This window comes from Phycodurus eques, unplaced genomic scaffold (genome assembly GCF_024500275.1).
Source record: "Phycodurus eques isolate BA_2022a unplaced genomic scaffold, UOR_Pequ_1.1 contig_183, whole genome shotgun sequence".
NCBI classification, from domain to species: domain Eukaryota; kingdom Metazoa; phylum Chordata; class Actinopteri; order Syngnathiformes; family Syngnathidae; genus Phycodurus; species Phycodurus eques.
The window spans coordinates 1-72,089 of record NW_026904180.1 but is presented as its reverse complement, the minus strand read 5'-3'; the positions used below and the strand labels follow the sequence as shown (position 1 = coordinate 72,089).

The 72,089-nt window shown below is 44.1% G+C and overlaps 9 non-coding genes and 2 pseudogenes across 9 annotated transcripts; 6 read left to right on the top strand and 5 right to left on the bottom strand.

Annotated features, from left to right (window-relative positions):
• Nucleotides 1-14,109: 14,109 nt before the first annotated feature.
• trnav-cac (transfer RNA valine (anticodon CAC)) lies at nucleotides 14,110-14,182 on the bottom strand. Its single transcript has one exon. It is a non-coding gene; the product is annotated as a tRNA-Val (tRNA).
• Nucleotides 14,183-17,505: 3,323 nt separating this feature from the next.
• Nucleotides 17,506-17,577, bottom strand: trnar-ucu (transfer RNA arginine (anticodon UCU)). Its single transcript has one exon. It is a non-coding gene; the product is annotated as a tRNA-Arg (tRNA).
• A 5,443-nt stretch (nucleotides 17,578-23,020) lies between these two features.
• trnad-guc (transfer RNA aspartic acid (anticodon GUC)) lies at nucleotides 23,021-23,092 on the top strand. Its single transcript has one exon. It is a non-coding gene; the product is annotated as a tRNA-Asp (tRNA).
• Nucleotides 23,093-23,336: 244 nt separating this feature from the next.
• On the top strand, nucleotides 23,337-23,408 carry trnad-guc (transfer RNA aspartic acid (anticodon GUC)). Its single transcript has one exon. It is a non-coding gene; the product is annotated as a tRNA-Asp (tRNA).
• Nucleotides 23,409-23,790: 382 nt separating this feature from the next.
• Nucleotides 23,791-23,862, top strand: trnad-guc (transfer RNA aspartic acid (anticodon GUC)). The gene has a single exon. It is a non-coding gene; the product is annotated as a tRNA-Asp (tRNA).
• An 8,149-nt stretch (nucleotides 23,863-32,011) lies between these two features.
• trnas-uga (transfer RNA serine (anticodon UGA)) lies at nucleotides 32,012-32,093 on the bottom strand. Its single transcript has one exon. It is a non-coding gene; the product is annotated as a tRNA-Ser (tRNA).
• Nucleotides 32,094-34,403: 2,310 nt separating this feature from the next.
• LOC133398468 (U1 spliceosomal RNA) lies at nucleotides 34,404-34,529 on the top strand (annotated as a pseudogene).
• A 905-nt stretch (nucleotides 34,530-35,434) lies between these two features.
• On the top strand, nucleotides 35,435-35,550 carry LOC133398469 (U5 spliceosomal RNA). The gene has a single exon (XR_009767826.1). It is a non-coding gene; the product is annotated as a U5 spliceosomal RNA (small nuclear RNA).
• Nucleotides 35,551-42,131: 6,581 nt separating this feature from the next.
• On the bottom strand, nucleotides 42,132-42,204 carry trnak-cuu (transfer RNA lysine (anticodon CUU)). Its single transcript has one exon. It is a non-coding gene; the product is annotated as a tRNA-Lys (tRNA).
• Nucleotides 42,205-58,402: 16,198 nt separating this feature from the next.
• Nucleotides 58,403-58,519, bottom strand: LOC133398467 (5S ribosomal RNA; annotated as a pseudogene).
• A 10,602-nt stretch (nucleotides 58,520-69,121) lies between these two features.
• Nucleotides 69,122-69,194, top strand: trnak-uuu (transfer RNA lysine (anticodon UUU)). Its single transcript has one exon. It is a non-coding gene; the product is annotated as a tRNA-Lys (tRNA).
• The last annotated feature ends 2,895 nt before the right edge of the window (nucleotides 69,195-72,089 follow it).

The following is a 72,089-nucleotide window of genomic DNA, read 5'->3' as shown; positions in this document are numbered from 1 at the left end:
GGAAACAAGGAAACTGTTGGATTTATCTTGCCCAACATTATAAAAAATAGACACAAAAGGAATGAAGACGCTGGTTTCTTTTTCTCATGAGGAGGGCGCATGGGAGATTGTTCAGATTACATCCTCTCAACACGCTCTAAACAATCTCCCCCGTCGCTCCTGCATTTATTTGAAAATAGGGAGGTTTCTAAGTTTACAAGACACAACACACTAAGGGGAGGGTTTCAAGGTGAAAACATGGCACCAAAACCTGCCACGTCCCGGCCACATCCTTCTCGCTGATGATTTCTGCTGAGTCATCTTCTTGAAGGCGAGACATCTTTCTTTCTAAAAATTGTCCATAATACTCATGCAAGCTAAGCAAATAATGATAACTTCTACAATATATCTAACAGAAACAAACAAAGTGAACACATGCAATGCAGCACTCTGAATTGGATTTTACACCATATGCAAAGCTGAACACGAGTTAGCCAGGAGTTGATCCTCAAATCTTCTGATCCATTGTCATCCATTGTTATCCATTCCGCCACTAGCCCCAGAAAGGTTTGAGCCCTCTGCAAGTCCCTGTGGAGGATTTTCACTGTCCCAGTAGCACGGCGCAAAAAGCAACTGCAGGGGTTCGCTCTTGCCGTGACCCGGATTTGAACCGGGCTTGTTGCAGCCACAACTCAGAGTACTATCCACTATACGATCACGGCTTGGGTTGTTTGAACCTATCTCTCAAAGTATTTTCTTCCATTTTAATTAGTAATGGGGACCAATGCGCTAAAACCACATGTGAATAACCCAACACAGCTACAAATGGAAAATGTGCTCTAATGTGAGGATCATTTGAGTGTTTGCACCTCATTCAGCTGTTAAATGTGTAACTACAGTATTTGTGCAGACGACCTCAAGTTTCTTCCTCTCTCCTCCTTTGTTGGGGATTCCACGTGGGAGATAGAACAAGTGGTCAAAAGGGCTCAGAGAACCCAACCGGATCCCAAGACTGGACTTCCAGACTGGCTTTACGTCCCCAATTTCACACGCTCTGAAGTACTTCAGTGGGCCCACAACTCCAACTACATTTGGAAGGACGTCAGGGCTCGGTCAGCCGAAAGAAACAAGCGGTTGGCGGATCTTCGTCGCTCCCCTACGCCTGTATACAAGGTGGGTCAGATGGTTTGGCTCTCCTCCCGTGACCTTTCTCTCCAGTCCGAATCACGGAAGCTCACGCCACGCTTCATTGGTCCTTTTCCGATCACTAAAGTCTTAAATCCCACCTGTTCATTTGAAGCTCCCTCATTCTCTCAAAATCCACCCAACATTTCATGTGTCTCTGCTCAAGCCTGTCACCACCAGCACCCTTAGCCCTCCGGCCTTACCCCCTCCGCCCCACATAATCAACAAACATCCTGCTTTCACGGTGTCACACATCCCTTTCGGGGGGAGGGGCTGTCATGATCTGTGCCCTGCAGTTCCTTTCTGGAACTTGGGTGGCACTTTGTGAGTCCCTTTTCCCTCTCTAACTCTCCAGCAAGCATCACCTCCTCGCCCACACACCTGTTCTCAATCAGCACTAATCACTGCCTGCATATACAGTAAGCCTTCCAGATCCAGGAATCCAGCACCAGTAGTATCGTCCGTGGTACTCTTGTGATTCGTTCTCTTGTGTTCGATTGATTACTTGGCTACCCACATTTGTACTGACTCTTTCGTGTTCTCCTCCACCTCCAGTCTTCCTTACACATGTTTGGCAAACATAACAACCACGACACGACTGAAACTGTTGCTCTCGTGCTATCCGTCAGCAGGACCAGCAAACCGTCTCGCTGGCATTGCCATGCATTCAGGTGCATGCACTCAGTGAAAGTAGGTCAAAAGACTCCTTGTTAGTATAGTGCACAGTATATCCGCCTGTCACGCGGAAGACAGGGGTCCGATTCACTGACGGGGAGTTAACTTCAACTGGTCTTTAGCTTTTCGTGGGGCTCTTCTTTGTGGGAAAACAAAATAGCCCATCAGCCTCGTTTCCAAACAGGGACCTTACGCCTGTTTGGTGAACATAACAACCACTACATGACTGAAACTGTTGCTCTCGTGTTATCCGTTAGCAGGACCAGCAAACCGCCTCGCTAGCTGGCATTGCTGATGCGTTCAGGTGAATTGACATGGTAGACACTAGGTGAATGCAGTAGAAGGGACTCCTCGTTAGTATCAAGGGTATGTCACATTCCCACTGGAACACGGCCCCTCATTGAGGTGCCACTCGGATTCAGTGGCAAAACATGCCTGCGTTCAACACATTCTTTAGGAGTTCCTGAGGAAATCTTCTCAATTTAAGTTTCAAAAGGTAATTAAATACCAAAAAACTATATAAGTTTGCATACTGTTCAATGATGCACCAGAGAGAAGAGAGTACTTACCCCCCCCCCCCCCCCATTATATTATTTCTGTCTCATTGCTGAAATGCAAAACAAACATTTCTGTCGAAAAGTAAATCTGACAATTATCAAAGTATGGTAGACTTAATGAGGAATCGCAGAGCTTTCTGTTGCTAATTAACCGATACGGGATGACGGTGAATTCTGATCTTGACGCGCCTGTTATTCTTTTTTATATAAGCATCAGAATCATCCTGCACATCACCCTTGTTCTTAAAACTGGGCACCAACACACTGCTATCTCCATTCCTCAGGCATCTTCTCACCCGCTAGAATTCTTAAACAAGCTGGTCAAAAACTCCACAGCCACCTCTCCGAGATGCTTCCAGACCTCCACAGAAATGTCATCAGGACCAATTGCCTTTCCATTTTTCATCCTCTCGAATGGCTTTCGAACTTCCTCCTGACTAATCATTGCCACTTCCTGGTCCACCACAGTTGCCTCCTCTACTCTTCCTTCCCTCTCATTTTCCTCATTCATCAACTCCTCAAAGTATTTTTTCCATCTATCCAGCACACTACTGGCACCAGTCAAGACAATTCCATCTCTATCCTTAATCACCCTAACCTGCTGCACATCCTTCCCATCTCTATCCCTCTGTCTGGCCAACCTGTAGAGATCATTTTCTCTTTATTTTGTGTCCAACCTGGCATAAGTTATCATATGACTCTTGTTTGGCCTTTGCAACCTCTACCTCTACCATTACATCTCAATGTATTCCTTTTGCCTCTCCTTGGCCTTTTGCCTTGAAAACAGAAGCTTAAAAAGACACACAAGAACCCACACTGGTGAGAAACCTTTTGCCTGCTCAGTTTGTGGTCAAAGATTCTCTGTCAAGGGAAACTTAAAAACACACACAAGAACCCACACTGGTGAGAAACCTTTTGCCTGCTCAGTTGGTGGTCAGAGATTCATTGAAAACGGAAGCTTAAAAAGACACACCAGAACCCACACTGGTGAGAAACCTTTTGCCTGCTCAGTTTGTGGGCAAACTTCTCAGTCAAGGGAAACTTAAAAACACACACAAGAACCCACACTGGTGAGAAACGTTTTACCTGCTCAGTGGGTGGTAAAAGATTCTCTCAGGAGGGAACCTCAGAAAAACATAAAATAACCAACACTGGTGAGAAACCTTTTGCCTGCTCAGTTTGTGGTCAAAGATTCTCTGACAAGGGATGCTTAAAAAGACACAAAAACCCACGCTGGTGAGAAACTTTTTACCTGCTCAGTTTGCGGTCAAAGATTATCTCATGAGTATCGGGCTAAAACAAATGAAAAAATAAATGTTTAATATCAAAGGAAAATTACGATCATACTGGTTTACAAAAATCTACATTCTTGTATTCTGTCTACCATCTTTTATTTTTTCAATCTTTTCATTTTATTTGTCTCTTCCAAAAGCCTCCTGTGGACAAATGTTGAGAATTATCACTGGTGCCAAAATACTTTTGTCTCATGTTTTAAAATGGGGAAATGATTGATCGAACTGGATTGTGATTAACTGTTTGACTTTTGGTGATACGGTTGAAAAGTGTAAATGGGATCCTTCATAAAATACAATTCTTCAAACAGTGAGAGTCACTCAATCGTCTTGCATGTCAAATTTATTTTCCCCGTTGAAAAGAACTGAAATGCCTTTAATCCTTTCAAACCCCTCCAAAACCAAAATGAAAAAATGGCCCAAGCGACTAGACCGAAGTGGAAAACTGTGTGGAATTGAAACAATGTCCCCGCATAAACTAAATAAAAAACAAATGCAAACAAATGACCTCGACAAAATATGAGGAAATGCAATCTCAATATGAATATGTATCAAAACAAATTTAAAAACAGACAATTAAAATTGCCAAAAAACATTCAAGAATCCACCCTTCCCCACAATGTAAAATCAGAATCAAAATAATTTTTATTTTGCCAAGTATGTCAAAAACACACAAGGAATTTGTCTTCTGTAGTTGGAGCCGCTCTTGTACGACAACCGACAGTCAATTGACAGAGAATACTTTTGAGACATAAAGACATTGAAAAAAACAGTCACTGAGAAATAAAAGGTTGCTAGTAATCTGGTAATGAAGGTACAATTTATTTGTTATTTTTTTTGACAATTGTGCACAAAGATGCAGAGTCCTCTAGCAATTAGAGCAGTTTGAATGACTAATATTGCAATGACCACTGTGCAAAAGGCGCCGAGACTTCAAGGAATGTATGCAGTTTAAAGTGACTAGTAGTGTGATAATCTGGGACAATTTCCATTTTGCAAATGTTGTTGATACTCCTCAGTCAGTGTGCAAGTGGTGCTGATGCTACTCTGGTATGAGTGGCCAGTATTGGTCAACAACAGATAACCATAAATAAACACAAAAAACAGCCACATGAGAACACACACCCACACATACACAAGCACACAGCAGACAGTGATCAATACCGGTTGTTTAGCAATGTGGTCAGGCAAGGAGAAATCATTGTTATTATTATTATCTATCCATCCATCCAATTTCTGTACTGCTTATCCTCACTAAGGTCACTATTTATGGGCGAGAGGCGGTGTACGCCCTGAACTGGTCGCCAGCCAATCACATATTATTATTAGAGGTGTAACAATTCGGGCCATGCACTAAACTGTTTGCTGAAAGCCGCCACTGCCGACAAGTTGTGGAATATAAGTGATATGAAAAGCCACAATCACCGGAAGCAAGAAGCAAGCCGAGGCCAAACATCAATTTGTGAGAGATTTCAACCAGGTTTTCTTCATGATCGCAAGATGGAGAGCTAAAAGGTTGGTAAAAACATTTGAACCACGATACAAATTTCCACCACATACTGTACTTCAGCAAAACGCTAACGCAGACACTTTACGAAGAAACAGACCAAAGTAGTCAATGAGAGCATCGAGCAGGCAGACTGGAAAGTGTCTCACCCTGGACAGATGGGAACTTGGACATCACAAGCTACTCAGAGCTACATAACCACTACGTCACACATCGTGACGAGTGAGTGCCTGGTAAAAAATATAATTAGAACATTTGAGCATTCCCTGTTTTGTGTTCGACTACAAGATTTTTTATTATTTTTATGTCGAAAAAGTCATCACTGTCATGGTCTGTCCCTGCAGTTCCTTTTTTGGAAATCGGGTGGCGTTTTTTGCCTCGCCTTTCCCTCCCTCTCTCTCTCCCCTGCAATCAGCACCTCATCCGCGCACCTGATCCCAATCAGCACTCATCACTAACTTCATTTCAGCCTGCCAGATCCAGGAATCCATCGCCAGAGTATTGACGTTAATGTTAGTCTATTTCCAGGAATCATTTGCTTGTTTGAAATGAACATCATAAAGACATTGGACAAAGCAGTGTTTTAGCACGAGTGCTAATTCTCAACACTTGTTAACAGGAAGCCTTGAAGAAGGTACACTGAATATAGATTTCAAATAAGAGCCAAAGTCATTTGTTTTAAGATTAAACATCATGCCAATGAGAATATTCTCTTTCATCAGGTCCAGAGCTTGACATGACCTTTTTGCTCACCAGCCACTGCGGCTAGTGGCTTCGCAGAGTTACGACCCACTCACTATTTTCACGAGACACAATTTTGTGTTGGATAGATATATTAAAATTTTCTGACACTATGATTTTTGGGTTTTCATGATTAGTAAGCCATTATCACCAGCTTGCAAAAAATAAGGGCTTGTAATATCTTGATTTTACATGGGTTTCACTTTCTGAAATGAATGACAAAAAAACTATAACTAATGACTATATCAAGATTTTAATTGTTTTTAGATGTTCCTTTAAGACCCGAAATCCATTCATCCATTTTCTGAACCACTTATCCTCACAAGGGTCGCGGGCCTGCTGGAGCCTATCCCAGCTATCATCGGGCAGGAACACCCTGAACTGGTTGCCAGCCAATCACAGGCCACACACAAACAAACAACCATTCGCACTCACAGTCACTGTCACACCTACGGGCAATTTAGAGTCTCCAATTAATGTTTGTTTTTGCGATGTGGGAGGAAACCGGAGTGCCTGGAGAAAACTCACGCAGGCACAGGGAGAACATGCAAACTCCACACAGGCGGTGTCGGGGATTGAACGCCGCTCCTCAGAACTGTGAGGCCGACGCTCTAACCAGTCATATACCGTGCCGCCAAGACCTGAAATATCTCAATTAATCGAGACCTCAAGAGGTCGATGACTTTACCGCTCCCTTTTTAAGTTTTTTTTTTAAACATGTTGATCATCCATAGAGGTTGAAAAAAGTAGTTATTTTTGACAAAGTGAGGAAGAGAAATTACAGGTTTGTTTTTTTTAATTTAAAGAGTAAAAGTAAATTGTTGACAGTAAGATAAAAAATTTTTTACAGACACCTAAAAATCTACTTAAGTACAGTAAAGAATGTGCTGTAATCCCCACTCCCCCGCTGGGGTTAGGTTCAAAACACCTTACTTCCCACCATTGCAATCAGATTTTCAGACTGAAGACTGATTTCACTTGGCATGAACAAATGCTGACTCAACCAGCCTTCAAGACGCAAAAATTCTCCTTCTCCTCTTTTGGTTCACATAGTTCCTCCTCGTAGTCTGCTGTCCTTCTTGCACACAATTTCATACGACGATCACAACATATTATTATGTGTTATGTATTGTTATATGTTAAATATAACACAACAAATAATATGATGTAGGATGTTTTTTTCTAGTTATTAACATTAGGGGTTTCCATTATGTTGGACACTGTCATGGAAAGACCTGTCCACATTGACAGTGTTGCATGAGTTCACGTAACGCAGACATTTAAGGTGAACGTAACAAATACAGAATTCTGAATTGGGTTTAATACCACATGCAAACCTGCACACGAGCTAGCCAGGAGTTGAACCTAGAATCTTCAGATCCGGAGTCAGACACATTATCCATTGCGCCACTCACGCCACGAAAGTGTTGGGCCCTCTACAAGCCCCTGTGGAGGATTTTCACTGTCCCACATCAACTTCAAACATTTTGTTCCGCCTGCCACGAAGCAAAGCCCCGAATGCTAACCAATGAGCGGTGACCTTGATTTCAGCATTTTTGCTGTTTACACTGTATGCTTAATACAATTGCCTACCAAGCATGGCATCCTTACACACGGCATCTCTACCGGTCGGGTTTTTGCTGCTTCCTGTTCCATTCTCTTCCTTCTCTCCCCATTCGGCGCTCTCACCGCCATGGCCCGGATTCGATTCCCAGTCAGGGAAGATTAATCCTTAAACCTGTTTGGTAATGTGTTGCTCATGATTATGATTTGCATTGACCTGGCTTTGATCCTCTCTTAATGCAGTCCGATGGAGGGAACAAGCCAGTGCAAACTGTAGGCTGGTCCCAAGCCCGGTTGGCGGATGGTCCAGTCGGGGTCTTGAACCTCAGGCCCCCACGGTGGCAAATAGGCAGTAGCTCACCCGCAACCAATTGTCAAATCCCCCCCCCCATTCGAGTCCTGTGTGAGACCCATGAACACATCACACGTGGACAAAACTTCAATCATCTTAGTTCAAGAACACTCACTTCATGTGAGTGTTTATCCAAAGAATTCCGTACTAGATTGGTCGTGTCCCGGGTTAGCAACATCTGAAATTCAGCTACTGTGGGTCGAAGATGGTTTAAATTATATTACCATGGTGTAGATAGGAAAAGAAATGGAGTCGGGGTTATTTTAAAGGAAGAGTTAACTGAGAATGTCTTGGAGGTTAAAAGAATATCAAATCGAGTGATGAGGCTGAAACTTGAAATTGAGGGTGTTATGTGTAATGTGATTAGTGGCTAAGCCCCACAGGTAGGATGTGACCGAGAGGTGCAAGAGAAATTCTGGAAGGAGCGAGACGAAGTAGTTCTGAGCATCCCAGAAGGAGAGAGTCGTGATTGGTGCCGATTGTTATGGACATGTTGGTGAGGGAAACAGGGTTGATGAAGAAGTAATGGCATTCAGGAAAGGAACTTGAAGGGACAGATGGTAGTAGACTTTGCAAAAAGGATGGAAATGGCTGTAGTGAACACTTTTTTCCAGAAGAGGCAGGAACATAGGGTGACCTACAAGAGCGGATGGAGAAGCACGTAGGTGGATTACATCTTACCGACTGGTTAGAGCCTCAGCCTCACAGTTCTGAGCACCCGGGTTCAATTCCCGGCCCCGCCTGTGTGGAGTTTCCATGTTCTCCCCGTGCCTGCGTGGGTTTTCTCCGGGCACTCTGGTTTCCTCCCACATCCCAAAAAAACATGCATTAATTGGAGACTCTAAATTGCCCGTAGGTGTGACTGTGAGTGCGAATGGTTGTTTGTTTGTATGTGCCCTGCGATTGGCTGGCAACCAGTTCAGGGCGCACCCCGTCTCCTGCCCGATGACAGCTGGGATAGGCTCCAGCACGCCCGCAACCCTAGTGAGGAGAAGCGGCTCAGACAATGGATGGATGGATGGATTACATCTTGTGCAGACAATGTAATCTGAAGGAGGTTACCTTCTGTAAGGGAGAGTGGGGCTCGACTGCATAGGATGGTGGTGTGGAAGATGACTCTGGTGGTGGGGAGGAAGATTAGGAAGACAAAGGCAGAGCAGAGAACCATGTGGTGGAAGCTGAGACAGAGTGTGTAGCGCTACAGCCCCGTGCAACAACCATATTTAATGTTTCATTTCCTCCATTCTTAACAGCCTTCCTAATAGCCAAATAGGACAAAAAAAGGAGAAAAAAGAGGAGGCTTACATGGAAAAGGATGACGCGCTGTGGCGACCCCTAAAGGGACAACCCCAAAAGAAAAGAAGAAGAAGATCATCTCATCAAAAAGGCCTTGTTCACAAACAGACTTAAAACAAGGGACCTTTCACATGGGAGGTGCACATGATCACCACTAAACTACAGTAACTTCCACTCCACTAAAGATTTACAACGTGACCAGCAAACCACGTACAACAGCTCTGACGAGAGAGACAAAAAATAACCTGTTTCCACCCGGTCTCAAACCAGGGACCTTTCGTGTGTTAAGCTAACGTGAAAACCACTACACTACGTAAACTGTTGTGGTTGTAATGCCCAAGAGTGGACATGGAGTTAATTACAGACCGGGCCAGCGTATGAATATTTTGAATGATAAGTCATGATAAATTCACACATAAAAAAGAAAAGAAGACGTAAATCGCAGATGTATTTGTGGATCTGACAAACATGTAAATAATTTTGAGACAAATCTCTCCCCTTAGTTGTCGATATCAGATTTAAAAATAAAAAGAAAAAAAACCTTTCTCATATGAAAGGAACATGATAGCCACTAAACGACAAAACTGCTACTTTTGCTGGATTCACAGGATGCTACAGCGACTTGTCGCTGTGCATCACTCCTGGGCGTTTGATCGCGGGTGGTCGTCGCGCACGTAGCCAACCAGAGAAGAGGGGGAGGGGTTTTACCTGTTGGAGGTGTGAACAACCACACATCCTCATGATGCAATCGTAATGGGCACGGCAGTTCTTTTGAGTGTACTGCATCATTTAAATCAGAATCAGAATCAGAATCATCTTTATTTGCCAAGTATGTCCAAAACACACAAGGAATTTGTCTCCGGTAGTTGGAGCCGCTCTAGTACGACAGACAGTCAATTTACAGAAGACTTTGGGGACACAAAGACATTGACAAAAAACAATTGTGCAAAAAGATGCAGAGTCCTCTAGCACTTAGAGCAGTTCGAATGACTAATATTGCAATAGTCCGGTGCAATGAGCATTGTGCAAGGGGCGCTGAGACTTCAAGGAGTGTATGCAGTTTAAAGTGACGAGTAGTGCGATCATCTGGGACAATGTTGGTTGTGCAAATGTTACAGATACTCCTCAATCAGTGTGCAAATGGAGCAGATGCTACTCTGGCATGAGTGGCCAGTATATGCAAATAGTGCAGCATGGCGAGACAACTACAGTGTGTGCACGAGTAATACATAATTGGCCCCACAGAAATGTGACAACGAAACTCAAGTCAAAAATTTTCCAGCTTGTTGTCATGGAATTATAGGTTAGGTGTTTAAGAAGTTGATCGCAAGAGGGAAGAAGCTGTTGGAATGTCTACTAGTTCTAGTTTGCGTTGATCGGCAGCGCCTACCTGAGGGAAGGAGCTGGAAGAGCTGGTGACCGGGGTGCAGACGGTCCGAGAGGATTTTGCACGCCCTTGTCTTAGTTCTGGCAGCGTGCAAGTCCTCAATGGTGGGTAGGGGGGTACCGACAATCCTTTCAGCAGTTTTGATTGTCCGTTGCAGTCGGAGTTTCGTCCTTTTTTGTAGCAGCACCAAACCAGACTGTGATGGAAGAACACAGGACTGATTCGATGACCGCTGTGTAGAACTGTATCAGCAGCTCCGGTGGCAGGCCGTGCTTTCTCAGAAGCCGCAGGAAGTACATCCTCTGCTGGGCCTTTTTGAGGACGGAGTTGATGTTGGTCGCCCACTTCAGGTCCTGAGAGATTGTAATTCCCAGGTCTCGACAGTTGAGACAAGGCAGCTGGACAACGTGAGGGGCAGCTGTAGCGAAGGATGCCTCCTGAAGTCCATGATCATCTCTACAGTCTTGAGCGTGTTCAGCTCCAGGTTGTGTCGGCCGCACCACAGCTCCAGCCGCTCCGCTTCCTGTCGATATGCAGACTCGTCACCGTCCTTGATGAGGCCGATGACAGTGGTGTCATCTGCAAACTTCAGGAGCTTGACAGTCGGGTTCGCTGAGGTGCAGTCGTTCGTGTAGAGAGAGAAGAGCAGCGGAGAGAGGACACAACCTTGGGCCGCCCCAGTGCTGATGCTGCGTGTGGATGAGGTGGCCTCCCCCAGCCTGACCTGCTGTGTCCTGCCCGTCAGAAAGCTGTAAATCCACTGGCAGATGGCAGGTGAGACGCTTAGCTGGAGAAGCTTGGTTGAAAGGAGTTCAGGGATGATGGTGTTGAACGCTGAGCTGAAGTCCACGAACAGGATCCTCACGTAGGTCCCTGCACTGTCGAGGTGTTCTAGGATGAAGTGCAGTCCCATGTTGACTGCATCATCCGCAGACCTGTTCGCTTGGTAGGCAAACTGCAGGGGGTCCAGCAGGGGACCTGTGACACTCTTGAGGTGGTCCAGCATGAGACGTTCAAAGGACTTCATGACCACAGATGTCAAAGCGACAGGCCTGTAGTCATTCAGACCAGAGATTGCAGGTTTCTAGGGGACTGGAATGATGGTGGAGCGTTTGAAAAAGGATGGAACTTCGCACATTTCCAAAGATCTGTTCAAGATCTGAGTGAAGACTGGAGCGAGCTGGTCTGTGCAGACTTTGAGGCAGGATGGGGACACATGGTCCGGTCCTGCCGCTTTGTTAATCTTCTGTTGTTTGAAGATGCGTCTCACATCCTGTTCATGGATGGTTAACGCAGAAGTCAGAGGTGTGGTTGTGGTCGCGGGTGCGGCTGGGTGTGTGTGTGTAGTGAAACTGTCCTTTTCAAATCTGCAGTAGAAGGTATTCAAGTCGTTGGCTAGTGTGCTATTGTTCTTAGCTTGGGGGGATCGTCGCTTGTAATTAGTCAGCGATTGGAATGCATGCCAGACTGATTTTGAGTCGTTCGCGCTAAACTGTTTTTCCAACTTTGGTGCATAGATTATACAGGGCCCTGTCCCCGCTCTGATATGCATCTTCCTTAGCTTGGCGAAGCTGCTTAAGTTTAGCAGTGAACCACGGCTTGTTGTTGTTGAATGTCCGAAATGATTTTGTTGGTACACAAACCTCTTCACAGAAACTGATATAGGATGTGACAGTGTCCGTATATTCATCCAGGCTGCCAGCTGACTTTTCAAAGACACTCCAGTCTGTGCAGTCTAAACAGCTTTGAAGTTCCCTCTTGGCTTCATTGGTCCACTTTTTGACTGTTTTCACTGTAGGCTTCGCACATTTAAGTTCTTGCTTGTACGTCGGTATTAAGTGAATTAAGCAGTGATCAGACGAGCTCAGGGCTGCACGAGGTATAGCACAGTATGCGTTTTTTACCGTAGTGTAGCAGTGGTCTAAAGTATTATTTTCCCTGGTAGGACAGTCGATATGCTGCTTGTATTTAGGGAGTTCGTGATTGAGTTTAGCTTTGTTAAAGTCCCCGAGAATAATGAGGGGTGAGTCCGGGTGTTTTTTTTCAATTTCATTGACTTGTTCGGCGAGCGTTAGCAATGCGGCGTTCGTGTTAGCTTGAGGTGTAATATAGACTCCAGCCAGTATAAACGATGCAATCTCACGTGGCGAGTAGAATGGTTTACAGTTCAAAAACAGCGACTCCAAATGCGGGCTGCAGTGTGTGCTGAGCACCGTGACGTCCGTACACCATTTTTCGTTGATATGGAGGCATATCCCGCCGCCCATTCGTTTTCCCCGTTGATTCCATGTCGCGGTCCGCTCGATGAATGTTGAAGCCGGGAAGCATGACGGCGCCATCGGGTACAGCGTCGCAAAGCCAGGTCTCCGTGAAGCACATGGCCTGCGGAACGTCTGAAGTCTTTACTGGTCTTTAACAGAAGATGAAGCTCATCCATTTTGTTGGGTAGGGAGCGTACATTCGCGAGGTGGATCGACGGGAACGCCAATCTGTGTCCTCTCTTGCGGAGTTTCACCTGAATGCCGGCTCGTTTTCCTCTGTGGCGCCGCTTCCGCCTCCATGCGCCGAAAACCGCGGACGCCGCTCCGGTGAGTAACTCAGGGAAAAAACTGAGCGGATTTTCGAAAATTGGTGACAGAAAGTCCGGAGTAGCCTCCTTGATGGTTAGCAGGTCTCCCCTTGTGTAAGTGAGTCGTGTAAGGTCTCCAAAGACGGACGAAAAACACAAAAACAAAGACAATACTAGAGAGCACGTTACCGAGGCGACCACACTGGTAGGCGCCATCTTGGTAAGATGACTGTGGCAGTTCAATAAAAAGATTCATTCACCGAATCGTTCAGTTCATTTTCAGAGACTCATTCAAGTGCTTCCTCATTCCGTTCATGATCCATCCCTGAGGTTCATGTTCACTCAACACATTCACCGAAGGACGATGCGTTGTTGTTGTCTCGTAAACTAGGAAAGGTGGGGAGATTTTAAAAAACAAACAAAGAAACAAAAACCTTCAGCTAAATTACCACCTACCTATCTCTGTCTCGGCAAACTCTCGAACACCCGGCTTCGGTGTGACTCATGAACATGTGTGCAGCGAGCTCAACTACCGAACATCCTTCCGCATCCCCTGACGTCCAGCGAGGCTCTCACTTTTCTGCATTCCACTGCGGTGGACAGCGTCGTTGACCAGCACCCGGCACCCAGGCTTCCTGCTCACTGTTATTGTCATCTGATTAGCGTCTTTGGGTTTCTTGCGAAGCGCTTCATAAGTTTAATGTATTATTATTATTATTATTATGAAATAAAAAGCTTAATAATCACACTAGAGACACATAGGGAATTATATATGTGTACATACATTTATTATTAAATTACATTTATTTTAATTATGTGTGCTTATTTCTATGTGCTTGACTGACTCAACATTAGCCGTTAGCTTGAAGAAATGGCTGCTAGTGCAAGCTATCCCTCGTGTAAAAACCACATGTTAATTGCAGATATATTTGTGCCAAAGATTTTGACACAAATCTCTCCAATCGTTTTTCATGGCAGATAAAAAGAAAAACGAATGAACAAGCCTTGTTTCCACCCGGTTTCGAACCAGGGACCTTTTGCGTGTGAGGCAAACGTGATAACAACTACACGATGGAAACTGCTGGGTTGATTTGTCTAACAGACCCAACAGTATTTTTGGGAGCTGCCAGCCAGCAAGCCGATGGGAAAAAAATCTGCATTTGACGTTTTGGACGGCAAATCGTGGAGTAATCAATCATTGATTCATTCATTCATGTTCCGCTTCTCCTCACTCGCCTTTGAAAAGTCTGAGGCGCTCCCTTCAGGCCAGTGGGCACGAGAAGAAATTCAAACAGCCACCGCGGTTTTGGGCATATCCTCCGAGCGCACAGGCCCATGTGTCTCTCTAACCCTTCCCACCATCACCAACTGCTGCAGAAACGTGCGTACGCCAGCCATGAATTTGACGTGAGGCACCGCACATTTCCACGCTCATTTCACTCTTGATACATCTGAACTTTACCGTGAAAAAAACTTGCGCCACGTTTTTGTGCAGACGTTTTCTGGATTTGAGCGATGCCATGTTTCAGTCGGAAAGCCACACAGGTTTTTGCACATTAGGCCCCTGATGACTTGTTTCTCCTGGATGTATAGATGGTAGTCGTGAATCTGTTTGTTTTGACCTTGTTTCCTATTTTTATTTTCGGATTTAAAATTTTTTTTTTAGATTATTGATTTGCCTTACACGCGAAAGGTCCTCGGTTTCGAAACCGGGTGGAAAACAGCTTATCGTTCCAAGATGGCGCCTACCAAGCAACCTCCACCTGTTCCAACCTGCTTGGACCCGTTTCTTCACTTCCTGACCACCCTCCCCATTGCTCTACACATTTGACCCCAAGTATCTGATGTCCTCCACCCTTGCTATCTCTTCTCCCTGTAGCCTCACTCTTCCCCCTCCACCCATTCATGCACATATATTCTGTCTTACTTCGGCTAATCTTCATTCCTCTTCTTTCCAGTTCATGCCTCCATCTTTCTAACTGTTCCTCCAGCTGCTCCCTGCTTTCACTGCAGATCACAATGTCATCTGCATACCTCATGGTCCACGGGGATTCCAGTCTAACCTCATCTGTCAGCCGATCCATCACCACTGCACAAAGGAAGGGGCTCAGGACTGATCCCTGATGCAGTTCCACCTCCACCTTAAATTCATCTGTCACACCTACAGCACACCTCACCGCTGTTCTGCTGCCCTCGTACATGTCCTGTATTATTCTAACATACTTCTCTGCCACTCCAGACTTCCGCATGCAGTACCACAGTTCCTCTCTGGGTACTATGTCATAGGCTTTCTCTATATCTACAAAGACACAATGTAGCTCCTTCTGACCTTCTCTGTACTTTTCCATCAAAATCCTCAAGGCAAATAATGCATCTGTGGTACTCTTTCTAGGGATGAAACCATACTGTTGCTCGCAAATACTCACTTCTGTCCTGAGTCTATCCTCCACTCCTCTTTCCTATAACTTCATTGTGTGGCACATCAACTTTATTCCTCTGTAGTTCCCACAGCGCTGCACATCACCTTTGTTCTTAAAAATGGACACCAGGACACTTTTCCTCCATTCCTCAGGCATCTTTTCACGCACTAGAATTCTATTGAACAAGCTGGTCAAAAACTCCACAGCAACCTCTCCTAGATGCTTCCATACATCCACAGGAATGTCATCAGGACCAACTGCCTTTCCATTTTTCAACCTCTTTAATGCCTTTCTAACTTCCCCCTGACTAATCATTGCCACTTCCTGGTCCACCACACTTGCCTCTTCTACTCTCCCTTCTCTCTCATTTTCCTCATTCATCAACTCCTCAAAGTATTCTTTTCATCTCGTTAGCACACTGCTGGCACCAGTCAACATATTTCCATCTCTATCCTTAATCACCCTAACCTGCTGCACTATCCTTCCCATCTCTATCCCTGTATCTGGCCCGCATGTATAGATCCTTTTCTCCTTCTTTTGTGTCCAACCTGCCATACATGTCATCATATGCCTCTTATTTGGCCTTTGCCACCTCTACCTTTGCCGTGTGTCGCATCTCAATGTATTCCTTTCACCTCTCCTCGGTCCTTTCAGTGTACCACTTCTTCTTAGCTAACCTTTTTCCTTTTCGGATTTCCTGTTCTGTTGTGGTTCCACCACCAAGTCTCCTTTTCTCCTTTCCTGTCAGAAGATACACCAAGTACTCTCCTGCCTTCCTCTCTGATCACCTTGGCTGCAGTGGTCCAGTCTTCTGGAAGCTCCTCCCGTCCACCGAGGGCCTGTCTCACCTCTTCCCGAAAAGCTGCACAACACTCGTCCTGTCTCAGCTTCCACCACATGGTTCTCTTCTCTGCCTTTGTCTTCCGACTCTTCCTCCCCACCACCAGAGTCATCTTACACACCACCATCCTATGCTGTCTAGCCACACTCTCCCCTACCACTACCTTACAGTTGGTAACCTCCTTCAGATTACATCGTCTGCACAAGATGTAATCCACCTGCGTGCTTCTACCTCCGCTCTTGTAGGTCACCCTATGTTCGTAGCCTCTTCTGAAAAAAAGTGTTAACTCCAGCCATTTGCATCCTTGTTGCAAAGTCTACCACCATCTGTCCCTCCAAGTTCCTTTCCTGGATGCCGTACTTACCCATCACTTCTTCATCACCCCTATTACCTTCACCAACGTCCATTTCAATCTGCACCAATTACGACTCTCTCTCTGTCTGGGATGCTCAGAACTACTTTGTCTAGTTCCTTCCAGAATTTTTCTTTCACCTCTAGGTCACATCCAACCTGTGGGGCATAGCCACTTATCACATTACACATAACACCCTCAATTTCAAGTTTCAGCCTCATCACACGATCTGATACTCTTTTCACCTCCAAGACATTCTGAGCCAACTCTTCTTTTAAAATAACCCGACTCCATTTCTCTTCACATCTCCACCATGGTAAAATAATTTAAACCCTGCCCCTAAACTTCGATTCTTATTGCCTTTCCACCTGGTCTCCTGGACACACAATATATCAACCTTTCTCCTAATCATCATGTCAACCAACTCCCGAGATTTTCCTGTCATAGTCCCAACATTCAAAGTTCCCACATTCAGTTCAAGGCTCTGTGTTTTCCTCTTCTCTTTCTGCCGAATAACCCACTTTCCACCTCTTCTTCTTCTTTGACTTCGACCCACAGTAGCTGAATTTTCAACGGCGCCCTGCAGGTTGACGGCGCTGGTGGTGGCCGTTGTTAACCCGGGCCACGACCGATCCGGTATGGAATTCTTTGGATGAACGCTCATATTTGTTTGGCAAAGTGTTAAGCCGGATGCCCTTCCTGACGCAACCCTCTGCATTTATCCGGGCTTGGGACCGGCCTACAGTTTGCACTGACTTGTGCCCCCCATAGGGCTGCATTAAAAAATCTTGCGTTGGCCGGGAATCGAACCCAGGTCAACTGCTTAGAAGGCAGCTATGCTCACCACTATACCACCAACACCTGCATCCTATATATGCGGCTGATATAACCACTGCCCATTTTAAATCATGGAGTGATATTTTTTGAAACTGAAACAATGTCCAAGCAGAAACCCAATAAAAAGATATGACAAACAAATGAGCTTCACAAAACATGTGCAAGTATAGTCTCAATATTAGTAGATACAGTGTCAAAACAAATTTCAAAACAGTCAAATTAAAATCACAAAAAAATATTCAAGAGCCCAGCCCATCACAAAATCCACCCACACAAAAACACACACACACACATAAACAAGCACACAGTGATTAATACCGGGAGTGTCGCGATATTGCCAGGGAAGGAGAAATCATTATTATTATTATTATTCAGGGTGCAATGATCCATTCTTAATATCGATGTGTCGATTCATATTCCTAGGATTAGATTAGATAAGATTAGATTTTCGTACGGCAGACTTGAGATGGATGAATGTGTGTTTTTTTAATTATTTTTTATTTTGTTTTTTTACCACTTTTAATGATAAATTGTTCAGCGTGACTCGATTAAGTTTGGGAACATGGGAGTATTAAACTGTGTTGTTTTTTTTCTGGCGCGATTGAATGGGCCAGTCTAAGAAGCGAATCACATCTCCCATGATTCACTGCTCACTACGCAGGATGAGAAGTGCGCAGTGCAGAATGCAAAACTTCACAAGTGGAATCTGCAAAGGTTGAATCCAGGCCACTGAATGTCCATCAAAGTTAAATCAGTAACGTATGTGATGAAAAGTATGGACGCATTTTGGCTTTCCAATCATAAAAACAATTGAGGAAAAAAACATGACGGGCATGCAATAAACCGTCGACAAGTCGTGAAATAAAAGTAATATGAAAAGCCACAATCACCCACAAGCAAGAAGCAAGCCGAGGCCAACCATCAATTTGTGAGACTTCTTCATGATAGCACAATCGAGAGCTAAAAGGTTGGGAAACACATTTGAAATTCCTTCACGGACATACTGTACTTCAGCAAAACGAACACCAACACGACTAAGACAGACCAAAGCAGTCAAAGAGAGCATCGAGCAGGCAGACTGGAAAGTGTCTCACCCTGGACAGATGGCAACTTGAACATCACAAGCTACTCAGAGCTCCTTAACTATGATGTCACATATCGTGACTCGTGAGTGAGTACTAATAAATACGATTAGAACATGCATACATGAGGTATGGGTGTTCAATTACAATAAGATTTTCATCATTTTTCAAAACACATCAGAAGTAGCAGGTAAACTGAGTGTTCATCCAACCTGTCATTTGCATTTTATTCAAATAAAGTGTGAATGCATTTGCCATTATTATCATTTGCCAGAATGGTTGGTTATCGCTTGCTTTTTTTGTTTTTCCATAATTAACTTTACCTGATATCTTCACAAAAAACAAAACCAATTTAGGAAATTTCTACCTGCACTGTCCAGTATCCAAGTATTTATTTCACTGTCACACTGGTTATGACTGAAATTACTGAATCTCTTTCCAAATACTGGTTTTGGAGCGTATAACACTGGTTTTGGATCGTATAAAACATTGTCCTTGAATCGTATAAAACATTGTCCTTGAATCAGCCACCACGAATTGTGATATGAATCGAATCACTGCTAAAATGAATTGTTACACCCCTAGTGGTTAGTACGCTGCGTTGTGGCCGCAGCAACCCCCGGTTGAAATCTGGGTCACGGCAGGTACAAAGTCCTCCAATGACTATTTTTTTTTTATGTTTTGTATTTTTTTTTTATTTTATTGAATTTTTTAAAAATTGTTTATTTTTTTTAATGTTTTATTTTTTATTATCTTTAGTGCTGCTGCCACTGCTGGTGGCATCCTAACAATCCTCCATTGGGGCTTGCAGAGGAGGTGGTGTCTGCATGGGGCTAGTGGAGGAATGGAAAACGTGTCTGACTGGATCAGAAGATTCGAGGTTCGACTCCTGGCTAACTCGGTCGTCGTTTAGCATGTGGTGGTCTACCCGAGCCACAATTGCTGTGTTGGAGATGTTCACCTGAAACGTCTGGGTTACGCTAACTCACGCAACACTGTCAACATGGTCAGGTCTTTCCATGACAATATCTAACTTAATGGTAACCCCTGAAGTTAAGAACTCTTTGAAGTCCGACATCATATTAGTTATTTTCAAAGTTCATAATTTGCAATATAGGAAATAAAAGGCCAACTTCACATCTAATAAAGACTACTGGGGCGGACATAGAATTTCCACATTCGAAGTTTTGCCTTCTCAGTGATTCTCACTGTCGGTGATACCCTGATTGAGATAAATAGAAGCACAAATGGAATCATGAGTGCTTTTGGTGGTCTATCTCCAGAAAACAAGTGTAGCGGACATGCACACCGCAACCTTCTTTATATTTTTGCGCATCTGGTTTTTCTTCAACTGAACCTGCTTCTTTCCCACTTGAGGTCCGGAGGAAGACCACCCCAAAGATCAGCTGATCTGCGTTCGTGAGTTCACACTGCAATCCTTACTATGATGTACAACATCAATGCGTCATAATTGTGGGGAAAATACTAGCTTCCTACGAAATCCCAACTTTGCCTTCTGTCGCTCTGACTCAACGCATTAAACGCTCACACGCTCATTTAGTTTAGTCAAGCGACGACACACGATGTCCTCTTCCAATTTTCGTACGCCTTATTTTCTTTCTTTCGTTTACCCTTAGTGTTATGTTCTTGTTGTAGTTTGCAGTTGTGTGTTTCATTAAATATAACATAAAATTCCACTCGTGGTCGTATTTTGTGTGTGTTCTGAATTTAAGTCAACCTCTGTAACCTCGGACTCAAAATGTCGTAGTGTGGAGCAACCTTCAGATTCTGAGACTGATTAAAAATGTTTGTCGGCATTTCGCCTAAAGTTAAACTTGAAATATTTGTTGGGGTGCCCTTTTCAAGACATTAGTTTGATTTTTAACAATTCAATCAAAATTACGATAAACCGGAAGTAACGCAAACGTCGATCCCGCCTTCTTACTTTATTCTAAATTAATTACAATTCTTATTTCATACACAATCGCAACAGTATTGGTGCTGTTGAGGAGATTTCAAGTTTTGAATTCAGAACACACAAAAATACAAGCTATTTCAGTAAAATCGACACGTCGCCCGCCATCTTGTGTGTGGCATGTCAAATGTAATCTGTGTTGAGCAGCATTCCGTACAGTCGACACAGCGTTGTAAATGCTTGCAAACGTGAGAATAGTAAGATTTGCCTCTCAGTAAAACTAGAGTGTTCATTCCTTTGTGTGGGGAGACAACACGTGGTATCTGCGGCGACCGCCATTTTGTCTTTCTGCTTTGTGCGACATTTGTGCCTTTTGCATTGCTTCGCCATGTGGTCGTTCGCGTCACACTTAGAGGCCTCCGTAGTCCGCCATCTTTGGCGTCCACGTGACATCATGTGGCTCTTCTTCGGTTGGTCTTTGCGGTCGACTGCCACCTCATGGACGTTTGGGTCATGACGTAACCTGTGACCTCCCCCCTCTCAAAGTTAGCCATTAGCCACCTACCCGCTAGCAAGCTACTGACGATCGCCGACAAAGACGCTGATCGATGATTGTTACTTTGGGAACAATAAACTTAGCCTGTCTGTTGCACCACCACATAGCCTGTCTGTTGCACCACATTATGATTTTCTGCTGTTTCGCGAGTGCTTTTTTGACTAGTTTTAACCACGCTGCGCGACGCAATTGCTTTTATTTATTTAAAAGCTTCAGTTTGTGATCGCTTTCAAAACGCCGAGAGCCGCGATTGGTTTCATTAAGTCAAAGGTTTCTTTTTCTTTTTCTCTCGTTTGCAAAACGGCTAAAGCCATTCAATCCAACCGCGCAACGATCGCGATTGTGATGGATTGAAACGTTCCCGTTGTCGCTCGTTTGCTTCAACACAACTGCAACAATTGTACGATTGAAGCGTTGTGCCATTTTTATTTTAAACCAATTTTGAGACTTACAACGTGAGAGTATGACAAGCTTTAGCAACGAAAGGCCCTGCATCACCCAAGCGAGAAACGCCATCTTACGTTCGCGTACGTGCACTGCACATTACAGTAACCACATTTTGTGGTTTAATTCATTGCTTGTCTATTTTCAATCACTTTGGGTGACACGTGCCAAAACTTTGAACATTTGCTGGAAAAAACTGACACCTGGTCCGGTTCGCTCGAACGCGACAAGCCCAAAAGTCAGGTATCCTCCTTTGCAACCCCACAAGGGGTCGCTAACAAAGAATTGGGTACGACTGCACATGCTATCCTTGAGATCATCCGCAGCTTGGAATGGATAATGGAAAGCAAGACCCACGACAACCCCTGCTTGGAGGCCACGTCCCCGAGCTCTGTTCTGACTCCGACGTCTCCAAATAGCGATGACAAGCGTCCCGTCCAACTGACTGGGCAAGCACATAACTGACCACTGCGATGACCAGGGAACACCCGTTACTAAAATCAAAATTCGCAGCCCAAAACCCAGTTCGACAATCCGACCTCGACAGTCTCCGACCGTGTCCTGTGACTCACTGAATGACTTCAGCTACCTCCATCCATCCATCCATTTTCTGAGCCGCTTCTCCTCACCTGGGTCGCGGGCGTGCTGGAGCCTATCCCAGCTATCTTCGGGCAGGAGGCGGGGTCCACCCTGAACTGGTTGCCAGCCAATCGCAGGGCACACAAAAACAAACAACCATTCGCACTCACATTCACACCTCCGGGCAATTCAGAGTTGTCAATTAACCTACCATGCATGTTTTTGGGGAAAAAAGACAAGCAGGCATTTCAGCGTCTTCTCGGTAAACTCACCGCTAATGTTGCAGTATTTTGGAATGCAGTACGGCATTATCACTGTCCGTACCTCTTGGATGTTGAACAAACTTCTCGTCTGCCAGGCAGGAGTCAACACAAATCATGTCCCTTCCGGTGGATGGTGCAAAATGGATGCAAACTGTATGTCTAAAACGTTGCTGTAAAAGTAAAATAAATCAATATGGTGTTCTATTTGTCAGCTCTTATGGGTTTTGGCCAGCTGAACTAATTAATTACTACCTATGAAGCCATAATTTTAAGGACAGTGTCCCTTTAAGGCTTAAAGAAAAAAATTATGTGGAAATTCTTTCCATGATTTTTTTTTTTAAAGTTTGTGGAGTTGTTTTTTTCCCAGTGGCACAATCCTTTCTTCACCTCATGTATGTTCTTAATTTCCCACATTTTCTCTTCATTTAAATAATCTCTTTTGCTACGAGAAAGACACCTAACCCCACATTGTTTTTATTTACACATTAATCGAAACTTTTGTGAAAGTAATCCCGCTCATTTGTTCACGTCAAATAATATGTATCCCTGAATTGCTTAAACTGTAAATCAGCCGAGTCGCGAGCTGGCATTGCTGATGCATTCCGGTGAAATGAAGTGGGCAAAAGACTCCTCGTTAGTATAGTGGACAGTATCTCCGCCTGTCACGCGGAAGACCGGGGTTCGATTCCCCGACGGGGAGTTGGTTTCATGTGGTCTTTAGCTTTTGGTGGGGCTCTTCTTTGCGGGAAAACAAAAAAGTCCATCAGCCTTGTTTCCAAAGAGGGACCATACGTGTGTTCGGCGAACATAACAACCACTGCACGACTGAAATTGTTACGCTCGTGCGATCTGTCAGCAGGACCAGCAAACCGCATTGCTCGCTGGCATTGGCGTTCAGGTGCATTGAGATGTGCTTGACACTCAGTGACCCTTAGGCAACAGGCTCCTCGTTAGTATAGTGGACAGTATCTCCGCCTGTCACGCGGAAAACCGGGGTTCGATTCCCCGACGGGGAGTTGGTTTCATGTGGTATTTAGCTTTTGGTGGAGCTCTTCTTTCGGGGAAAACAAAAAAGCCCATCAGCCTTGTTTCAAAGAGGGACCATATCTCCGCCTGTCACGCGGAAAACCGGGGTTCGATTCCCCGACGGGGAGTTGGTTTCATGTGGTATTTAGCTTTTGGTGGAGCTCTTCTTTGCGGGAAAACAAAAAAGCCCATCAGCCTTGTTTCCAAAGAGGGACCATACGTGTGTTCGGCAAACATAACAACCACTGCACGACTGAAATTGTTACGCTCGTGCTATCTGTTAGCAGGACCAGCAAACCGCATTGCAAGCTGGCATTGGCGTTCAGGTTCGTTGAGATGTGCTTGACACTCAGTGACCGTTGGGCAACAGACTCCTCGTTAGTATAGTGGACAGTATCTCCGCCTGTCACGCGGAAGACCGGGGTTCGATTCCCCGACGGGGAGTTGGTTTCATGTGGTCTTTAGCTTTTGGTGGGGCTCTTCTTTGCGGGAAAACAAAAAAGCCCATCAGCCTTGTTTGGAAAGAGGGACCTTACGCGTGTTCGGCGAACATAACAACCACTGCACGACTGAAACTGTTACGCTCATTCTATCTGTCAGCAGAACAAGCCAACTGCCTCGCAAGCTGGCATTACTGATGCGTTCAGGTTCATTGACGTGTGCTTGACACTCGGTGAAGGTAAGGTAAAAGACTCCTCATTAGTATAGTGGACAGTATCTCCGCCTGTCACGTGGATGACAGGGGTTCGATTTCCTGACGGGTGGTGAGTTCATTTGGTCTTTGGCTTTTCGTGGGGCTCTTCTTTGTGGGAAAACAAAAAAATCCCATCAGCCTCGATTCCAAAGAGGGACCTTGCACGTGTACGGTGAACATAACAACTAATAGTGTTTAGACACTACCAAAGCATCCCACTGCACCCCTCATCAGTAACACTGCCTTGCGCATTTCCCACATCCTGTCCGGCCCTTTTCTGTCCTCTCTTGTCCAATTGCTTAGTTGTTGTATGTCCTCACCAGGTGCCCCCCTGTCCACAAATAAGAACACAATTTGAGGTTTGTAACGTTACTTGTGATCAAATATCTAGACTGTCTAACGATTTTCTTTGACTGGCAATCTCTGTGGAGATATTTTGGCTCAGTCGTCCTTGGAGAATTGTTTGAATTCAGCAAAAATGGAGGGCTTTCAACCATGAACGCCCCTTTCTAAGGTCATGCCACTGCATTTCAATCTGATTCAAATTTGGACTTTGACAAGGCCACTCAAAAACCTTCATTTTGTCGTTTTAAGCCATTCAGAAGTTGATTGGGTGGTGTGTTTTGGATCGTTGTCCTGCTGCAGCCGTTTTTGCTCAGTCTATTCCTGATTGTGGTGGCACGGTGGACGACTGGTTAGAGCGTCTGCCTCACAGTTCTGAGGACTGGGGTTAAATCCCAGGCCCCGTCTGTGTGGAGTTTGCATGTTCTCCCCGTGCCTGCGTGGGTTTTCTTTGGTCACTCTGGTTTCCTCCCACATCCCAAAAACATGCATGGTAGGTTAATCGACAACTTTAAATTGCCCGTAGGTGTGAATGTGAGTGCGAATGGTTGTTTGTATGTGCCCTGCGATTGGCTGGCAACCAGTTCAGGGTGTACCCCGCCTCCTGCCCGATGATTGCTGGGATAGGCTCCAGCATGCCCGCGACCCTAGTGAGGAGAAGCGGCTCAGAAAATGGAGGGATGAAAATATGGAAGTCGACACACACCTGGTACCATTTCACTTTTTAACCAACAACACATGCATTGGACCCTCCAGAAACAACATTTGCTTTATTCACTTAAATGACTTCATGAAGAAGCTGTTTGCGGACCAGACTTAGTGATCATGTGTGTGCGTGCGACACGATAGGGCGAGGGCTAATGTTGCCATATCCATGACCAAAACAACAATAGAAACATCTACAACTTACCGCAAGTTGTTTTCTCAACTTAGAAGTGGGCTGAAATATCCCAGTTTTAGCGGTCACAATTTAAGAGCTGCATGACAAAGCTGTTGTTTTTTTTGGAGTCTGTAAAGTAAACATACTTGCGGGGCTGTTACCTCCCCACGCCCCAAAAAATGAGTCATTTTGATTGGATCGCGAAGGCTACTGCGCGGTCATGTGACTGCCTTGAGTCATCTGATTGGTGAATTGGAGTCAAATGACACTAGTGATCACGATGGATAGGTGCAACAGCGCCCTATGAGGAAGTAGAAGATGGAGTCAAAAATAGACACGCACACGCAGGAATGGATAAATAAAAGTAGCGAACGGCATGTCGATCATTGTAACGGAGTAAAAGTATCGAACCTTCTTCACATAAATACTCAAGTCAAAAGTGTGATGCATTTAAAGTACTCTGACAAGTACAGTTAATCTAAAATGTTACTTGAGTAAATGTAACGGAGTAAATATAGCACGTTACTACCCACCTCTGTGTAAAACAAAACACTTTCTGTCCAGTTCATGAATGGATACCACTTACAGCACTGGTGTCAAACTCAAGGCCCGGGGGCCAGATCCGGCCAGCCACATAATTTTGTATGGCCCGCGAAAGCAAATCATGTGTCTCAACTTCCATGATTCTTGCTAAAATCTGTTCCAAATTTTTGTAAAATATTCATACGTAATAAATAGTAATGAACTATTGTAAGCATGTTTTGCATCCAAACCCCTTTTACAGTTCCTTGAACAATAGTTGAACAAACAATTATCCTTGACTTCTGATTTCAAAACTAGTTATCCATCAATTTGTTGTCTATGTGTAATAATATGATGAGGCGATTCAACATTGATATGGTTTTACAATTATAATGGCCTTCTGAGGAAAACCGTATCTACAATGTATCTACACTACTGCCTTACAGAAAGGCGTATTCCATTACTAACAAGATAATTAGGACGGCCAGTTAGAGAGTTTGACACCACTGCCTTATGGAAACAGCACAATATATACATTTTCCATTACTTCAAGATAATGAGCACGGCCAGGAAGCGAAGTATAATAATAGATCCGTGACGAATATTTTATAAAACATACGTTGCTTCCCCCAACCCTCTCCTACATGCTAGCATCCGACAACAGAGGTTGACAAATATTTTTTTATAGTCCTCACCGGAAATATCCTCACGACTCGGTAAACACACGGGCTTGATTGTCCTTGCCAGGATAATTAGTGAGCCATGTCATGGAACAATATGTGTGGACCCCATGGGTGTTTTCTGGTCGAAATCTTGCAGTATTTTGGTTTGCAGTATGGCATTATCACTCTCCGTACCCTCTTGGATGTTGAACGAACTTCTCGTCTGCCATGCAGGAGTCAACACAAATCATGTCCCTTCCGGTGGATGGTGCAAAATGGATGCGAACTGTATGTCGAAAACGTTGCTGTAAAAGTAAAATAAATCAATATGGTGGTCTATTTGTCAGCTCTTATGGGCTTTGGCCAGCTGAACTAATTAATTACTACCTATAAAGCCATACTTTTAAGGACGGTGTCCCTTTAAGCCTTAAAGAAAAACATTTGCGGAAATTATTTCCATGTTACTTTTTTTTTTTTTTTTTTTTCGTGGAGTTGTTTTTTTCCCAGTAGGACAATATTTTCTTCACCTCATGTATTTTCTTAATTTCCCACATTTTCTCTTCATTTAAATAATCTCTTTTGCTCCGAGAAAGACCCCTAACCCCGCATTGTTTTTATTAACACATTAATAGAAACTACAGATGGCACTGCCCTAACATCGCAAACATTCAGCCTGTTCTGCCCACACGGTTTGTTTGAACTGCCCCGTTATGACCAACAGCCTCACGACAAACCTGTCTTACTCCCGAATGTGACAGATGATATTGAAGTAGACTGCTGATACAAGCTTGTTGACAAAAGAGAACTTTATTGGCAGAACTACAAATGCGGCAAGTAGCAGAGTTCCAGTCGACATTGGTGGCTCCGAAATCTAAAGGGACTACATGCCGTCTTCTAACGCCTACATGTTTATTCTGGATCACATATTTTCCATTTTACCCCAAAGAGACAAAGTTTTCTCACAGTCTATTTCAATCAATCATTAGCTTGTTTGATATGCACATTACAAAAACATTGCACATTATTGCTACAAGTGTTGAAGCATGAGAGCGAATTTTCAACATTTGTTCACAGGAAGCCTTTAGGAAGGTACACAGAATGTAGATTTAAAATCAGCATTGGGAGATTCAGGTCACGAAGGGGGAAAAGGATGGAATAGGTGGCAATTCACAAAGTTATTGTTACACTATACGGGACTAAGGTATGTAGGGGAGAAGAAACAGAAAAAGGAAAGAGAGAAAATAAGAAAGTGGTTTGATAAAAAAGAGGAAGAAGGACAAGTCAGAAAGACTGAGCCTTTGCTTCCTGAGTTACACCATCTAAAAGACAGACTAGTTGTAGAAATAAAACTTATAAAGAATCCGCAGTCAACTCTAAAATCGTTGAAAAAGAACAAGATCTGTGTACAGTCTTCTTCTTTTCCTTTCGGCTTGTCGCGTTAGGGGTCGCCACAGCGCGTCATCCTTTTCCATGTAAGCCTATCTCCTGCATCCTCCTCTCGAACACCAACTGTCATTATGTCTTCCCTCACGACATCCATCAACCTTCTCTTTGGTCATCCTCCAGCTCTCTTTCCTGGCAGCTCCATCCTCATCATCCTTCTACCAATATACTCACTATTTCTCCTCTGGACGTGTCCAAACCATTGAAGTCTGGTCTCTCTAACTTTGTCTCCAAAACATCGAACCTTGGCTGTCCCTCTGATGAGCTCATTTCTAATTTTATACAACCTGGTCACTCCAAGAGCGAACCTCAACATCTTCATTTCCGCCACCTCCAGCTCTGCTTCCTGTTGTCTCTTCAGTGCCACTGTCTCTAATCCATACATCATGGCTGGCCTCACCACTGTTTTATAAACTTTGCCCTTCATCCTAGCAGAGACTCTTCTGTCACATAACACACCTGACACCTTCCTCCACCTGTTCCAACCTGCTTGGACCCGTTTCTTCACTTCCTGACCACACTCACCATTGCTCTGGACGGTTGACCCCAAGTATTTAAAGTCCTCAACCCTTGCTATCTCTTCTCCCTGTAGCCTCATTCTTCCCCCACCATCCTCTCATTCATGCACATATATTCTGTTTTACTTCAGCTAATCTTAATTCCTCTTCTTTCCAGTGCATGCCTCCATCTTTCTAACTGTTCCTCCAGCTGCTCCCTGCTTTCATTGCAGATCACAATGTCATCTGCAAACATCATGGTCCACGGGGATTCCAGTCTAACCTCATCTGTCAGCCTATCAATCACCACTGCAAAAAGGAAGGGGCTCAGGGCTGATCCCTGATGCAGTCCCACGTCCACCTTAAATTCTTCTGTCACACCTACAGCAACCCTTACCGCTGTTCTGCTGCCCTCGTACATGTCCTGTATTATTCGAACATACTTCTCTGCCACTGCAGACTTCCGCATGCAGTACCACAGTTCCTCTCTGGGTACTCTGTCATCGGCTTTCTCTAGATCTACAAAGACCCAATGTAGCTCCTTCTGACCTTCTCTGTACTTTTCCATTAACATCCTCAAGGCAAATAATGCATCTGTGGTACTCTTTCTAGGCATGAAACCATACTGTTGCTCGCAAATACTCATTTCTGTCCTGAGTCTAGCCTCCACTACTCTTTCCCATAACTTCATTGTGTGGCTCATCAACTTTATTTCTCTATAGTTGCCACAGCTCTGCACATCACCTTTGTTCTTAAAAATGGGCACCAGTACACTTTTCCTCCATTCCTCAGGCATCTTCTCACGCACTAAAATTCTATTGAACAAGCTGGTCAAAAACTCCACAGCCACCTCTCCTAGACGCTTCCATACCTCCACAGGAATGTCATCAGGACCAACTGCCTTTCCATTTTTCATTCTCTTTAATGCCTTTCTAACTTCCCCCTTACTAATCATTGCCACTTCCTGGTCCACCACACTTGCCTCTTCTACTCTCCCTTCTCTATCATTTTCCTCACTCATCAACTCCTCGAAGTATTCTTTCCATCTAGCAAGCACACTGCTGGCACCAGTCAACATATTTCCATCTCTATCCTTAATCACCCAAACCTGCTGCACATCCTTCCCATCTCTATATCTATGTCTGGCCAACCTGTATAAATCCTTTTCTCCTTCTTTAGTGTCCAACCTGCCATGCATGTCATCATATGCCTCTTGTTTTGCCTTTGCCACCTCTACCTTTGCCCTGTGTCGCATCTCAATGTATTCCTTTCCTCGGTCCTCTCAGTGTCCCACTTCTTCTTAGCTAACCTTTTTCCTTGTATGATTTCCTGTACTGTGAGGTTCCACCACCAAGTCTCCTTCTCTCCTTTCCTGCCAGAAGATACACCACCGAGAGCCTGTATCACCTCTTCCCGAAAAGCTGCACAACACTCCTCCTGTCTCAGCTTCCACCACACGGTTCTCTTCTCTGCCTTTGTCTTCCTAATTTTCCTCCCCACCACCAGAGTCATCTTACACACCACCATCCTATGCTGTCTAGCCACACTCTCCCCTACCACTACCTTACAGTTGGTAACCTCCTTCAGATTACACCATCTGCACAAGATGTAATCCACCTGTGTGCTTCTACCTCCGCTCTTGTAGGTCACCCTATGTTCGTGCCTCTTCTGGAAAAAAGTGTTCACTACACCCATTTGCATCCTTGTTGCAAAGTCTACCACCATCTGTCCCTCCAAGTTCCTTTCCTGGATGCCGTACTTACCCATCACTTCTTCATCACCCCTCTTACCTTCACCAACATGTCCATTACAATCTGCACCAATTACGACTCTCTCTCTGTCTGGGATACTCAGAACTACATCATCTAGCTCCTTCCAGAATTTCTCTTTCACCTCTCGGTCACATCCTCCCTGTGGGGCGTAGCCACTAATCACATTACACATAACACCCTCAATTTCAAATTTCAGCCTCATCACTCGATCTGATACTCTTTTCACCTCCAAGACATTCTTAGCCAACTCTTCTTTTAAAATAACCCCGACTCCATTTCTCTTCCCAGCTACACCTTGGTAAAATAATTTAAACCCTGCCCCGAAACTTCTAGCCTTACTGCCTTTCCACCTGGTCTCCTGGACACACAATATATCAACCTTTCTCCTCATCATCATGTCAACAAACTCCCGAGATTTTCCTGTCATAGTCCCAACATTCAAAGTCCCCACATTCAGTTCAAGGCTCTGTGTTTTCCTCTTCTCTTTCTGCCGAAGAACCCGCTTTCCACCTCCTCTTCTTCTTTGACTTCGACCCACAGTAGCTGAATTTCCAACGGCGCCCCGCAGGTTGACGGCACCGGTGGCAGACGTTGTTAACCCGGGCCACGACCGATCTGGTATGGAATTCTTTGGATGAACGCTCATATTTGTTTAGCAAGGTTTTAATCCGGATGCCCTTCCTGACGCAACCCTCTGCATTTATCCGGGCTTGGGACCGGCCTACAGTTTGCACTGACTTGTGCCCCCCATAGGGCTGCATTTGTATATTTTCAGTAATAATGGTTGAAAATAGTTAAATATTTCACGAGTGGTTGGTTTTGCTTTCACTCTGTCGTTTTTTGCATTAATTCTTGGGCAGAGCATGCTTACTGTTTTTGGATTTAACTTGAAATGTTTAATGGCAAATATTCATGTCTTTTGACGTTTCTGGCATGTCTTTAATCGATTATGTCTCGTGGGGATGTGGCGCTGCTGACCTCGACTCGGGACGTTGTGAGTCGGTTGGGAGAATACTTCGAAGACCTACTCAATTCCACCTCCCAATCACGCCCAATCACGCCCTTCCAGGTCTCACTGTCATTGCCCATGTGAGCATTGAAGTCCCCCAGCAAAACGATGGAGTCCCCAGCGGGAGCGCTCTCCAGCAGCCTCTCCAAGGACTCCAAAAAGGGTGGAGACTCTGAACTCCTGTTTTTTGCAAAGGCGCAAACAACAGTCAGGACCCGTCCCCCCACCCGAAGGCGGAGGCAGGCTACCCTCTCGTCCATCGGGGTGAACCCCAACATACAGGCGCCGAGCAGGTGTGAGTAAACTTATTGCCGAGCAGGTGTGGGTATACTTATTGCCGCCCACCTCGGCGCCTCTCACCGTGGGCAACTCCAGAGTGGAAGAGAGTCCAACCCCTCTCAAGAGGACTGGTACCAGAGCCCAAGCTGCGTGTGGAGGCGAGTCCGACTATATCTAGTCGGAACTTCTCGACCTCACACACCAGCTCGGGGTCTTCCCTGCCAGAAAGGTGACATTCCACGTCCATTGAGCCAGCTTCTGTAGCTGGGGATCGGATCGCCAAGGTCCCTGCCTTCGGCCACCGCCCAGCTTGCACTGCACCCGACCCCTATGGCCCCTCCCACAGGGGGACCCTCCCGGGCTGTGCCTGGCCCGGTCAACAGCCGCTCGCTTTCGAGCCCCACCTCCAGGCTAAAGGAAGAACCGAGCCCGAGTCACCAGAACTTTAGTCAGTGACACAAACTATTGAGCTATTTTGCACATGAACAAGACTCGCTGCGAGCAGGGTTCGAACCTGCGTGGGAAGATCCCATTGGATTTCAAGTCCAACGCCTTAACCACACGGCCATCGCAGCCACATGGGGTAAGTGCAAAAAGTCATTTATAGGAGTATTTTATAGTCATTTGAGGACTGAGTGTACTTATTTTACTTTGTCTGTATTTGATGAAAATGGGTTTGGCTGACTCAATTATATCACATTACACGGAACTACTAAATTTGAGTTGGCGTTACACAAATAAAATTGATGGAAAACCTGCCCAAAATGTATTTCTGTTCATCCAATGAGTCATTTTTTTTTGAGTGAAGGTTACACTTCTGTAATGTACATTTCCGCCAAGGGAGGAAGATATGATGAAGGTCAAACTACACTTTCATCTCTGTCATGTTTTACAGTTCAGGGACCTTGAGTCCACCTGTTTGTGCAATTAAAAAAAGACACTTGCTTCATGAAAAGAAACTATACTTTAAACTCTGGAGTGTATCTTCACTCGATACATAAAACTATTTGTTTCTAATACGTTTTATCATAGAAAACGAGACACACGTCCATCCATCCATTTTCTGAGCCACTTCTCCTCACTAGGGTCGCGGGCGTGCTGGAGCCTATCCAAGCTGTCATCGGGCAGGAGGCGGAGTACACCCTGAACTGGTTGCCAGCCAATTGCAGAGCTCATACAAACAACCATTCACACTCACAGTCACACCTACGGGCAAATTAGAGTCACCAATTAATGCATGTTTTTGGGATGTGGGAGGAAACCGGAGTGCCCGGAGAAAACCCACGCAGGCACGGGGAGAACATGCAAACTCCACACAGGCGGTGCCGGGGATCGAACACGGGCCCACAGAACTGTGTGGCTGACGCAAAGTTCTGTCGGAGGTAAGAATTGAAACTCCTTCTGACAGGGGATTCTGCCAGACATTCCCAGCAGACCACAATACGTTTGGGCCTGCCACGTCGGACCGGTATCTTTCCCCACCATCGGAACCAACTCACCACCAGGTGGTGATCAGTTGACAGCTCCGCGCCTTATGATGGATACCCTTATGGTTGAACATGGTGTCCGTTATGGACAATCCGTGATGAGCACAGAAGTCCAATAACTGAACACCGCTCGGGTTCTGATCGGGGGAGACATTCCTCCCAATCACGCCCTTCCAGGTCTCACTGTCATTGTCCATGTGAGCATTGAAGTCCCCCAGCAGAAGGATGGAATCCCCAGCGGGAGCGCTCTCCAGCAGCCCCTCCAAGGACTCCAAAAAGGGTGGGGACTCTGAACTCCTGTTTTGTGCATAGGCGCAAACAACAGTCAGGACCCGTCCCCCCACCCGAAGGCGGAGGCAGGCTACCTGGGTGAACCCCAACGTACAGGCGCCATGGGTATACTTATTGCCGCCCGGCTCGGCACCTCTCACCGTGGGCAACTCCAGAGTGGAAGAGATTCCAACCCCTCTCGAGAGGACTGGTACCAGAGCCCAAGCTGCGTGTGGAGGCGAGTCCGACGAGATTTAGTCGGAACTTCTCGACCTCACACACCAGCTCGGGCTTCTTCCCTGCCAGAGAAGTGACATTCCACGTACCCAAGAGCCAGCTTCTCTAGCCGGGGGTTGGAACGCCAAGGTCCCTACCCAGCTCGCACTGCACCCAACCCCTATAGCCCCTCCCACAGTTGGTGAGCCCATTGGAAGTAGAATGAATGCTTTTTGTCTAAAACGTCGCCAAGGTTGTCATGTGCAATAGCTCTGAGTAGGTGGCAGTTGCAATTTGAGATTCGGAGCCAACTGTTGGAACCGGAAGTCTTTTTCGTGTCTGACAATCGACGAAACGAATGCATTATTTTCGTCAAGAACAACTTGTAATTATGTTTACTTTTGATTTTTTTTAATTTGTCCAATCATTTCTCTTCAACCCGAATGGGTGGACTCTAACTTGCCAGTAGGTTTGAATGTGAGAGCGAATGGTTGTTTGTTTCTATATGCCCTACAATTGGCTGCCGACCGGTTCAGGGTGTACCCCGCCTCCCGCCCGAAGATAGCTGGGATAGGCTCCAGCACCCCGCGACCCTTGTGAGGAGAAGCGGTAAAGACAATGGATGGATGGAGGGAGGTTTATGTTTCTGGGTGTTAATGAGCTCCCTTTCAACTTATTTAATCGTCTCTCGATGGCGCTGTGCATTATGGGTATCCATTTACTGTCTCAATTTAAACTGAAATTCTCAAATAGGAAGCATATTTGTTCATGTATTAGCACACAGTAGCGTATCAACTAGCGTATGTTCCGGCTTGCCCGTTGTGTGTATGGTTGTTCACATGCTCATGATGACACCGTCGCTTGACATAGCGTGCGCGTGAATGACTTGTGTGCTCGCGCCATGTACAGCTCATACTTAACTGGCAGGTGAGACACCATGATCAAGAAGGTGGTTCACCCAGGATGAGGCTCAGCCATTGCACTCCGGTTGTGCTGACTCCTGCGAATTCCCCAAATGTGGGAATCTCGCCTGTCTTCGCGATCTCCCCTGATCATTGGTTAATGAAAAAGAAGACAGTGTATTTACTAGTGATGTAGTTGTGTGGTAATTACGCATGGTACTATGTTACCGATAGTGATGAGTGTTTGAGGATACTGAATCATTCAGAACTGTTCATCAAAAACATCCGTTCACGTTCAGTTCTTTTTCACATAGTCATTCAAATGCTTTCTTATTCAGTTAATCATCCATCCTCTAGGCTCACATTCACTCAACACATTCACCGAAGGACTATGCGTTGTTGTTGTCATGTATTGTAAACTAGGAAAGGTGGGGAGATTATTTATTTACAAAAACAAAAAGGCTAAATTATGACCTACCTATCACTCTCAGAAAGCTCTCGAACACCCGCTTCGGTTGCGACTCGTGAACTTGCGTGCATCGAGGTCAGATAGCGACCATCCTTCCACGTCCCCTGACATCCAGCTCGGCTCTCGCCACCCGGCGTGACTTTTCTGCATCCACCGCGGTGAACAGCATCGCTGACACCAGCACCTGTGCTTCCTGTTTACCCACCTTAATGTTATTGTTATATAATCAGTGTAAAGCGTCTTTGAGTGTCTAGAAAAGCGCAATAGGTTTAATCTGTTATTATTATTATTATTATTATTGAAGAAAAAGCTAAACAATGGGAACGTCAACCTCCCCAATATGGCCACTAAGTAGGCACGTTGGTTAGCCGGGCTGTTACAGTGAGCTTGCGTGTCTCGTCTTCATAATTATCATATTATGTGACAGGATGAGAATGTTGGAGTATGTCAAATGTAGGTGGATTTTTTGTTTGTGTTAAAAAAAATAAAGTTGAATTGTTTGAATTTTAGACCGTCTGTTAAAATGGCATGGCGGACAATGACATGGTCCGCTTCGCTGTGACCAAAGCAGTTTGCTGTTGTTTCTCTTCAGATTGCATAAATCTTTTGTCTTTTGCTAAAGATTTCTGTGGGGAGCAACAACAAGAGTCTATCTCAGTTGTTTTGATGCTGTGTGAAAAATCAAAATGCTTTTCTAGTGGTTTTATATGCATATGGTATTTACAATTATAATATAGTGTTAGGTGCTAATGGGTACAGTAGTCATTGTGTATGTACTAATCCACAATAATCAGAAAATTGTAATAAGATGTCATTCACAGAATTATTTTGTTCTTTTTCAAGGAATCAGTTTTTGTTTAAGAACAATATTGTGTTAATCTTTTTTGCCTTTAATGAACTTCTTCTGTGACTTTTTAACTGCGCGGCTTTTGAAAACATCCTCTCGGCTGGCACTGATGCTGCATGTTACTTGTCCGCTATACCCCATTCTTCTGCGATTCTGGTTAATTATGCACAAATATGACCCTTAGTGGTTTCTCCAGGAAGAGAGAAACCTTTTGAACCTTGGCACGGCAGTCTTCATCAAGAGTTGGTAGTTTCTTCTCCATTAAAGACTTTGTATTTAGAATTTTGTGCCTGGGGTCGACTGTCCTCACAAAATTCCCGAAGCTGTCATCAACCATCACGGAAAGAGGTTGCAGGTCTTGTACAATCGTTTCTGCCAGGATCTCCTCTGCTCTTGGCGAATCAGGTAAGTGAAATAATAAATTAAATAAGAATGAAGCACATCTATGTGATAGTGTTCCTTCCACAGTTAACACAAAAGGGTAATAATATTCAATTATGAGCCAGATTATATTCAGTATATTTATTTCTATTCCATCCATTCATCCATTTTCTTAGCCGCTTCTCCTCACTAGGGTCGTGGGCGTGCTGGAGCCAATCCCAGCTATCATCGGGCAGGAGGCGGGGTACACCCTGAACTGGTTGCCAGCCAATCGCAGGGCACACATAAACAAACAGCCATCCACACTCACATTCATACCTACGGGCAATTTAGAGTCTTCAATCAACCTACCATGCATGTTTTTGGGATGTGGGAGGAAACCGGAGTGCTCGGAGAAAACCCATGCAGGCACGGGGAGAAAATGCAAACTCCACCCAGGTGGGGCTGGAACTCCGGTCCTCAGAACTGTGAGGTAGACGCTCTAACCAGTCGCCCAACTGTGCCGCCTTTTTTTCTATTCCAGTAAATGTATTCATTTAAATAAGATTTTAATGTACTGTAAATTCCATGGTATTACACATTCATAAAGGTCTTAGCATAATTGATATTTTTTATTTGTGTCAATTCACTAAAATACAGTTTAAATTTGAAAATGAATATTATTAATGGTAAAGTATTATCCACACCTGGATATTCTTTGCCATGCTGAAAAGCTTCCGCCAATGACCTCTGCCCCTGCATTACGGGTCTGGCAGCAGAGCCACGGGGCAGGGCCGGGGGGATATCTCTCCTCCTCTCCCCATTTCCGGAGGTCTGCGTTTTCTTTCGCGTGGTTTTTCATGTGTTTATATAGATTTGTGGTGTTGCCACTGCACCTTACAGACTTTTTGCAAAAAGTGCCGCATCAGTTTACCTTGCACTGGCGAATCTAACTCCAATGTCGGTCTCCTGTCTCTCTCATGACTTTATGTGTCGTCTGTTAAGATTATGGTGACACCGTCCAACCCACGCACCGTGTGTATGCTTGTTTTCATGTGCTTCACTGACTCAACATTAGCCATTAGCTTGAAGAACCGGCTGCCAGTGAAAGCTATCGAAATCACTCATGAGTCAATTCACTGCGTAGTACGTCGTTCCTTGCGCAAACCAATCACTCATCGTACTAGTTCGCAGTGAACTTCCCGCATGAATCACTGCATACGTACTAGTACATCGCTTCTTATGCCGAAAAAATTGTAAGCTGGATCAATCGTATCTCAAGGCACCACTGTATCGTTTTTTCAAACACAATCTCTTTGCGCTGTAGGCCTCTGCATCCTGGGCAGACCCCACCGAGTATGAAAACCTTTTTCCTGGTCTTAAAAGCATCTGCAGCTGAGGTTTACCTCAGAGAAAGTTGCTCAGGCGCCACCAGGCCTGCCAAAGATGATCCCTTGCTCACAGTGAGTTGCTACAACAAAAGCGCATCTCAAAGTACCTCATATTGAAACGTGTTGTTGTGTTTTAAGCAACGCTCATGTTTTCCTTCAGGCCAATGAAGACAGAAATATTCTAGAGGAGGCTCAAGAAAACCAGGCCCAAGAGATGTTCCAGTCTCCTGCTCTTGGTGTTTGTAGGGGTTATCCACCCACTCGAGGACACCTTTCTTGTCGGAGTTTTCATTACATCTTGATCAAATGTTTTTCGAAACATAATTTCTCATTCTGCAGAGTAATGTGTAGAGTCTCCCATTGTGTCAGCAGCCCCTGAGCTTGCAGCAGAGTCTGCAATCATGCCTTTCGCGCCTGAAACTGTCCCACTGCAGACTCGGGAGAAAATCCCTGAGTTCTCACAGTCGGAAAAATATCAGGTTGAGGTGGGGGGTGGGGGGGGGGGGGGGGGGGGCGTGGTATTTGCTTCTCTGGATGAAGAACTGTTCCAAAAGCTATGGCTGTTTGTGAAGGTTCTGGAAGAGCTGGAAATTGACCTTTACAATTTGGAGGTGGTCAACATCGATACCAGAGATGTTAACTTGGACGATGACTTTCGAGAAGACGAGAGATCTTCCACCAATTCTGCTGTCGAACACCTCGGAGCTTATTTAAAAACAAAGACCAAACATCTTTGTTCAACATTTTATATTGTTCACCTGCAGATTGAAGTAGATGACAATGATCTCAGTAATGTTTTATCCTCAGAAGAATAGTAGACGTCATGTCTCTTGTCATGTCTCTTTCAACACCATTTTGTATACCATTTATTAATTGTTGGAGATCATTTCGCTTTATTGCATTGACCTACAAGTTATGTTTATCTTTGCCTCGTCTGTGATGAAAAATCACTGTGCATTCAGTTCAATATATTATATTATATATTATATTATTATATTATACATATTCAACTTTGAATTAATGACATATAGTCATGGATGCATTTGTGGTTAGGTCGTTAGTGGAGGAACTACTTCAAGTACAATTTTCATATATTCGTCTCATTATAAAATGTTGGCATTCGAAATACATCGTAAGGACTGTCCTATGGCAGTCCTTAAAACCACAACCATTAAAGAGAAACCACAACTTCTGCAGCAGCATTCTCAGCTTTCTCTTGTCCTGTTATGAAATACAACCACAATTCCAATGAAGTTGGGACTTTGTGTTAAACATAAATAAAAACTGAATACAATGATTTGCAAATCATGTTCAAACTATATTTAATTGAATACACTACAAAGACATTTGATGTTCAAACTGATAAACTTTATTGTTTTTGCAAATAATCATGAACTTAATATTTTATGGCTGCAACACGTTCCCAAAAAGTTGGGACAGGGTCATGTTTACCACTGTGTTACATCACCTTTTCTTTTAACAACATTCAGTAAACGTTTGGGAACTGAGAACACTAATTGTTGAAGCTTTGTTGGGGTAATTCTTTCCCATTCTTGGTTGATGTACAGCTTCAGCTGGTCAAGAGTCCCGCGTCTCCGTTGTGATATTTTACACTTCATAATGCGCCACACATTTTCAATGGGAGACAGGTCTGGACTGCAGGCAGGCCAGTCCAGTACCCGCACTCTTTTAGGACGAAGCCATGCTGTTGTAACACATGCAGAATGTGGTTTGGCATTGTCTTGCTGAAATAAGCAGGGGCGGCTATGAAAAAGACGTTGCTTGGATGGCAGCATATGTTTCTCCAAAACCTGTATGTACCTTTCAGCATTAATGGTGCCTTCAGAGATGTGTAAGTTACCCATGCACCAACACAGCCCCATACCATCACAGATGCTGGCTTTTGAACTTTGCGTCCATAGCAGTCCAAATGGTTATTTTCCTCTTTGGCCCGGAGGACACGACGTCCATAGTTTCCAAAAACAATTTGAAATGTGGACTCCTTGGACCATAGAACACTTTTCCACTTCGCATCAGTCCATTTTAAATGAGCTCTGGGCCAAAGAAGCAGGCGGGGTTTCTGGGTGTTGTTGAGAAATGGCTATTGCTTTGCATAGTAGAGTTTTAAGTTGCACTTACGGATGTAGTGCCGAACTTTATTTACTGACATTGGTTTTCTGAAGTGTTCCTGAGCCCATGTGGTGATATCCTTCACACATTGATGTCGGTTTTTGATGCAGTGCTGCCTGAGGGATCAAAGGTCACGGTCATTCAATGTTGGTTTTCGACCTTGCTGCTTACATGCATTGATTTCTCCAGATTCTCTGAACCTTTTGATGATATTATGTACCGTAAATGACGATATCCCTAAATTCATTGCAATTGTACGTTGAGGAACATTGTTCTTAAACTGTTTGACTATTTCCTCACACACTTGTTCACAAAGAGGTGAACCTCGCCACATCTTTGCTTGTGAATGACAAAGCAATTCAGGGAAGCTCCTTTTATATCCAATCAAGGCACCCACCTGTTCCCAATTAGCCTGTTCACCTGTGTGATGTTCCAAACAGGTGTTTGATGAGCATTCCTTAACTCTCTCAGTCTTTTTTACCACCTGTCCCAGTTTTTTGGGAACGTGTTGCAACCATAAAATTCCAAGTTAATGATTATTTGCTCAAAACAATAAAGTTTATCAGTTTCAACATTAAATATCTTGTCTTTGTAGTGTATACAAGTCAATATTATTATTAATCAGTTTATTTGAAAGGGGACAATGCAATTTCATAAAACACATGAAGTACACATGGTTAAAAAAGCCAGAATTAGCCAGAAGGCTAGTTTTCATCTGTAGTCCCCTGGCCATGATGTAAAAAAGCAGTAAAATACAAGACAATATAATACAGGATTAAGAGAGAAACCTCAATATAGGTTGAACATGATGAGCAAATCATTGTATTCTGTTTTTATTTATGTTTAACAAACATAAATAAAAGTGAGCAGGTGGATGGCTTGGCGGCATGGTGGAAGAGGTCAGCAAGGCGGGGAACACGGAAGGAGAACTGAGGACAAGGAAGAACACGGAGAGAGGTCAGAAATATTGCGAGGACCGGCGTAGCTTACGTGCAAGTTGCGAGCAGCTCTACCACGGGTGAACGTTAATCTGGCAGTAGAGTCTTGGATCTAGCAGGCTTCAATGCAGGTGATGACGAAGGCTGATTGACAAGAGGTGCGCGGCCGAGGTGGTGCTGATGACTGGGATGAGAGACAGCGCGAGAGGGGTGCCACCCGAGATCCAACAAGTGAACTGCAGGGCACAGCTCATGACAATTTGTTTGCTTTCGACATAGTTGGTGAACTATTGAAACGTATCAAGTCCATTGAACAGCTCCCAATGCACTTTTGCAAGGCAGAGAGCCGTGCCTTTTACCATTGGAGTGACTTTGCAAAAAGTAGAAATGTCATGAAATGAGCAAGATATGACTTCATTGAAGAAAAAAGAACAGGAACATCTGTCATGGCTGCATTTCTTAGAACGAGTAAGTTGTGTCGAGGGAAAATGTGTGCATTGAAGCATTTGAGTCAAAAGTCTGGAGACTGCAAAAGATACGCTGCAAAAAATAAGGATTATAATATCATTTGATTTGAAGAAAAGGATATTCCAAGAGAACAGGAAAATCGGACCTAAATAGATTTCTTCAAGAGGTCAGTGATTCTCAAACTTTTGGACACCAAGTATCACTTCGAAAAAGATCCGATTAGAGTACCACCATCACGACCAACGGTAATTATTCATTTGAAAAGTTAAATACAACTGAACTGCCCTTAACAAAAGTGTGTGCTCCTAGTTTAAAACAAACCAAACAAAATTCCTCTCCTCTATCTGTCTCCCTCTCCTATATCTCTCCCCTGTATCTGTCTATCTACCCTCTACCTTCTCTCCCATATCTCTGTCTTCTATATATATATATATATATCGTCTCCCTCTATTCTATATCCCTCTGTTCAAGTGAAAGCACCTGTGTGAAGTTTAGAGATATTTAAGGAATATGTTGCCTGAACAGGGGACTCAAACCATGGACCTTCAGATTAAAAGTCTGATGTTTTACCGACTGAGCTATCCAGGATCAATAGTTAATGAGGGAGTGAGGTGAGCAGACCAGGTTCCAATTAAGCGCAAGCAAAACTGACGAAACTGGTACTCGAAAGACAGAACATCAGATTAAAAGCCTGGTATGCTACTGACCGAGATACCCAAGGTCAAAGTGAGAGTGTGTGGTGCATCGACGAACATGTGGTGGGTGTTTTGAAGTGTCTGAGTAAAAGTACATGTGTGAAATTTAATGAACAATTTACGAAGAGTTATGTTGCCTGAACAGGGACTTGAATCCTGGACCCTCTGATTAAGAGTCTGATGCTCTACCAACTGAGTTATCAAGGCTCTAAAGCCAATGAGGGAGTGAGGTGAAGAGACGAGGTGCAAATTAAGTGCAAGCAAAATAGGTACTCAAAAGACAGAACATCAGATTAAAAGCCTGGTATACTACTGACAGAGACACCCAAGGTCAAAGTGAGAGTGCATGGTGCATCAATGAACATGTGGTGGGGGTTTTGAAGTGTTCCAGTGTCTGAGTGAAAGTACTTGCATGATAGTGAACAGCTGAACAAATTTGTCACCTGAACAGGGACTTGAACCCTGGACCCTCAGATTAAGAGTCTGATGCTCTACCGACTGAGCTATCCAGGTTCTATAGTCACTGAGGGAGTGAGGGGAAGAGACGAGGTTCAAATTAAGCGCAAGCAAACCAGGTACTCAAAAGACAGAACATCACATTAAAAGCCTGGTATGCGACTGACAGAGACACCCAAGGTCAAAGTGAGAGTGCGTGGTGCATAGATGAACGTGGTGGGTGTTTTGAAGTGTTCAAGTGTCCGAGTGAATACCTGCGTGATATTTAGTGAACAACTTCTGAAGAATTTTGTCACTGGAAGAGGGACTTGAACGCTGGACCCTCAGATTAAAAGTCTGATGCTTTACCGACTGAGCTCTCCAGGTTCTACAGTCAATGAAGGAGTGAGGTGAGGAGACAAGGTGCCAATTAAGCGTAAGCGAGCAATTGACTAAACAGGTACTCGAAAGACAGAACATCAGATTAAAAGCCTTATATCAAGATGATCCAAGGTGGCGCCTACCAGTTTGGTCGCCTCGGTAACGTGCTCTCTAGTATTGTTTTTGTGTTTTTCGTTCGTCTTTGGAGACATTACACGACACACTTACACAAGGGGAGACTTGCTAACCATCAAGGAGGCTACTCCGGACTTTCTTTCACCAACTTTCGCAAATCCGCTCAGTTTTTTCCCCCCCGAGTAATTTACCGGAGCGGCGTCCGTGGTTTTCGGCGCATGGAGGCGAAGGCGGCGCCACAGAGGGAAGTGTGCCGGCATCCAGGTGAAACCCCGCAAGAGTGGACACAGATTGGCGTTCCCGTCGATCCACCTCGCGAATGTACGCTCCCTACCCAACAAAATGGACAAGCTTCATCTTCTGTTAAAGACCAGTAAAGACTTCGGACGTTCCGCCGCCATGTGCTTTACGGAGACCTGGCTTTGCGACGCTGTACCCGATGGCGCCGTCATTCTTCCCGGCTTCCATATTCATCGAGCAGACCGCAACATTGAATCATAGGGGAAAACAAAGGGCGGGGGGATATGCTTCTATATCAATGAAAAATGGTGTATGGACGTCACGGAGCTCAGCACACACTGCAGCCCACATTTGGAGTCGCTGTTTTTGAACTGTAAGCCATTCTACTCGCCGCTTGAGTTCGCATCATTCATCCTGGCTGGCGTCTACATTCCGCCTCAAGCTAACATGAACGCCGCACTGCTAACGCTCGCCGAACAAGTCAACGACATTGAAAAAACCCCACCGGGACTCACCCCTCATTATTCTCGGGGACTTTAACAAAGCTAAACTCAACCATGAACTCCCTAAATACAAGCAGCACATTGACTGTTCTACCAGGGAAAATAACATTTTAGACCACTGCTACACTACGCTAAAAAACGCATACTGTAGTATACCTCGTGCAGCACTGGGCTCGTCTGATCACTGCTTAATACACTTAATACCGACGCACAGGCAAGAACTTAAATGCGCGAAGCCTACAGTGAAGATAGTGAAAAAGTGGACCAATGAAGCAAAAATGGAACTTCAAAGCTGCTTAGACTGCACAATCTGGAGTCTCTTTGAAAATTCAGCTGGCAGCCTGGATGAATATACGGACACTGTCACATCCTGTATCAGTTTCTGTGAAGATGTGTGTGTACCAACAAAGTCATTTCGCACATTCAACAACATCAAGCCGTGGTTCACTGCTAAACTTAAGCAGCTTTACCAAGCTAAGGAGGACGCATATCAGAGCGGGGACAGGGCCCTGTATCATCGAGCTAGAAACCAGCTGACTAAAGAAATTCACATTGCAAAGAAGAACTATGCAGCAAAGTTGGAAAAACAGTTTCGCGCTAACGACTCTAAATCAGTCTGGCATGCATTCCAATACCTGACTAATTACAAGCAACGATCCCCCCCAAGCTGAGAACACTAGCACATGAGCCAACGACTTGAATACCTTCTACTGCAGATTTGAAAAGGACACTTTCACACCCCACACCCATCCAGCCGCACCCCCGACCACAATCACACCTCTGACTTCTGCGTGAACCATCCATGAACAGGATGTTAGACGCATCTTCAAACAAAAAAAGATTAACAAAGCGGCAGGCCCAGACCATGTGTCCCCATCCTGCCTCAAAGTCAGCGCGGACCAGCTCGCTCCAGTCTTCACACAAATTTTCAATAGATCTCTGGAACTGTGCGAAGTACCATCTTGTTTCAAACGCTCCACCATCATTCCAGTCCCCAAGAAACCTGCAATCTCAGGTCTAAATGACAACAGGCCTGTCGCCTTGACATCTGTGGTCATGAAGTCCTTTGAACGTCTCGTGCTGGACCACCTCAAGAGCGTCACAGGTCCCCTGCTGGACCCCCTGCAGTTTGCCTATCAAGCGAACAGGTCTGCGGATGATGGAGTCAACATGGGACTGCACTTCATCCTAGAACACCTCGACAGTGCAGGGACCTAAGCGAGGATCCTGTTCGTGGACTTCATTCAGCTCAGCGTTCAACACCATCATCCCTGAACTCTTTTCATCCAAGCTTCTCCAGCTCCGCGTCTCACCTGCCATCTGCCAGTGGATTTACAGCTTTCTGACAGGCAGGACACAGCAGGTCAGGCTGGGGGAGGCCTCCTCATCCACACGCAGCTTCAGCACTGGGGCACCCCAAGGTTGTGTCCTCTCTTCGCTGCTCTTCTCTCTCTACACGAACGACTGCACCTCAGCGCACCCGACTGTCAAACTCCTGAAGTTTGCAGATGACACCACTGTCATCGGCCTCATCAAGGACGGTGACGAGTCTGCATATCGACAGGAAGCGGACCGGCTGGAGCTGTGTTGCGGCCGACACAACCTGGAGCTGAACACGCTCAAGACTGTAGAGATGATCGTGGACTTCAGGAGGCATCCTTCACCACAGCTGCCCCTCACGTTGTCCAGCTGCCTTGTGTGAAACCGTCGAGACCTTCAAGTTCCTGGGAATTACAGTCTCTCAGGACCTGAAGTGGGCGACCAACATCAACTCCATCCTCAAAAAGGCCCAGCAGAGGATGTAATTCCTGCGGCTTCTGAGAAAGCACGGCCTGCCACCGGAGCTGAGGCAGTTCCACACAGCGGTCATCAAGTCAGTCCTGTGTTCTTCCATCACTGTCTGGTTTGGTGCTGCTTAAAAAAAAGGACAAACTCCGACTGCAATGGACAATCAAAACTGCTGAAAGGATTGTCGGTACCCCCCTACCCACGCTTGAGGACTTGCACGCTGCCAGAACTCAGACAAGAGTGTGCAAAATCGTCTCGGACCCTCCGCATCCCCGGTGAGCAGCTCCTTCCCTCAGGTAGGCGCAACCGATCAATGCAAACTAGAACTAGAAGACATTCCAACAGCTTCTTCCCTTTTGCGATCAACTTCTTAAACACCTAACCTACAATTCCATTACAACATGCTGGCAATTTTTTGACTTGAGTTCGTTGTCACATTTCCAATTATATATTACTCGTGCACTCACTGTAGTAGTCTCGCCATGCTGCACTATTTGCATATCTGTTGTTGACCAATACTGGCTACTCATGCCAGAGTAGCATCTGCACCATTTGCACACTGATTGAGGAGTATCTGCAACATTTGCACAATCAACATTGTCCCATTTTATCACTAGTCACTTTAAACTGCATACATTCCTTGAAGTCTCGGGGGTTTCCGAGGTGTTCTCAGGCCAGCCGAGAGACGTTGTCCCCGGGGCCTCCTCCCGGGCGACGTGCCCGGAACACCTCAGCAAGGACAGGTCCAGGTGGAATCCTAACCGGATGCCCGAGCCACCTCATCTGGCTCCTCTCATGCAGAGGCGCAGCGGCTCGACTTTGAGCCCCCGGATGACCGAGCTTCTCACCCTAATCAGACAAGACAATTATTAATGGTTAGTTAACAGATGTTACACGACTAAAATCTATATTTGTGGCAGCATTAAAGATCTTCGGTATATTGAATTTATCCAACATATGTCACATTTTCTTTTTTCTATTTCTTTTTTTTTTTTTTATTTTGTACATTGCATCTACTGAGATCTAATTAAAAAATGACAACAGAATGATGTACCTTTACTAAATGTCCTTGATGAAAAATAATAATTTTTGGCTGTAGTGTTGGATTAAGTACTGTAGACTTAATGCAATCACTAGCAAACATTGGTAAGTCTTGCCTGTTGGTTACTTTTCAGTGTGATAACTTGAAGGGGAAATTTTTTTTTTTAGGTGTGTAACATATCAGATAGATGACATTTAACCTTCATAAACTTTTTGGGTAAATGCAAATACCTAAAAAATGTATAGGTATAAATAAAAAATATATATATTTAAATTTTCAATTGGCGGCACGGTGGCGACTGGTTAGAGCGTCAGCCTCACAGTTCTGAGGACCCGGGTTCAATCCCCGGCCCCGACTTTGTGGAGTTTGCATGTTCTCCCCGTGCCTGCGTGGGTTTTCTCCAGGCACTCTGGTTTCCTCCCACATCCCAAAAACATGCATAAATTGGAGACTCTACATTGCCCGTAGGTGTGACTGTGAGTGCGAATGGTTGGCTGTTTGTATATGCCCTGTGATTGGCTGGCAACCAGTTCAGGGTGTACCCCGCCTCCTGCCCGATGACAGCTGGGATAGGCTCCAGCACGCCCGCGACCCTAGTGAGGATAAGCGGCTCAGAAAATGGATGGATGGATACATTTTCAATTCAATGAGCTCTGAATCTGACAATGTTAGCTAGCTCTCTGTTCACAAAAAATACCCTATTCTTTACATCAAATAAGTGTGAATTTCTTTTTTTATTATTTTAATAAAGAGTAGGATAAACAGTTAAGATCCTAAAAGTTACCAAAAAGGCAGACAAAATTTACCATATCTCACTTTGCTCCTTCAGGTGCCCTCTCAACGAGTGATTTATTTCTTCATATAGTAATGTTAAATTTAATTAATGACATTTAAATTGGAAATGTCTCTTTGAAACAAAAAAATGACTTTGGGACATAGTTTGATCAGTTATCTGGGCCAAAACAAAATCAAGTTAATCATTTTAAAAAGAACAACAAACAATCATTTTACAGGCCTTATTTGCATTCATTAAAGATCTAAATTGCCCGTATATATAAACGTGAGTGGGAATGGTTTGTTTATATGTGCCCTGGGATTAGCTGGTGACCAGTTCAGGGTGTATCCCGCCTCTCGCCCAAAAATGGCTGGGATTGGCTCCAGCACGCCCGTGGCCCTCGTGAGGAAAAGCGGTATGGGAAATGAATGGATAGAGATTGGGGGGGGAGGATGTTAGAAGAAAGACCACAATCTACGACAAAATGTTTTAAGTCCATAAAGTCCATAAAGATGTGAAATCCTTGTCGTTATAAAATGTTTCAAACTAGCTCCTCCTTAACCTATTTAATATATATCCATCCATTGTCTTCACTCCATCATTCACCGTAGAACCTGGAGAGCTCAGTCGGTAAAGCATTAGTTTTTTTAACCTGAGGGTCCAGGGTTGAAATCCGTTCAGGTGACAAATTTCTTCAGCGGTTCACTATCACGCAGGTACTTTCACTCAGACACGGGAACACTTCAAAGCACCCACCACATGTTCATCAATGCACCACACACTCTCACTTTGACCTTGGGTATCTCGGTCAGTAGCATACCAGACTTTTAATCTGATGTTCTGTCTTTCGAGTAACTGTTTAGTCAGTCATATTTCTGCGCTTAATTTGAACCTCATCTCCTCACCTCATTGCCTCCCTCATTCACTATTGAGCCAGGATAGCTCAGTTGTGAGCGCAACAGCCTTTCAATCTGGGGGTCCAGGGTTCACATCCCTGTTCAGGTGACCACAATTCTAAGGAAGTTGTTCTCAAAACTTCACACAGGGGAACACACGGGAACACTTCAAAATACCCACCACGTGTTCATCGATGCACCACACTCTCTCATTTTGACCTTGGGTATCTCAGTCAGTATGATACCAGGTTTTTAATCTGATGTTCTGTCATTTGAGTACCTGTTTAGTCAATTGCTCGCTTACGCTTAATTGGCACCTCGTCTCCTCATCTGACTCCTTCATTGGCTGTAGTACCTGGAGAGCTCAGTCGGTAAAGCATCAGAGTTTTAATCTGAGTCCCTATTCAAGTGACAAAATTCTTCAGAAGTTGTTCACTAAATATCACGCAGGTATTCACTCGGACACTTGAACAATTCAAAACACCCACCACGTTCATCTATGCACCACGCACTCTCACTTTGACCTTGGGTATCTTGGTCAGTAGCATACCAGGCTTTTTAATGTGATGTTCTGTCTTTCGAGTACGGTTTGCTTGCGCCTAATTTGAACCTCGTCCTCTTCACCTCACTCCCTCATTGACTATAGATCCTGGATAGCTTAGTCGGTAGAGTATCAGACTCTTAATCTGTGGATCCAGTGTTCAAGTCCCTGTTCAGGCAACATAACTCTTAGTCATTTGTTAACAAAATTTCACACCAGGTACTTTCACTTAAACACTTCAAAACACCCACCACGTTCATCAATTGCACAACACACTCTCACTTTGACCTTCGGTATCTCAGTCAGTAGCATACCAGTCTTTTAATCTGATGTTCTGTCTTTTGAGTAACTGTTTCGTCAATTACTCGCTTGCGCTTAATTGGCACCTCGTCTCCTCACTTCACTCCTTCATTCACCGTAGAAACCTGGAGAGCTCAGTCGGTAAAGCATCGGATTTTTAACCTGAGGGTCCAGGGTTTAAATCCGTTCAGGTGACAAATTTCTTCAGCTGTTCAAGATCACGCAAGTACTTTCACTCAGACACTGGAACACTTCAAAGTACCCACCACATGTTCATCAATGCACCACACACTCTCACTTTGACCTTGGCATCTCGGTCGTTAGCATACCAGACTTTTAATCTGTTCTTTTTCGAGTACCTGTTTCGTCAGTGTCAAATTTCTTGCATTTAATTTGCACCTCGTCTCCTCAACTTCACTCCTTCATTCACCGTAGAACCTGGAGAGCTCAGTCGGTAAAGCATCGATTTTTTAACCTGAGGGTCCAGGGTTTAAATCCGTTCAGGTGACAAATTTCTTCAGCTGTTCACGAATCACGCAAGTACTTTCACTCAGACACTGGAACACTTCAAAGTACCCACCACATGTTCATCAATGCCACCACACACTCTCACTTTGACCGTTGGGCATCTCGGTCATTAGCATACCAGACTTTTAATCTGTTCTTTTTCGAGTACCTGTTTCGTCAGTGTCAAATTTCTTGCATTTAATTTGCACCTCGTCTCACTCACCTCACTCCTTCCCTCCCTCAGTGATTTACAGAGGAAGTGAGCATCACTTTTAATCTGAGGGTCCAGGGTTCAAGTCCCTGTTCAGGCGACATAGTTCTTAAGAAGTTGTTCACTAAATATCACACAGGTACTTTCACTCAGACACTTGAAAACACCCACCACATTCATTGATGCACCACACACACACTTTGACCGTAGGTATCTCGGTCATTCGCATACCAGGCTTTTAATCAGATGTTCTGTCTTTCCAGTACCTATTTTGCTTGCGCTTAATTTGCACCTCGTCTCCTCACCTCACTCCCTCATTGACTATAGAGCCTGGATAACTCAGTTGGTAGAGCATCAGACTCTTTAATCTCAGGGTCCAGGATTCAAGTTCCTGTTCAGGCAACATAATTCTTAGTAAATTGTTCACTAAATTTCACACAGGTACTTTTACTCCGACACTTCGAAACACCCACCACATGTTCGTCGATGCACCACACACTCTCACTTTGACCTTGGGTATCTCGGTCAGTAGCATACAGGCTTTTTAATCTGATGTTCTGTCTTTCGAGTACCTGTTTCGTCAGGTTTGCTTGCGCTTAATTGGCATTATGGTCTCCTCACCTCATATTCCTTAAATATCACTAAATTTCACACAGGTGCTTTCACTTGAACAGAGAGATATAGCATGAGAAAGAGGGAGATGATATATATATATATATATATATATAGAAGAGAGAGAGAGAGAGACATGGAGAGAAGAGAGACATATAGAAGAAAGGGAGAGGGAGATAGACGGACACAGGAGAGAGGAGGGAGAGATATAGAAGAGGGAGAGGAATTTTGCTTGTTTTATTTTAACCTAGGAGCACATACATTTGTTAAGGGAAGTTCAGTTGGATCTAACTTTTCAAATGAATAATTACCATTGGTCGTGATGGTGGTACTGTCATCGGATCTTTTTCGAGGTGGTACTTGGTGTCCAAAGGTTTGAGAATCACTGACCTCTTGAAGAAATCTATTTAGGTACGATTTTCCTGTTCTATTGGAATATCCTTTTTCTTCAAATCAAACGATATAATAATCCTTATTTTTTGCAGCGTATCTTTTTGCAGTCTTGAGACTTTTGGACTCAAATGCTTCAATGCACACATTTTCCCTCAACACAACTTACTCATTCTAAGAAATGCAGCCATGTCAGATGTTCCTGTTCTTTTTTCTTCAATGAAGTTCATATCTTGCTCATTTCATGACTTTTCTACTTTTTGCAAAGTCACTCCAATGGTAAAAGGCACGGCTCTCAGCCTTGCAAAAGTGCATTGGAGCTGTTCAATGGACTTGATACGTTTCAATAGTTCACCAACCATGTTTGAAAGCAAACAAATTGTCATGAGCTGTGCCCTGCAGTTCCTTGTTGGACCTCGGGTGGCGCCCCTCCTCCTGTTGGACCTCGGGTGGCGCCCCCTCTCGCGCTGTCTCTCATCCCAGTAATCAGCAACACCGCGGACCTCTTGGTCAATCAGCCTTCGTCATCACCTGCATTGAAGCCTGCCAGATCCAAGACTCTACTGCCAGAGTATTAACGTTCACCCGTGGTACAGCGGCTCGCAACTACACGTAAGCTACGCCGGTCCTCGCAATATTCTGACCTACCTCCGTGTTCTTCCTTGTCCTCAGTGTTCCTTCCGTGTTCCCCTGCCTTGCTGACCTCTTCCACCACGCCGCCAAGCCATCCACCTACTCACGCCACCGATAGCCGCACGATCCCTGTCTCGACGACCCGCCGGTACGGCCCAAGGATCCACCTTTGAATTTCTTCTTTATCCACCGTTCGCCAACAAACTTCTTCAGCCTCCGCCTGCTTCTGGGTGCAGTTAAATGAACACCGTCGTATCGTGACACAAATGTACAACCCCAATTGCAATGAAGTTGGGACGTTTTGTTAAACATAAATAAAAACAGAATACAATGATTTGCTAATAATGTTCAACCTATATTGACCTGAATACACTACAAGACCAATATATTTAATGTTGAAACTGATAAACTTTATTATTTTGAGCAAATAATCATTAACTTAGAATTTTATGGCTGCAACACGTTTCCCCAAAAAACTGGGACAGGTGGTAAAAAAGACTGAGAGCGTTAAGGAATGCTCATCAAACACCTGTTTGGAACATCACACAGGTGAACGGCTAATTGCTGAAGCTGTACATCAACCAAGAATGGGAAAGAATTCCACCTACAAAGCTTCAACAATTAGTGTCCTCAGTTCCCAAACGTTTACTGAATGTTGTTAAAAGAAAAGGTGATGTAACACAGTGGTAAACATGACCCTGTCCCAACTTTTTGGAAACGTGTTGCAGCCATAAAATATTAAGTTCATGATTATTTGCAAAAACAATAAAGTTTATCAGTTTGAACATTAAATGTCTTTGTAGTGTCGTTCCTCCAGTAACTACCGAACCACAAATGCATCCATGACTATATGTCATTAATTCAAAGTTGAATATATACATGTATATTGAACTGAATGGACAGTAATTTCTCAACACAGACGAGGCAAAGATAAACATAACTTGTAGGTCAATGCAATAAAGCGAAATGATCTCCAACAATTAATAAATGGTATACAAAATGGAGTTTGAAAGAGACATGACGTCTACTATTCTTCGGAGGATAAAACATTACTGAGATCATCGTCATCTACTTCAATCTGCAGGTGAACAATATAAAATATTGAAGTACAAAAAGGGAACAAGGGTGTTTGGTCTCTGTTTTTAAATAAGCTCCGAGGTGTTCGACAGCAGAATTGGTGGAAGATCTCTCGTCCTCTAGAAAGTCATCATCCAAGTTAACATCGCTGGTATTGATGTCGCCCACCTCCAAATTGTCAAGGTCAATTTCCAGCTCTTCCAGAACCTTCACAAACAGCCATAGCTTTTGGAACAGTTAATCCAGAGAAGCAAACACCAAGCCCACGCCCCCACGCCCACACCCCCCTTCCCTCTCTACATAATCTTTTTCCGACTGTGAGAACTCAGGGATTTTCTCCCGCGTCTGTAGTGGGATAGTTTCAGGTGCAAAAGGCATGATTGCAGACTCTGCTGCAATCTCAGGGGCTGCTGACACGACGGGAGACTATTCACATTACTCTGTGTTAAATATATTGTAGAAGTTATCATTTATTTGCTTAGCTTGCATTAGTATGATGGACGATTTTGAGAAAGAAAGATGTCTCGCCTTCAAGAAGATGACTCAGCAGGAATCATCAAAGAGAAGGACGTGGCCGGGACGTGACATGTGTTGGTCCCATGTTTTCACCTTAAACCCTACCCTTAGTGTGTTGTGTCTTGTAGCTTAGTACGTTATGTCTTGTAAATTTAGAAAGTTCCCTATTTTCAAATAAATGCAGGAGCGACGGGAGAGATTGTTTCGAGCGTGATGAGAAGCTGTAATCTGAACAATCTCCCATTCGCCCTCCTCATGAGAAAAAGAAACCAGCGTCTTCATTCCTTTTGTGTCTATTTTTTATAATGTTGGGTAAGATAAATCCAACATTAAATTGGTCCTTCGAGCCGGATGTCAATATACCCGAGGATTCCAGTTGTGGAGCCGACATCCAGTTAAGAGACCGTGGCCACGGCAATTGAGACCCTTTCCGGGACTGGTCTTCGTTCTCCTCAACTGGGATCTGAAGGTTGAAGACAATCCACAGGATTGAAGATGACTTTGGTGAGTTAAATTTTAAAAAAATTTCGGAAAAAGGACGGCGGAGTCCGACAAATTCCACGAGGACGGCGGAGTCCTGTATGTACTTAAATTCCGTGTTTAATAAATCCTGTGAATACTAGTCAATGGCGGGTAAAATAAAGAAACTAGGAAAGTTTCGTGGCGTCGTAGTTAAATTCCGTATAGGACGGCGGAGTCCTCTAACGAGCTGTTGACAGACGTAGTTAAATTCCGTATAGGACGGCGGAGTCCTCTGACAAGCCAGTGTGAATGAAAACTGTTTGAATGAGAGTGTAAATGGGAAACCACTAGGTTTTTCATTCCATACCAAAACAGTGGGAAAGTAAACGGTGGACTTTTGTGGATGCAAAGGCAAGAATTCTCCACTCGAAAGAATTGAAGTGAGAATTACCACAGAAAGTAAATTTGAATCACCATCCTACTGAAAAGAAACAGTGTTCGAGACTACCCTAGGTAGTATTACACTGAACCAAATTCTTTCAAATGGGGAAAGGAAGTAGTAAAATAAAAAACAGGGATACACTGCAGTGTAAAGGTTGGAAGTTCATTAAATAAAATTTTAAAGGAAAAAAAAAATTGGTAAAGGGGCTTTACCAGTACAAATTAGACCCAAAACAGAATATAGACCAGGGATTCGTCAATATCCATTAAAACCAGATGCACATGAAGGAATCAAACCGGTAATTGAAGCACTAATTAAGGCAGGGGTTATTGTGGAGTGTCCAGAATCACCATATAACACACCCATTTTTCCTTGTAAAAAAGGCCCCACTTTCAGTGGGTTGGAGACTTACAGGCAGTAAATACTGCAGTAATACAAAGAGCAGCATGCGTACCAGATCCACAAACATTGTTAAATTCATTAAAACCAGACGCTACTGTGTTTACAGTAGTGGTAATGCATTCTTTTCTGTACCAATAGAAAAGAACAGTCAATTTTGGTTTGCATTTACATTTGAGGGAAAAAAATATACATTTACTAGATTACCGCAAGGTTACTGTGAAAGTCCAACCATTTATTCACAAGTTATGACAACACGCATGTCTTCTGGCATCTCCAGATGGAGAGACATGCAAAGATTCATTGGCCTGACTGCATCATCTAGCAGAAGAGGGTCATACAGTTAACAAAAATAAATTGCAATGATATAAAAGGCAAGTCAAATATCTAGGCCATAATTTAAGTGTAGGAGGAAGGACTATATTAGAAGACAGGAAAGCTATCGTCTTAAAAAATCCTAAACCACAGACGAAGAAACATATAATAATCATTTTTAGGTCTGACAAATTATTGTAGAGCATGGATTCCAAACTATCCAGAAATTGTTGCACCATTGTCAAAATTAATGTATGAAGACAACCTTAAAATGACATCACCTGTTTAATGGAATACAGAGGCAGAAAAGGCCTTCTGTGACATGAAACAACATTTGGTGTCCAGTGCTGTGCTAGGCCTTCCAAATTTAATGATAAAACATTCATTCAAATGGTAGATTGTAAAAGCTATTACATGACCTCCGTACTTACACAACAATACGGTGATAAGCTCAGACCAAGGGCTTATTTTTCGATGAAATTGGACAGCGTGACGTGTGCATTACCGCATTGTGTCAGAACAGTTGTGGCAGCTTTGATGGCAGTAGAGAGCAGTTCCACAATTGTGTTATTTCATCCATTAACTCTTAAGGTCCCACATACAGTGTCTGCTCTCCTATTGCAAACGAATATGGCGTTTTTATCACCTGCAAGACATTTATCTTGCATGGCCATCTTGCTGTCACAACCGCATTTGACTGTTAAGCGATGCACAACCTTAAATCCAGCCACACTAATACACTTACCTGATGAAGGCACGCAGCATGATTGTCAGGAATTGGCTGAACAAGCTGCTGAATTAGTAGCATGAACCGAGGCATGCAAACTCATGATAAATAAAGATGTTACAATCTATACTGAGAGCCAATATGCGTATTCCACAACAAGAATGCAATTATTGGGAAAAACAAAGTGCAAAACTACAAAATGAAATTGACATTAGCACAGAAAAAAAAAAAACTATTCAAATGAGCTGCTATATTGAGCCATGCTGTGTCACATGCCTCAACCGGAGGGATGGTGGCACAGATTGATCGACACTTCACAGCCCTAAAAAATAGCAGAAAGAAACACGTGGGTTCATTTAACACACTGTAAAAGAGTCATTTCAGCTGAGTACTCAAATAGGGCAGGTGAGCAAAAGTCTGATAACGGAGCGGGAGCAGATGTAGATTCTGAAAACGCTTGCTGGTCAGTGAAGAAAAAAGACACCAACCCGTTTCGTGAGAACTCAGCAGAATGGCACACCCAGCTTGGTTACGAGATTCGATAAGTTGTTACGTAGCAACTTTGGCTACTATGGTGTTGGTTTTGTTTATGTGGTACATGGGACGTCCCACCCAAAATGATATAACCATTTTTTTAGATAGAAAATCACCTCCCAACTGGACCAATATGACGAATCCAATAATAAAAAAATTTGAATCATTAACTCGTATCAAAAGGAGTACAGCTGATGATCAGAACTGTGGGCATGGCCTCCAAACGCGCCAAACCGGTTTAATATTTTATGCCCCCCAAAATCAAACTGCTTTAATCATAATTCCATATGCGGCTCTCACCAATAATGCTCAAGAGAATGGGCAGAATTGGGGATTTGGATATGACTGGTATGCAACTATAGGCTTTGGATGGGAACACCTCATTGGTGAAACAGGTCCAGTTGGTAAAACAAAACAGCAAAAGAACATAGAAAGAAGTTTAACATCAGCAAAACGGCCCATAGTTTAATATTGAAATACAAATAAAGTCACCCAGTGTGTTTGATGATGAGCTTGTGGGCATATTCTGGCGGAAAAGATCCCCAATTCCGAGTAGCATTGTGTTATGGGAACCGTGTTAAACCAGAAATGCCATTGAAAACTTCAAAGAAAGGTGGACAAATTTTCATGGTTAACAACATAACTACTGATGATTGGTTGCTTGTTGTCACAGGAGTTTCAGGACAAAATAACAATTGGTTACTATTGGTGGAACAAGCAGCAAATGTAGCGAGAAAAGATTGTGTGGTTTGCATGGGTCCCAGGCCTTTGTTGCGCATAGTTCCGGCACAATTATCACAAGATTGTATTATTCCATTAATGAACGCTACTGTACCAACTGAGAGGTGTAAATCATGGGATCCTATATATCCCGTAACAAAAGCAGATAAACGCAAACCGATGTTTTCTACTTTAGTAGCACCAAATAATTTCACTTGTATAAACATGATTAGTAAAGGCAAAAAATTAGGACCACTGAACGACACACAGTGTAAAGTAACCTTAAAAGTCGGACCAAAGTTTATGCCAGTATCACGGAGCGACATCTGGTGGTGGTGCGGAGATGATAGACTGTTTGATAGATTACCTAAAGATATATCTGGATTGTGCGCTATTATCACTTTGATATTGCATGTGTCAGTATACCCTATGCCTGTTCAAGATTTAATGGAAAGGGCACCAATGTTTTTGTCCAATCTAGAACATAGACAAAAAAGAGATTTATCCTGGCAGAGGCAAAATTATCCAACATAAAACATACATCGACGCCATAGGTGTTCCTCGTGGGGTTCCGAATCAATACAAATTAGCTGACCAAGTTGCAGGAGGATTTGAATACTTCATATGCTGGTGGTGTACGATTAATAAAAATGTTGATGGGATAAACTATATCCACTTCAATGTACAGAGATTAGGAAATTGGACTCAGAGTGGGTTGGAAGCTGTGCATGAGCAGTTCAAGGACGTTCCAAAACCGCATAGCTGTCGACATGCTCCTCGCAAGAGAGGGAGGTGTTTGCGGTATGTTTGGAGAACAAACAATACTGCTTCAGATGGCAGCTTGACCAGAGCCATCGATGGTCTACGGACCCTCAATCAACACTCCTTGTGGGACAGCTGGATGGACGTTTTTGGTAAATACAAAACCATAATTTCACCAATATTGATATCAATTGCTGTTTTTGCAGCCATTCTGACATTGTGTGGATGTTGTTGTACCCCATGCATTCGGGCTTTAATCAGTAGATTAATTACCACAGCAATTACCCCCATCGAGGAACCGTATGGAGCAGATGTATCCTTTATTGGAGGTTGATAACGATGATGATGATGTTGTTTTACCTGATTTGTTTCCTGATCCAGGTGATTACGATGTTGAAACTACAACATTCATGTATGACAAGTTTACTCTGAGTGTAAATGTATTTGTTTCATAAAAATGATTCTACAGTTAAAAAATCGAAATGAAGTGACTGTAAAATGATATGAGAATTTGTGCAAATACATGATAAACAGTAGGGAAATGTTAAATATATTGTAGAAGTTATCATTTATTTGCTTAGCTTGCATTAGTATGATGGACGATTTTGAGAAAGGAAGATGTCTCGCCTTCAAGAAGATGACTCAGCAGGAATCATCAGAGAGAAGGACGTGGCAGGTGTTGGTCCCATGTTTTCACCTTGAAACCCTACCCTTAGTGTGTTGTGTCTTGTAGCTTAGTACGTTATGTCTTGTAAACTTAGAAACCTCCCTCTTTTCAAATAAATGCAGGAGCGACGGGAGAGATTGTTTAGAGCGTGATGAGAGGCTGTAATCTGAACAATCTCACATACGCCCTCCTCATGAGAAAAAGAAACCAGCGTCTTCATTCCTTTTGTGTCTATTTTTTATAATGTTGGGTAAGATAAATCCAACACTCATCTACTCCAACTAATACTGCCATTCACTCGACTGTAATGTATTCCTCGGAAGTGTTCGGGTTCATAAACCGTGGCTTGAGGCCACACAATAATGTGCAATTAATTACGTCATCATTTAAAAAATCCATACTCGTATCTTAGCCTCGAGCCAATTAAAAGCACTGATGTGATAAAATTGTGACGTATCACGTGATACATAATATTCATATATCGATATATATATATGATATATAAATATAGATATATGTGTTATAGATTTAATTTTTTTTTAGTACTGTCGGGAAAAGGAGAAACGGGATGTTTAAAAAAGGTACGTGAAGATTCTGTCTCCTAATAAAGAGAACGGTAAGTCATAAGAGAGAGGATGACTGCATTATAATTTAGGTCAACCACCGATAAGAAACGATTCCACGAGAATCTAAAGTGAAAAAGCTTACAGCACCTGGTATTCCCATGCGGTCTCCCATCCAAGCACCAACAGGCCCGCCCTGCTTAGCTTCCGAGATCCTGACGAGATCGGGCGTTCTCAGGTAGTATGGCCGTAAGCCACATGGTTACTGAAAAGCAACATTTATATTTAAAAATATCATCTTCTTCTTTTCCTTTTGGCTTGTCCCGTTAGGGGTCGCCACAGCGCGTCATCCTTTTCCATGTAAGCCTATCTCCTGCATCCTCCTCTCGAACACCAACTGCCATCATGTCTTCCCTCACGACATCCATCAACCTTCTCTTTGGTCTTCCTCGAGCTCTCTTGCCTGGCAGCTCCATCCTCATCATCCTTCTTCCAATATACTCACTATTTCTCCTCTGGACGTGTCCAAACCATTGAAGTCTGCGCTCTCTAACTTTGTCTCCAAAACATCGAACCTTGGCTGTCCCTCTGATGAGCTCATTTCTAATTTTATCCAACCTGGTCACTCCAAGAGCGAACCTCAACATCTTCATTTCCGCCACCTCTGCTTCCTGTTGTCTCTTCAGTGCCACTGTCTCTAATCCATACATCATGGCTGGCCTCACTACTGTTTTATAAACTTTGCCCTTCATCATAGCAGAGACTCTTCTGTCACATAACACACCTGACACCTTCCTCCACCCGTTCCAACCTGCTTGGACGCGTTTCTTCACTTCCTGACCACACTCACCATTGCTCTGGACGGTTGACCCCAAGTATTTAAAGTCCTCCACCCTTGCTATCGCTTCTCCCTGAAGCCTCATTCTTCCCCCACCAGCCCTCTCATTCATGCACATATATTCTGTTTTACTTCGGCTAATCTTCATTCCTCTTCTTTCCAGTGCATGCCTCCATCTTTCTAACTGTTCCTCCAGCTGCTCCCTGCTTTCACTGCAGATCACAATGTCATCTGCAAACATCAGGGTCCACGGGGATTCCAGTCTAACCTCATCTGTCAGCCTATCCATCACCACTGCAAAAAGGAAGGGGCTCAGGGCTGATCCCTGATGCAGTCCCACGTCCACCTTAAATTCGTCTGTCACACCTACAGCACACCTCACCGCTGTTCTGCTGCCCTCGTACATGTCCTGTATTATTCAAACATACTTCTCTGCCACTCCAGACTTCCGCATGCAGTGCCACAGTTCCTCTCTGGGTACTCTGTCATAGGCTTTCTCTAGATCTACAAAGACACAATGTAGCTCCTTCTGACCTTCTCTGTACTTTCCCATTAACATCCTCAAGGCAAATAATGCATCTGTGGTACTCTTTCTAGGCATGAAACTATACTGTTGCTCGCAAATACTCACTTCTGTCCTGAGTCTAGCCTCCACTACTCTTTCCCATAACTTCATTGTGTGGCTCATCAACTTTATTCCTCTATAGTTGCCACAGCTCTGCACATCACCTTTGTTCTTAAAAATGGGCACCAGTACACTTTTCCTCCATTCCTCAGGCATCTTCTCACGCACTAGAATTCTATTGAACAAGCTGGTCAAAAACTTCACAGCCACCTCTCCTAGATGCTTCCATACCTCCACAGGAATGTCATCAGGACCAACTGCCTTTCCATTTTTCATCCTCTTTAATGTCTTTCTAACTTCCCTCTTACTAATCATTGCCACTTCCTGGTCCACCACACTTACCTCTTCTACTCTCCCTTCTCTATCATTTTCCTCATTCATCAACTCCTCGAAGTATTCTTTCCATCTAGCAAGCACACTGCTGGCACCAGTCAACATATTTCCATCTCTATCCTTAATCACACTAACCTGCTGCACATCCTTCCCATCTCTATCCCTCTGTCTGGCCAGCCTGTATAGATCATTTTCTCCTTCTTTAGTGTCCAACCTGCCATACATGTCATCATATGCCTCTTGTTTGGCCTTTGCCACCTATACCTTTGCCCTGTGTCGCATCTCAATGTATTCCTTTCACCTCTTCTCGGTCCTCTCAGTGTCCCACTTCTTCTTAGCTAACCTTTTTCCTTGTATGATTTCCTGTACTGTGAGGTTCCACCACCAAGTCTCCTTCTCTCCTTTCCTGCCAGAAGATACACCAAGTACTCTCCTGCCTGCTTCTCTGATCACCTTGGCTGCAGTGGTCCAGTCTTCTGGAAGCTCCTGCCGTCCACCGAGAACCTGTATCACCTCTTCCCGAAAAGCTGCACAAACGCTCGTCCTGTCTCAGCTTCCACCACATGGTTCTCTTCTCTGCCTTTGTCTGCCTAATTTTCCTCCCCACCACCAGAGTCATCTTACACACCACCATCCTATGCTGTCTACCCACACTCTCCCCTACCACTACCTTACAGTTGGTAACCTCCTTCAGATTACATCGTTTGCACAAGATGTAATCCACCTGTGTGCTTCTACCTCCGCTCTTGTAGGTCACCCTATGTTCGTGCCTCTTCTGGAAAAAAGTGTTTCACTGCAGCCATTTGCATCCTTGTTGCAAAGTCTACCACCATCTGTCCTCCAAGTTCCTTTCCTGGATGCCGTACTTACCCATCACTTCTTCATCACCCCTATTACCTTCACCAACATGTCCATTACAATCTGCACCAATTACGACTCTCTCTCTCTCTGGGATGCTCAGAACTACATCATCTAGCTCCTTCCAGAATTTCTCTTTCACCTCGAGGTCACATCCTACCTGTGGGGCATAGCCACTAATCACATTACACACAGCACCCTCAATTTCAAGTTTCAGCCTCATCACTCGATCTGATACTCTTTTCACCTCCAAGACATTCTTAGCCAACTCTTCTTTTAAAATAACCCCGACTCCATTTCTCTTCCCATCTACACCATAGTAAAATCATTTAAACCCTGCCCCTAAACTTCTAGCCTTACTGCCTTTCCACCTGGTCTCCTGGACACACAATATATCAACCTTTCTCCTAATCATCATGTCAACCAACTCCCGAGATTTTCCTGTCATAGTCCCAACATTCAAAGTCCCCACATTCAGTTCTAGGCTCTGTGTTTTCCTCTTCTCTTTCTGCCGAAGAACCCGCTTTCCACCTCCTCTTCTTCTTTGACTTCGACCCACAGTAGCTGAATTTCCAACGGCGCCCCGCAGGTTGACGGCGCCGGTGGCGGACGTTGTTAACCCGGGCCACGACCGATCCGGTATGGAATTCTTTGGATGAACGCTCATATTTGTTTGGCAAGGTTTTAAGCCGGATGCCCTTCCTGACGCAACCCTCTGCATTTATCCGGGCTTGGGACCGGCCTACAGTTTGCACTGACTTGTGCCACCCATAGGGCTGCATTATTTAAAAAATATCATATTTCTCTGAAAAATATCTCCAGCAGATCGCGTCATCTTTATTCTCCAATTGTTGGCTGGTCAATTTTGGATTTTTTTGTGTGGATGATGCGAACTCATTCTCAACACTACAAATGTGTGATCAGATCATAGATTTTGAAAAGTAAACACACTTGAGAATTTTAGAACTTGCACACTGCCAAAACTCAGACAAGAGCATGCAAAATCCTCTTGGACCCTCCACATCCTGGTCACCAACTCTTCAGAAGCATAATCATCTTTATTTGCCATGAATTTCAGTCATCGTAATCCTCCTGAGACCGGGCCCCTCGGGCTGGATGGCTGCTGGCCGTGGGGGCTCCCCTCAGATGCCCCGTAACTGCTCTCTGGTCCCCCCCACCCCCCCTCCTTTTCGTACCATTTGCAGAGGATGAAAAATTTGCCTGTGAGTATTGTCATATTATCTTTGTACATCTGTTGCTCCACCGTCTGTAGTCAGATATTGTACATTGTTTGCAATAAACTAAACTGACTAATCTGTAAAAAGTGGTGTGGATGTTTCAAGATGCACAATAAGGAGGCACTTGAAGAAAAATGGGCTGAATGGTCGAGTCACCAGAAGAAAGCCATTACTACGCCAGTGCCACAAAAAATCACGGTTATAATATGCCAAACAGCAAAGCAAATGCATTTATATAGTGCCTTTCATACACAAGGTAACTCAATGTGCTTTACATGATTACAAGCATTTAAAAACAGCTGATAAACATTTAATACAAAGAGGTAAACAAAATGCATTTAAATTGGCGTACAGTGCAAGAAATATCATTTAAAAGTGGAAATACTCTAAATAGCATGAGAAAAAATAAGTTCCATCTGAGTAAGTATGCATGCAGGTAATGGAAAAGCAGTCCTCACGTTGCTTTCATGCATACAAAAAAAAAGCATTCTCTATCTCAACTATTGTATTTGTTTTCTCTTCAGGTGAACCACGAGGATGTCAATGGACACCAGCTGCAAGATTATTTAGGCCAAGCACAGTGAAATACAGCAGGCCAACTTGAAGGCAATGGGTGATTTTGATATCAAGGATGGAGAGAGGCTCCCACTGGCGGTCAAAGACATGGAAAGTTACATATACCCTCAAACTATCCAGCACAACCCCAACGGGAGGTATGCTGAATGTGCACAAACAATTTCAATCTGTATGTAATAGTTAATTCATCTCTTTTTTACATCTCTCTGATTAGAGAAACCAGAAGTGTTGTGAAAATCATGCTGAATTCCAAAGTTAAGAAATCATTCATGCCTGACTTTGGAGCAAAGGGTAATGGCAATGCTATTGAAAAGCAAACTTGTGGTTCAATAGGTTGTTGTATGATTGGTGGAAAAAACAACAACCATTGTTCTTTTTTTTGGACCCTGCAGGCATTTTTGGAGGTTTCTTACCCGGGGTGAGGTCAGTGAAATGGCCTGGCATTTTATGATTGGGAGATGGAGGGTACATAATCTATACCTCCATGGCTTTGAGGAACAAGAGCTTCGGTTCAGCACAGCAATTTGCTTGGGCGCATGGCTCATCTGAGTAAGTGTTCACTTTTAAGTCTGTCTGGGTTGCTTTACTGCTCAATTGCTACAGTATGAGCAAATGTTCTATTCAGTACTTATGTATTTGTGTAAAATGACAGCAGCAGACGATCCTTACTGTCATATGAATGTCTTTATTTATGTTGACGCGCATATGTAATAGTTATTGCTATAACTAGAGCTTATTGGGGATGTTAAAATTCTAAATTCATGATTATTTGCAAAAAACAAAGTTGATCAGTTTGAACATTAAATATCTTGTCTTTGTAGTGTATTCAATTAAATATAGGTTGAACATGATTTGCAAATCGTTGTATTCTGTTCTTATTTGTTTAACACAACGTCCCAACTTCTTTGGAATTGGGGTTGTACATTAATGTGGAAAAAATGAACTTAAATGATTATAGCAAATGGCTGCAAGAGAAAAAAAAAAAAGTGAAAAATTTAAGGGGTCTGAAAACTTTCTGTACCCACTGTATATTTGTGTTTGGCACTAAATAAGCTTGATATACAGCTCTTAAATTTGCATTTAAGGTGTATACTTTTCACTTTGCATTTAAGACACATTATAAATAAACATTTGTTTGACTTTGTATTTCGGCAATATTTCTTTTACCTTTTGAGATAATTATCCATCCATCCTCCTCCGCTTATCCAAGGCAGGGTGGCAGGGGGCAGCAGCTGAAGCAGAGAAGCCAAGACTTCCCTCTTCACTCGCGCCAGTCTTCAATCAGATCTTCAATAGATCTCTGGAACTGTGCGAAGTACCATCCTGTTTCAAACGCTCCACCATCATTCCAGTCCCCAAGAAACCTGCAATCTCAGGTCTAAATGACTACAGGCCTGTCGCCTTGACATCTGTGGTTATGAAGTCCTTTGAACGTCTCGTGCTGGACCACCTCAAGAGCGTCACAGGTCCCCTGCTGGACCCCCTGCAGTTTGCCTACCGATCAAACAGGTCTGCGGATGATGCAGTCAACATGGGACTGCATTTCATCCTAGAACACCTTGACAGTGCAGGGACATACGCGAGGATCCTGTTCGTGGACTTCAGCTCAGCGTTCAACACCATCGTACCTGAACTCTTTTCATCCAAGCTTCTCCAGCTCAGTGTCTCACCTGCCATCTGCCAGTGGATTTACAGCTTCCTGACGCGCAGGTGAGGCTGGGAGAGACCACCTCATCCACGCGCAACATCAGCACTGGGGCGCCCCAAGGTTGTGTCCTCTCTCCGCTGCTCTTCTCTCTCTACACGAACGACTGCACCTCAACGAACCCGACTGTCAAACTCCTGAAGTTTGCAGATGACACCACTGTCATCGGCCTCATCAAGGACGGTGACGAGTCTGCATATTGACAGGAAGTGGAGCGGCTGGAGCTGTGGTGGGGCCGACACAACCTGGAGCTGAACACGCTCAAGACTGTAGAGATGATCGTGGACTTCAGGAGGCATCCTTCGCCACAGCTGCCCCTCACGTTGTCCAGCTGCCTTGTGTCAACCGTCGAGACCTTCAAGTTCATGGGAATTACAGTCTCTCAGGCACAGCAGAGGATGTACTTCCTGCGGCTTCTGAGAAAGCACGGCCTGCCACAGGAGCTGCTGAGGCAGTTCTACACAGCAGTCATCGATACAGTCCTGTGTTCTTCCGTCACAGTCCGGTTTGGTGCTGCTACAAAAAAGGACAAACTCCGACTGAAACGGACAATCAAAACTGCTGAAAGGATTGTCGGGACCCCCCTACCCACTCAAACCCTCCACATCCCGGTCACCAGCTCTTCCAGCTCCTTCCCTCAGGTAGGCGCTACCGATCAATGCAAACTAGAACTAGCAGACATTCCAACAGCTTCTTCCCTTTTGCGATCAACTTCTTAAACACCTAACCTACATTTCCATTTCAACATGCTGGCAATTTTTTTACTTGAGTTCGTTGTCACATTTCTGTGGGGCCAATTATATATTACTCGTGCACTCACTGTAGTAGTCTCGCCACGCAGTCTCGGCGCCCTTTGTACAATGGTCATTGCACCGGACTTTTGCAATATTAGTCTTTCGAACTGCTCTAAATTGTTGAGGACTCTGCATCTTTTGCACAATTGTCGAAAAAAAAATGTACTGGCATTACCAGATAACTAGCAACCCTTAATTGCTCAGTGACTGTTTTTTTTTTTTTTTTTTTTTTGTCAAGGTCTTTTTGTCTCAAAAGTGTTCTATCAATTGAATTTCTGTTGTCGTACTCGAGCGGCTCCAACTACCGGAGACAAGTTCCTTGTGTGTTTTTTTTTTAAGATGATTATGATTCCCCAACCACTTCATCCACCTCTTCCAGGGGGATTCCGAGGTGTTCTCAGGCCAGCCGAGAGATGCAGTCCTGGGTTGTCCCTGGGGCCTCCTCCCGGGCGACATGCCCGGAACACCTCAGCAGGGACAGGTCCGGGAGGAATCCTAACCAGATGCCCGAGCCACCTCATCTGGCTCCTCTAAATGCAGAGGCGCAGCGGCTCGACTTTGAGCCCCCGGATGACCGAAGCTTCTCACCCTAATCAGACAAGACAATTATTAATGGTTAGTAAACAGATGTTACACGACTAAAATCTATATTTGTGGCAGCATTTAAGATCTTCGGTATATTGAATCTATCCAACATATGTCACATTTTCTTTTTTCTATTTATTTTTTATTTTTTTGTACATTGCATCTACTGAGATCTAATTAAAAAATTACACCAGAATAATGTACCTTTACTAAATGTCCATGATGACAAATAATCATAATTTTTGGCTGTAGTGTTGGATTAAGTATTGTATACTTAATGCAAACATGGGAAATTTTGCCTATTGGTTACTTTTCTGTGTGATAACTTGAAGGAGAAAAACAATTTTTAGGTGTGTAACGTATTAGATAGATGACATTTAACCTTCATGAACTTTCTTGATAAAACGCAAATACCTAAAAAATGTATCGGTATAAATAAAAAATATATCCATCTGTTTTCTGAGCCGCTTCTCCTCACTAGGGTCGCGGGCGTGCTGGAGCCTATCCCTGCTGTCATCGGGCAGGAGGCGGGGTACACCCTGAACTGGTTCCCAGCCAATCGCAGGGCACATACAAACAAACAACCATTCGCACTCACAGTCACACCTACGGGCAATTTTTAGAGTCTCCAATGAATGCATGTTTTTGGGATGTGGGAGGAAACCGGAGTGCCCGGAGAAAACCCACGCAGGCACGGGGAGAACATGCAAACTCCACACAGGCGGGACCGGGTATTGAACCCGGGTCCTCAGAACTGTGAGGCTGACGCTCTAACCAGTCGTCCACCGTGCCGCCTAAAAAATATATATATATTTAAATTTTCCATTAGCTCTGAATCTGACAAATAAGTTTGAATTTCTTTTTTTTTTTAATACAAAGAGTAGGATAAACTGTTAAGATCCAAAAAGGCAGACAAAATTTACCGTACCTCGCTTTGCTCCTTCAGGTGCCCTCTAAACGAGTGGTTTATTTCTTCATATATTAATGTTTAATTTAATTAATGACATTTAAATTGGAAATGTCTCTTTGAAACAAAAAAAAATGACTTTGGGACATCATTTGATCGGTTATCTGGGCCAAAACAAAATCAAGTTAATCATTTTAAAAACAACAACAAACAAACAATCATTTTGCAGGCCTTATTTTGCGTTCATTAAAGATCTAAATTGCCCGTAGATATTAACGTGAGTGGGAATGGTTATTTGTTTATATGTGCCCTGTGATTGGCTGGCGACCAGTTCAGGGTGTACCCCACCTCTCACCCAAAGATAGCTGGGATTGGCTCCAGCATGCCCGTGGCCCTAGTGAGGATGAACGGTATGGGAAATGAATGAATAAAGATTGGGGGGAGGATGTTAGAAGAAAGACCACAATCTACGACAAAATGTTTTAATAATACAGTCCATAAAGATGTGAAATCCTTGTTGTGATAAAATGTTTCAAACTAGCTTCTCCATGACCTATTTAATATATATATTTGCAAAAATGTATATTGTAGGGAAGTCTCCTCTCCTGCTGTGCGCCACATCACATCAACCGTTCGAGCTTCAAGCTCTCACGGGATGATGAGTTCCTGGGAGTTCCACGCTAGTGTGAAGTGGCATTGACTGAACTCTGAACATTTCTATCTCGCTGCGCATTTTTCTGGTCTTGTGTCGACGAAACGGTGATTAAAAATGTAAGAAACATATAAAGTAGAGTATATCATGTTTTATTTCCTCATCTCTCGCTGTGCTGACTTGTCTGTTTTTTGTGAAAATATCCAACTAGGCATTCTTAGTATTAGCTTCGCGGTTAAATTACCTTGTGTGTAGATCTTATGACGACGTGTATGTGTTAAACCTTAGCTGTTGTCGAATGATGTATAGTTTATGACCAATAGATCGAAACAACCCAATGAGCTATATTGTTTTATCAGTGGTACTCGATCTGTGGCCTGGCAATCAGTGTTATAAATTGTACGTCAAGTTTAAATGCTTTACGTGTTTGCACAGAAATGACGTGTTAACCCCATTTTTTTTGTTCAACCCCTGAGGCTTGACATTAAGTTTAGGCTGACAGCCAGGTCTGACTGTATATAGAGCATTGGACCTTCACCCAACCGAGCCGTGGATGCTGGTCAGTCTGTACAACAGCACCGTCTGCGTGCAGAAACATGAAACACAGATTAAAAAAAATAAGGAGCAGCGACTCGACTCTGAGCCCAAGTATGACCGAGCTTCTCACCCTATTTCTATGGGAGAGCCCAGAGACCATGAGGAGGGAATTCATTTTGGCCAGCTTGTATACGGGATCTTGTTCTTTCGGTCATAACCCACAGCTCGTGACCATAGGTGAGGGTAGGAATGTAGATCGACCTGGTAAATTGAGAGCGTGTTAAATGCGCAATGCATAGTGGGTTAATCATATCTGAGTGTGTGGTCATAGATTGGTCATGGAGGGTAAGGACTGACTCACTGAAGGACTTACAATACTTAATATAATTAATATTACCAAAGTGAGAACTTCGTCTGGTTTCACGTGCTGCACGGCTGATGTCACGGCTGCTGAAAGTAACTCAAAAGTGACTTGTTTATAAGTGAGTTACTTTTGAAATCAAGTCAAGTAACTAAGTTACTTTTCAGCTCAAGTAATCAGTAACTTTTTCAAGGTAACTGGCAACACTGCATAAACTAGGTAACTGGCAACACTGCATAAACCAGTCTGAGCTTGCTGTATGAATAATACGTGTAATTGTTATGCTAAAGGTACAAGTTGAAGCCTGCCAAGTAGGACATAGAGTAATGGAAATCGGCTGAATTTTTGTTGCGTTCGTCATATTCTTGAGGTAATATACCTTTACAGAGAGATATATAGAAAAGATAGAGAGAGAGACAGATAGAGGAGAGAGACAGGGAGAGAAGAGAGATATATAGAAGAGAGAGACAGATAAGAGGAAGAGACAGGGAGCGAAGAGAGATATAGAAGATAGAGGAGAGAGAGACAGATAGAGGAGAGAGACAGGGAGAGAAGAGAGATATAGAAGAGAGAGAGGGTGATGAGTCGGTAGAGCATCAGACATTAATCTGGGGGTCCAGGGTTCGAGTCCCCTGTTCAGGCAACATATTTGCACATTATAGATAGAGGAGAGAGACAGGGAGAGAAGAAAGAGATATCAAATAGAGAGATAGAGGAGAGAGACATATTCTCGATGCACCACACACTCTCACTTACTGACTTTGACCTTGGGACCCTGTTTAGTCAATTGCTCGCTTACGCTTAATTGGCACCTCATCTCCTCACCTCACTACTTCATTGACTGTAGATCCTGGATAGCTCAGTCGGTAGAGCATCAGATTTTTAATCTGAGGGTCCAGGTTTCAAGTACCTGTGCAGGAAACATAATTCTTAGTAAATCGTTCACTAAATTTCACACGGGTACTTTCACTTGAACACTTCAAAACACCCACCAACTTCATCTATGCACCACACTCTCTCATTTTGATCTTGGGTATCTCAGTCAGTATGATACCAGGCTTTTAATCTGATGATCTGTCTTTCAAGTACCTGTTTAGTCAATTGCTCGCTTACGCTTAATTGGCACCTCGTCTCCTCACCTCACTCCTTCATTGACTGTAGAACCTGGAGAGCTCAGTCGGTAAAGCATCAGACTTTTAAACTGAGGGTCCAGCGTTCAAGTCCCTGTTCAAGTGACAAAACTCTTCAGAAGTTGTTCACTAAATATCATGCAGGTATTCACTCGAACACTTGAAAACTTCAAAACACCCACCACGTTCATCTATGCACCACGCACTCTCACTTTGACCTTGGGTATCTCGGTCAGTAGCATACCAGGCTTTTTAATGTGATGTTCTGTCTTTCGAGTAACTGTTTCGTCAGTTATTTCTGCGCTTAATTTGCACCTCACCTCATCTCCTCACCTCACTGCCTCCCTCATTGACTGTAAAACCTGGATAGCTCAGTTCGTAGAAGCACCAGACTTTTAATCTGCCGTCCAGGGTTCAAGTCCCTGTTCAATTTCTTAAGTTGTTCACTAAATATCACACTGGTAATTTTACTCAGAAATTTCAAAACACCCACCACATGTTCATCGATGCACCACACACTCTCACTTTGACCTTAGGTATCTCGGTCAGGAGCATACCAGGCTTTTAATCTGATGTTCTGTCTTTCGAGTACCTGTTTAGTCAATTACTCGCTTGCGCTTAATTGGCACCTCGTCTCCTCACTTCACTCCTTCATTCACCATAGAACCTGGAGAGCTCAGTCGGTAAAGCATCAGATTTTTAACCAGGGTTTAAATCCGTTCAGGTGACAAATTTCTTCAGCTGTTCACTATCACGCAAGTGCTTTCACTCAGACACTGGAACACTTCAAAGCACCCACCACATGATCATCAATGCCAATGCGCCGCACACTCTCACTTTGACCTTGGGTATCTTGGTCGGGACCATACCAGACTTTTTAATCTTGTGTTCTGTCTTTCGAGTAACTGTTTAGTCTGTCGTGCTTAATTTGCACCTCATCTCCTCACCTCACTGCCTCCCTCATTCAATGTAAAGCCTGGATTGCTCAATTGGTAGAGCACCAGATTTTTAATCTGTGGATCCAGGCTTCAAATCCCTTTTCAGGTGACCACAATTCTAAGGAAGTTGTTCACCAAATTTCACACAGGTACTTTCATTTGAACACTTCAAAACACCCACCATGTTCATCTATGCACCACACTCTCTCATTTTGACCTTGGGTATCTCAGTCAGTATCAGAATCAGAATCATCTTTATTTGCCAAGTATGTCCAAAAAACACACAAGGAATTTGTCTCCGGTAGTTGGAGCCGCTCGAGTATGACAACAGACAGTCAATTAACAGAGAACACTTTTGAGACATAAAGACATTGACAAAAAGGGTTGCTAGTTATCTGGTAATGCCGGTACATTTTTTTGTTTTGTTTGTTTTTTTGTGACAATTGTGCAAAAAGATGTCGAGTCCTCCAGCACTTAGAGCAGTTCGAATGACTAATATTGCAATAATCCGGTGCAATGACCATTGTGCAAAGGGCGCCGAGACTTCAAGGAGTGTATGCGGTTTAAAAGTGACGAGTAGTGCAATAATCTGGGACAATGTTGGTTGTGCAAATGTTGCAGATACTCCTCAATCAGTATGCAAATGGAGCAGATGCTACTCTGGCATGAGTGGCCAGTATTGGTCAACAACAGATATGCAAATAATGCAGCGTGGCGAGACTACTACAGTGAGTGCACGAGTAATGTATAATTGGCCCGACAGAAATGTGACAACAAATGTCAAACAATTGCCAGCATGTTGTAATGGAATTGTAGGTTAGGTGTTTAAGAAGTTGATCGCAAGAGGGAAGAAGCTGTTGGAATGTCGGCTAGTTCTAGTTTGCATTGATCGGTAGCACCAACCTAGGGAAGGAGCTGAGAAGAGCTGGTGACCGGGATGCGGAGGGTCCGAGAGGATTTTGCACGCTCTTGTCTTAGTTCTGGCAGCGTGCAAGTCCTCAAGGTTGCGTAGGGGGGGTACCGACAATCCTTTCAGCAGTTTTGATTGTCCGTTGCAGTCTGAGTTTGTCCTTTTTTGTTGCAGCACCAAATCAGACTGTGATGGAAGAACACAGGACTGATTTGATGACCGCTGTCGAGAACTGCCTCAGCAGCTTCGGTGGCAGGCCGTGCTTTCCTCAGAAGCCGCAGGAAGTACATCCTCTGCTGGGCCTTTTTGAGGACGGAGTTGATGTTGGTCACCCACTTCAGGTCCTAGGAGACTGTAATTCCCAGGGAACTTGAAGGTCTCGACGGTTGACACAAGGCACCTGGACAACAGTGAGGGGCAGCTGTGGCGAAGGATGCCTCCTGAAGTCCACGATCATCTCTACAGTCTTGAGCGTGTTCAGCTCCAAGTTGTGTCGGCCGCACCACAGGCTCCAGCCTTTCCGCTTCCTGTCGATATGCAGACTCGTCCCTGTCCTTGATGAGGCCGATGACAGTGGTGTCATCTGCAAACTTCAGGAGTTTGACCGCCGGGTGCGCTGAGGTGCAGTCAGTTCGTGTAGCAAGAGAAGAGCAGCGTAGAGAGGACACACCCTTGGGGTGCCCCAGTGCTGATGCTGCGTGTGGATGAGGTGGCCTCAACCATCATGACCTGCTGTGTCCTGCCGTCAGAAAGCTGTAAATCCACTGGCAGATGGCAGGTGAGACGTTTGAGCTGGAGAAGCTTGGATGAAAAGAGTTCAGGGACGTTGGTTGTTGAA